Source organism: Brachyhypopomus gauderio, unplaced genomic scaffold (assembly GCF_052324685.1).
Source record: "Brachyhypopomus gauderio isolate BG-103 unplaced genomic scaffold, BGAUD_0.2 sc51, whole genome shotgun sequence".
Lineage (NCBI taxonomy): Eukaryota > Metazoa > Chordata > Actinopteri > Gymnotiformes > Hypopomidae > Brachyhypopomus > Brachyhypopomus gauderio.
The window spans coordinates 2,289,145-2,352,573 of record NW_027506876.1 but is presented as its reverse complement, the minus strand read 5'-3'; the positions used below and the strand labels follow the sequence as shown (position 1 = coordinate 2,352,573).

The window sequence follows — 63,429 nt, the reverse complement described above, 5'->3', positions numbered from 1 at the left end:
CGGGTTCGCGGACAGTCATAATAAAAAAAATAAAAAAAACGAACATGTGGTTCAAGGAAGAAGAGGACAATGAACCAGGGCTTTGTCATAGGTATGACAGAAACTGTCCCACTACAGGAGCGAGGATTGACTTGCCACCTCCATTCTCCGGCGAGGACGACAAGCAGAGCTTCTCATGTTGGGTCCGACAGTTTGAAGTGGCTGTTCACGCTCTGGTGGAAGGGAGCGGAGAGACAGCGCTGCAGCTAGAACTGGTGAGACTTCTACCAACGCGTCTGAGCAAAGCAGCATTTTTGTTATGGGATAGCCTTCCCGCCACAGTACAGTCAGATTACAAGGCAATTAAAGAAAGACTTAAAGAGGCTTTTGGACATAAACAAGCCCTGGGCCGTTTTAGAGCAAACCTGGCTGCTCGTCCGCGGGCAGGGAATGAAAGTCTGGTGGTGTATGCAGCCGAAATCAGTCGGCTGGTACGGGAAGCGTTTCCAGACTATGGTAAAAATGCAACCAGAGAGGAAAAATTTCGCCGGTTCCTCGCGGGTCTGGACCCCGGACTGAGAGCAAAGTGTCACGAGCAAGGGGCAACAGACATGGAGGAGGCACTGCTCATTGCGGAACGGTGCGAGCATGCGAGGGAGGCTATCCGAATGGACTATATGGATCACGGAAGTATGGCAACTTATGCGATCGCTGGAGGAGGACCGGTAGCTGCCGTCCAGCCCGCCTCAGACCAGGGTGGACTACACAGGGCGGTGAGTAACTTAACGGAAGAGATGAGAGACATGAGAATGGAACTGAAAATGCTGACAGGGGAAAATCAGCGATGGAGAGAAAAGGCAGGGGGCAGCGTTGAGTGGCATCGACCCCGGCCACCTGGGAGGAGAGTATGTCACTGTACGTGGGGGGGCACTGGATGTCAATCACAAGCACCACCTATGAGGCAACGAGGCCGCTCACCTGACAGGAGCGGTACCATGTCCAAGCAGGACTGCAAACCACCTATGGAGTGCACCATCAACTCGGAGGAGGCGAACAGGAAAAGAGGTGTGCGTTTCGCCTCACCACGCAATGAGGGGCGGTTTCAGCATCAGGGAAACGGAATATGACTGAGGTTGTGGCCCGAACATCAGTTATCCCCATGCAGGGCCCACCAAGGAATGAGGGTGAGAATGACTTTGTCATGAATGATTTTGTAAATAGTGTCGAGGGGGACGAACCAGTGTCGTATGTAAAAGGGGTAATTGAGGGCACAGTAGTCCCCATGTTAATAGTCCAGCGTATCACTAATTAGTGCCGAATTTCGCATGTCCGTCCCAGCACTCCGCAGTCGCCCCCTTAAGAAACATTACGTAGCTGCCCGAGCAGTGAACGGACAGATGCTCGACACCTTGGGCACTATTTCGATTATTTTCTGCCTAGGCTCTGACTCATGGCAACACACATTCCATGTGCTGAGAGAAACTACGCAAGCAGTGTTATTGGGCTGGGATTTTTTGGTGAAAAATCATGCTCTACTAGACATTGCAAACGCTAGATTGCAGCTATGGGGTGCCGCCATTCCGCTACTTACAGGAAAAGATCTAACCCCTGTGTGCTGTAATGTGTCTGTCGCCACTGCTATGGCATTCCCCTCTCTTAGTGAGGTGGTGGTGCCTGTTATCGTCAGCTGACCTGGCCCATCAGGAGCCTACTCAAAAGATTTTGTTGGCTATTTAGAGCCTAATATTCCAGACACATCAAACTTGGTGGTAGCTCACACAGTCACCACAGTCAAGAATGGGCTAACCTGTGCTCGGGTGCTAAACCCTACAAAGAATGACATTGTGTTACAGCCAGGGTCTCATTTGGGGGAATTCTACCCGGTGGATGAGTCTGATCTAGAGACACTGCCATTCTCTGATGTCAAAGGAAGGGACAGAGTTACCTCAAATTCAGATTCAGCAGTTCCACCTGTGTCCTTAGAAGATGCCCCCATCTCATCATCACAGAAAACAGCTCTGTCTGCAGTACTGCTACAGTATAAAGACATCTTCAACACGTCAGATCGCAATACAGGCAAATGTAGACTAGTCAAGCACCATATCAGAACAGGGAATCATCCCCCAATCAAGCAACGCGCATATCGGACATCGCCAGAAAAAAGAACGGAGATTGAAAGACAGGTAGCTGAATTGCTGGCAGATGGTGTAGTGGAGGAAAGTTGTAGCCCATGGGCCTCCCCAGTTGTGCTGGTGAAAAAAAAGTGTGGCCGATGGAGATTCTGTGTTGATTATAGGCGTTTGAACAGCGTGACTGTGAAGGATTGTCATCCTCTGCCACGCATAGATGACACACTAGATGCCCTAGCAGGGGCCGCCTGGTTCAGCACTTTGGATTTTTCTAATGGGTATTGGCAAGTCGAAGTGGCAGAGGAAGACAGAGAGAAAACAGCCTTCACCACGGGGCGGGGCTTATACCAGTGGCGGTCGATGCCCATGGGATTATCTAACTCACCGGCCACCTTCCAAAGGATGATGGAGTTAGTGTTAAGGGGTCTACCATGGAACATTTGCATGGTTTATTTAGATGACATATTGCTCTATAACGGCTCATTTGAAGAACATCTTGCAAGCCTAGAGGAAGTGTTTTCAAGAATCCAACAAGCAGGACTAAAACTAAACCCCTCAAAGTGCCACCTTGCCCGAAATCATGTGCTGTTCTTAGGTCACAGATCTCTCAGGATGGACTAAAACCAGACCCAAAGAACACAGATAAAGTCAAGAAATGGCCCACTCCTCAGTCTCCATCAGAAGTAAGGGCATTCGTAGGTCTGTACTCATACTACAGGCGTTTTGTGCAGAACTTTGCAAAACATGCAGCTCCTCTGAATCAGCTGATGGGTAAAAATGTGCCTTTCGAATGGACAGTGAATTGTGAAGCATCATTCAATTATCTAAAAAATGTCCTATCTTCAGCTCCTGTAGTGGCCCTGCCAGATTTCAAAGTGCCATTTAAGGTGTTCACAGATGCATCCATGGAGGCTGTGGGCGCTGTGCTAGCACAAGAAAGAGAGGGAGTGGAACACGTGGTGTCATATGCTAGTCAGTCACTGAATCAAACTCAGCGTCGTTGGTCCACCTTTGATCGTGAACTGTGGGCTATAGTGTGGGCTGTGAGGGAGTTTCGACACTACATTGGACTGGCTCCTTTTACCATAGTGACAGACCATCGCCCACTGTTGAGCCTACGGCGCATGGCCATTGATAATGACCCCACAGGAAGGAGAGGCAGATGGATTCTGGAACTGGAGCCATACAACTGGGAGATTGCACACAAGGATGGTCAGCGCCACCTGAATGCTGATGCTCTTTCCCGGCGTCCTGATCGAGAGTGCCCAAGTAGCAGTAAATCAAACAACAAGGAAAGTGTACTGGTGGTAAACACCGTACAGGCAACGCCCTCAGACCCACGAACGCGAGGAACTCCAACTAACAAAGAAACTAGTACTTCATCCAAGGACTGGACGGCAGCTACACACGAAAGGGGGGACCCAGAAAGCCTGACGTTGCTGCTAGGGTTGGCACATGATGTGACAGGCATAAGGGCATCGCAGGAAGCTGACAAGGAAATCCAAGTAGCACTGGACTGGGTGCAGAACGCCCAAAAGCCACCAAAAGCTAGACTAAGAGGGGCCTCTAGGTGCTTAAGGAAGTTCTGGACCGAATTTGACCGCCTCGAGGTACAAGACGGACTACTGTGTCGTGTAGTGGGTTCTTCCCCGACAGGAGAATGGGTGACACAAGTTGTGGTCCCCTCCACTCTGGTTCCTGAGGTGTTGCAGCAGCTTCATGGGGGTTCAGCCTCAGCTCACTTCGCAACAGAGCGGGTATGGGAACAAGCACGGCGAATCTGCTACTGGCCGTCCATGTTCAGAGATATAAGGGACTGGTGTGAGCAATGTAAAGCATGCCAAAGACGCCGATCCCCAGTGCCACCACATCGTGCCCCCATGGGGAGCTCCCCTGCAACATCGCCATTTGAAAGAGTGGCAATGGACATTGTGGAGTTACCGGTGACAACCAAAGGGAATCGATATGTGTTAGTGGTGGAGGATTACTTCACAAAATTTGTTAATCTGTATGCACTACAAAATCAAACAGCGCAAACTGTGGCACAGTGTCTATTTGGGGACTATGTGTTAGTACATGGGGTACCAGAGTGACTGCATAGTGATCAGGGGCATAGTGATGCAGTTTGAGGCAGAAGTGGTACAATGTCTCTGTCAACTGCTTGGGATCACAAAAACGCGTACCACCCCCTACAATCCAAAATCAGATGGGATGGTTGAGCGTTTTAATAAGACCCTGATCGAACAATTAACAAGAACTCTTTTGCACTGTGGGGGTGAATGGGATGAGTATGTGAAACAAGTAGCTTTTGCCTACAACACATCTGTACACGCTAGCACACACTTCACTCCTTATTTTCTCACTCATGGACGGGAGGCAAGGGTGCCCGCTGAGGTACTGATACCTAGCCGGGCAGTGGACTCACAGAGATCGGGGTCTTATTCTAATTTTGTCTCCTCACTGAAGGAGAAGTTGGGAGTTGCTTTCAGCAGGGCTAGAATGCAGGGTGCTGAAGCACACGAGCGTCAAAAGCTGTATCATGACGAGAAGACTCGGCACAAGCCCTACATAGTGGGTGCTATGGTGTGGCTTAACAACCCAGTGGAGAGCCGCATGAAGCTAGCCCCACACTGGAAAGGGCCGTATCAGGTCATGGAAGTGATGGACTCGGGGGGTGTTCCAGGTCTCACGTACCACATAGCAAATCCATTTGATATCACGGAGCGATGCCAGGTGGTGCACTACGACAGGCTGCGTCCATACACACTACCAGTCCGAGTGCCCCAGCAGGCCCCGAATGCTGACCGCTCTTTGTCCCCTTCCTCAGCCTCCCCAGAGGCTATGTCCACACACACTGACCCTGTTGGGGTGCCTGATCTATCCGAGGGACCAACGAAAATGGGGAGCTCAGATATGTGGGGTACTACGGGGAACAGGGTTAGGAGGGAATGCAAGGTTCCCTGTCACTTGCAAGACTTTGTACTAGAGTAAAATAACAAAAAAAAAAGAGTAACGAGAAGAAATGAGCAATACATGAGAGAAAGGAAAAGCACTGTTCTTTGTATAACTGTTATTTGTATAATGCTGTTGGCATTTAAAGGTTTTTTCTGTTAGGTATCTTTTGGTTATAAACGGGGAAGTTTATTCTTAAAAGGGGGGGACGTATGTAGCAGACTGTATTCTGTTTAGAAAAGCTGACAGGGGAAGAGTTAACAATGCTTTTTGTCCCCTGGGGGTTGCACTAGTTTTGGAGGGGAATTCTGGGAGAGCGCCTGTGAGCGGGAGGAGATTTTTCTAAGTAAAGAGTGGAAGACTGTTTTGCATCATTGTCTCTGTCCTTATTTCTCCAAGTAATACCGCTCGGTTACACTTGTACTTTTTACTTTCAGTACTTGAGTAATAAATTTTTGAATAAACTACTTGCAATACTTAAGTACAAAAAATGCTGAATACTTCTGTACTTCTGCTTAAGTAAAATTTTTAAAGAACACTTCAACTTCTACTCAAGTCAATTTTTTGATAGAGTACTTGTACTTGGTATGGGTATACTAAGTATGGGTCTCTAATACTTTATACAACACTGGTCTGGTTCAGTGTCCAAATAACCTGAGGGAAGAAGCTGTCTCATACTTTCTGACCTGGTTTTCAGTGAGTGGAACCACTTTCCTGATGGTAGCACGGCCCATTGTTGGGATGACTGAGGCCCTTCTCGATCTTCCTGGCTTTTGACCAGCAACACTTTTTGTAGCTAGTCTTGATGTCTGGAAGCGTTGTCCTCATGATTGTATATTATCTCAGTAGTGCAGGAGAAGAAGTTATGTAGTACCTTGGAGGGCACTCTGAAATCCCTAAGGCGTCTGAGGTAGTAGAAACACTGTCTGGCTTTCTTTGCCAGTATATTATGGCAAGACCATGTCAGATGTGAACTCCAAGGTATTCAAAGCTTTCCACTCTCCCTACTGCACTGTTGATCCATTCTGGGTGGTACCTCCTCACTTGTCTCTTGCTGCAGTCCACTATCGGCTCCTTGGTCTTGCTGATGTTAAGTAGCAAATTGCAAAGTCAAGAACCACTCATATTTATTGTGACCTATTCTTGCCTCTCTTCCTCCTGTAGTATTTCAGCGCTTCCTATACTTTCCTCTTTAGGTTCTTCTGAACAGCTCAAAGTTTCTCTTTGTCCATAGACATGAGGGCCGTCTTCTTCCTGTTAAGGCCCTTTCTGGTCATAACTAGTATAATAAGTAATAAGTATAATGGACATAAATGCAGATAACACTGACATTTCCTTAGGTGGTCTGTACAATAATCACATCAGACTCGGGCTTCAGCACAATTACCAAATATGTAAAAAGTTCTTAAACCGATTACAGTAAACTGATTGGAAAAGATCCCTACCACCTCCTTTGACCAGTGTCACATCTGTCTCCGCCTCCCATCTATCTGTTATATCTGGCTCCGCCTCGCTCCTGTCTGTCAAGTCTTTGGCTGATTCCGAAATACTTAAGCAGTACGCACTAGATTTCAACGCAGTATGTTCTGCTCAAGTGTTAAAGCAGTGCGTTCTTTCAGTAGGTGACTGGGCAGTTTTCATAACCTCGGGTCATACTACCTCCGCCATTTTACCTGTGTCATATAATATGACCCATCAAAATTGAATTGAAACACCTAGGCATATAGACTATTTTTACAAACGTTTGTGAAAGAATTGGTCGCTCTCAGGAGCTCAATGAATTCCAGAGTGGAACGCCATCTGTGCAAAAAATTCAGTCATGAAATTTCCACAGCTAATGATTCCACAGCTGTATTATAAGAAAATGGAAGTTGCTGAGAATGTATGCAGTTTTGGATTGACCTTTTTGACAAATTGAGAGAGGATGGACATTTCTTAGACACCTTCTTGGAAAAATCACTTATCCAGTTCTGTTTTCTTCCCACAGTCCAGGTGAGCTTGATTTAGTGACTAATAGACATGCACACTATTTGTGTTTCATTTATACTTCACATATAAAGTTTTATATATATATTTTGAAAGAATGAATTAATGACTAGATTATTTTTGACTTGATCACTGGGGAGAGATAATGAGTGTGATGCAAATGCTGAGTAGAACGAGATTTATTCAGTGCAAATCCAGAACCTCACTTGTTGTCACAGTCCAAGTCATAATCCAATGCCAGAGGGTTATCCACCATTGAACAATAACCAACACAAATATGAGACATAATATGAACTTTAGATGACTAGGCAGATAGCGTAGCTTCTTTCAATGATTACCAGTGTTGCGAATAACATGGGAAAAATAGGTATAATATAACATAGCTAACGGCGTCATTTAGTCAGTAACGGGATAATATAATTAATTACTTTTCCTGTCGTTACAACGCCGTTGACGTTACTGGTCATTAAAAGCGGTGCGTTACTATATATTGATATACTAACAGTAATGCGAGTGGACCCCTGCCCAGGCTAGTGAGGAGTAACAGATCTCGATAGGTCACAGTTCTCGGTGTAACACCTGTTTAACTTAACAAGTCAGTAAGCGATTGGCTAAGGCAGCGTTATGGTAGCCAAATGAGCATTTTCAAGGTGGCGATATAAACATTATATAAGAAAATACGAAGTTCCTGAATATCTACCAGACTGGGTATTTGATTTATTTAATTAAGAATAGAGGTTTTATTGTTAAGTTCACTTCTGTTGTGAACAAACCAGATGTCTCAGGTTGAGAGAATTTAATTTAATTTGATAGATGTAAATGCACTTTATATAGTGTAACTGTTTACTTTTGCTTTTTTTTTTCTTTTTTTCTTTTTTACAAAGATTTGATATTTTGAAGGATTTTATCCTGCACTGGTCTGTGGATGTGCAATAAATATCAAAAGTTAAACACCTTTCTGATCTACTAATTTCAACTGACTGTGAAAACTGCTTTTTCAAAAAAAATCCTTATTCATTGGCATGTAAATTTTTTAAACTGTAATGCAAATAGTTACTTTCCCTGGTAACGAGTTACTTTTATTATAGAGTAATTCAGTTACTAACTCAGTTACTTTTTTGAACAAGTAGTAACTATAACAAATTATTTTTTTAAAGTAACATTCCCAACACTGGTCCACAGTGACCCCACTGATGGACACAGGGGTCAAGGGTGCATTGTTTTGTCTTAGATCCACCACCAGCTCCTTCGTCTTTGTCTGTACATTAATAATCTACATTAAGCTGTAGATGGTTCAGCTCGCACCATGTGACAAAGTCCATCACCGTAGCCATGTACTCATCTTCATCACCCGCTGATACATCCAACTATCATTGAGTCATCAGAACATTTCTGAAGGTGGCAGGTCTCAGTCCGATAGCTGAAGTCTGTGGTGTAGAGGGTGAAGAGGAATGGAGAGAGGACCTTTCCCTGTGGTGCCCTGTGTTGCTGATCACTCTGTCCGACACAGTGTGCTGCAGACGCACGTATTGAGGTCTGCCAGTCAGATAGTCTGTAATCAAGGAAACCCTGGGGGGGACGCCATCAGGCCCCACAGCGTTATTTGAGTGGAGTCTATTGAGTTGTCTCTTCACCTGGTCAGCAGTGAGCTGTGAGGGTCACTGTAGGGATGGTTTGTGGTGGAGAGGTGAGGTGGAGATGTGAGCTGGGCTATCACGGGGAGTGGGGGGAGGCAATCCAGGATTGGAGGGAGAGTGAGCGGAGGGGGCTGCAGGGAACAGACAGAAGTGGAGTCAGGATGAGGGAGGGCAGAGCCTGTAGTGTCAAACCTGTTAAAGAACTGGTTTAGTTCATTGGCCCTGTCTTCACTGTCTTCTTCTACTCTGTTGTCGTTGGACCTGAAACTGGTGATGGTCCTCATTCCACTCCAAACCTCCCTGATGTTGTTCTGCTGGAGTTTACACTCCAGATTTCTCCTGTAATTGTCTTGTGATTGTGGTCTTTAGCTTCCCCTGGATCGTTCTCACCTCCTCTTTGTCTCCTGCTCTGAATGCCCTCTTCTTGTTGTTAAGGAAGGACTGGTTTATTGTTTGGGTAACACTTTACAGTCCTGGTTGGGACAATGGAGTCCACCCATAAGTTAATGTAGTCCGTTATGCACTCACTAAGCCCACTAAGCTTCTCTCCGTGTGGCTCACAGAGTGCCGGCCAGTCTGTAGTCTTAAAGCAGTCCTGCAGTACCTCATGAGTCTTCTCTGACCATCTCCTCACTGTCTGCATGGTCACAGGTTGGCTCTTAACAATAGGCACATACCAGGGGCTGAGGTGTACCAGGTTGTGGTCAGATCTACCCAGAGGGGGGAGGGGGGAGCAGCTGTATGTATCTTTAACATTGCAGTACAGCAGATCCAGTGTTCGCTCCTCTCTGGTTGGACAGTCCTCATACTGAAAAATGTTCGGTAGTGCCTTTGCCAAAGTGAAGTGGTTAAAATCGCCTGAAATGGCTATGAAGGCATTCGGGTGTTGGACTTGGAGACGTGCTATAGATGAATGTTTAGCATCACATGCTGACGTCAGGTTTGAAGAGGGGGAAAAATAAACAGCCACCATGATGGCCTGTGAGAACTCCTGCAGTAAATAACAAGGTCGAAGTCGTACAGCAAACAGTTCAAAATTGGGGCAACAGATCTTTTCCTTGATGGTAATATGACCAGGGTGACACCAGCAGTTATTAATAAGCACAGTGAGACACCCCCCCCCCCCCCCCCTTCATTTTCTCACTCGCCGCGCTGCACCGGTCGGCACGAGCAGTCTGAAATCCGTCCATGGAAACGATGTTATCCGGAATGTCCTGGTGTAGCCATGTCTCCGTAAAGAACATTAAACTAGTAGCCTACTGTAGTACTGAGTGGTACTGATATCATCCAGATTAGAAGATATATAAAACTGAGTATCATCTGCATAGCAATGCAAGCTAATACCATGCCTACGAATTAGGGATGTCTCGATCCAATCGGAATCGGGCCGATCGCGCCATTTTTTTACTGATCAGTATCGGCTTTTCTGAACACAAACCAAAGCCCGATCTTTGTCGTAAACAAAGGAGTCATAAAAGGAAAGCATAGCTTGTATCAGAACGTGATAATAATGTCTGCTGTGTGAAATTACTTCAAATTAGAAAGCAATGTGTAATGAGTGTAGCAGATCTGCATTTAATGCTACAAATTTAAAATGGCACCTAAAAATAAACATTTAACAGAATACAGCAATCTAAACTATCAGAAAGTTTTAAAAGAAAAGTTCTCTCGAGATGCACTATGGCCAAGAAGATCAAAGAGAGGGTCACTGAATTCATTGCTTTGGATGACCCGCTGATCGCTGTGGTAGAGAATACATGTCTTTTAGAACTACATTTCAGAAACAGCCCTGCCAGAGCTTTATAAAAAGGTTACCACCTAGTGACCACCTGCAAGGTATTTTATCAGATGTGGCTGCTATTGGCTTTACCACATTTGGAGCTGTGATGTTTAGCTGATTTCATTCCTTAGCTTCACTGCACACTAAATTGATTCCGCTTTTGACTTAAAGTGTGCGGTATTTCACGGATCTCATACAGTGGAACATGTAAAACAAGCTATCGAGGAGATATTGAACACTTGGGAGATAGATAAGCAATGGGTTCATGTTATTTTGTGTGACAATGCAAGAAATATGATGTTGCAAGGACGGACGGCGGTGGAGTGGACAGAGATGCGAGGAAGCTTTTGTCCCCAAAGTAATGCGTATTTTATTTTTTTTTTCTTTTTGACCACTTTTCTTCAAACAGTGCAAGTATTCACAGTGTCCCCCAAAAATAAAGTCAAAAACAAAATGCAGACCAAACTAAATATCTCTGAAATACAAAAATAAACAGGCTTCAGGATTGCCAGGCTAAATCAAAACTAATGATCCTGAACAATTCTTTATACACAGCCAAGTCACCATACCAAACACCACTCAACACAACTCCCCTGTTCTGGAGCCTCTCCTGGGCTTCTATACCCATAGCCCCTCCCACAGATGGGCCCATTTGCCCCAATAAATCAATCAATTTAAATAACATCATTTTAAATGAAAAATGACAACAGAAAAGAATAAACACAAAATACATCAACACCCAATATAAGTTTCACTAAAGAAAAATCCCCACTACACTTTATAAAATACATTTTCCCCCAAACTCATTAAAACACCCCTGCTAAAATGGTCTGTGCCGCCCATAGCGCACTGACCCCCCCTAATAAATTTCAACATGGACTGATCCCTCGGTTTCGCCCACAGAGAAGAAAATGTTTGGTGTGTTGGTGAGTCTATTGAACCTGTGATGTTTGTAAAGATTGCTTAAAACCATTAAACTTCAAACGGACCTGTGTGTAAGTGTGTTTATTACTGTACTAGGATTTAAGTCAGATGGATGAATGTTTAGGACTATTGAAAATCTGAGTGGTGAAGTGAAAACAAATGGTACAAAATGGCGGTAGGCCTCCCGGCACAATGTAACAAATGTGAATTAAATGCTATGGAAAATGGTGAGATGTGGAATGCTTAAACCGGGTAAACAGGGACAGCAAACAGGAGTGTAAATGTAGTGCGACACACGCAGTAGGTCAGCTTAAGTTTTTAAAAATGCCGGCAGATAGCTGCCTCTGCGCCTGTGCGCTTGCGTGAATGGGTGGATGTGGTGCGTGTGCGTAAGCGTCACGGCTCCTCCGTGACATTACCCCCCCCTTCTGAGAATGCCCCCCGTGGCATCCTAGACAAAAAAGTCAGCAGTACAGTTCATTTTCCCTGCTCTGTATAAAACATCAAAGTCAAACGGCTGCATTGCCAAGAACCACCTAGTGATCCTGGCATTGGTGTCCCGCATACTCCCCAACCAGGACAAAGCTCTGTGGTCAGTCTCTAGTATAAATTTACACCCCAACAAATAGTACTTGAAAGAGTCCAGTGCCCATTTTATAGCCAGGCACTCTTTCTCCACAGTGGAGTAATTCTGCTCCCTGGGTAGCAGCTTACGGCTGATGTAAGCCACTGGCCGCAGTTGTCCATCGTCCATTTGCAGGAGGACCGCACCCAGGCCTCGCTCAGATGCATCCGTCTGAACCGTGAATGGTCTATCAAAGTCTGGACTGAGGAGCACCGGCTCTTGACACAAAGAGTCCTTCAAGTCCTGGAATGCCCTCTCGCACTCCTCAGACCACTGAACCTTGTTGAGTTGGTTCTTGCGGGTCAGCTCCGTCAGCACAGACGCTTTCTCTGAAAAGTTTGGTATGAAGCGCCTGTACCACCCCACAAGACCCAGGAACGACTGCACCTGCTTCTTGGTGGTGGGTCGCGCAGCAGACATGATGGCTTCCACCTTCCCCACCTGAGGACGGATGACCCCTCTGCCCAAAATGTAGCCCAGGTAGGAGATCTCCTCCCTGGCCAAGGCACACTTGTCTGGGTGGATGGTGAGGCCCGCCTCCTTAACCAAGGAGAGGACCTGCCGCAGATGTCGAAGGTGCTCCTCCCAGGTGGCGCTGTAGATTACAATGTCATCAAGGTAGGCGGCGGCAAAGCCCTCCGCTCCCCTGAGAATTCTGTCCATGAGCCGCTGGAAACTCGCTGGTGCCCCATGCAGGCCGAAGGGAAGAACCGTGAACTGGAAGTGCCCAAATGGTGTTCTGAAGGCAGTGAGCTCTTTACTCTCCTCTGCCAGTGGCACCTGCCAATAACCTTTGCACAAGTCAAGGGTGCTAAGGTATCTGGCCTTGCCCAGGCGTTCAATGAGGTCGTCCACCCTTGGCATGGGGTACGGGTCAAACTTTGCCTGCATGTTGACCTTTCGGAAGTCCAAGCAAAATCTCAGGCTGCCGTCTTTCTTGGGAATCAAGATGACTGGGCTGCTCCACTCGCTGAAGGACGGCTCGATGACCCCCAGCTGAAGCATCATGTCCAGCTCCTCCTTCATGACAGGCAGCAGTCGCTCTGGCACCCTGTAGCAAGGCTGCCGCACAGGGTTATTATCCTTGAGCACCACCCGGTGGTCCACCAGCTCGGTACGCCCAGGTCGCTGAGTGAAGAGGCCCTCTGGCAGGATGTTTGAGAGGTCACGCTGGCGCTCCTCTGGAAGATGGCTGAAGTCCAGCTGGCTCTCCTCCTCTTAGCCTGGCAGATACTGTTTGCTGTACTCTTCCTCCTCTTCGACGGCTCGGATGAACAACGCTGATGCCTCCTGATGTGGCTCTGACGGTCGTTCTGGCTCCGCTTGCTCTGTCCACTGCTTCAACATGTTGACATGGAAGACTTGATGCTTCTTTCGGCGGTCTGGCATATGGATCTCATAGGTCACCTCTCCCATCTTGCGTGTCACGGTGTAGGGCCCCTGCCATTTTGCCAACAGCTTGTTGTGTGAGCTGGGCAACAACAGCAGGACCCGGTCACCAGGCTGGAAGCTCCGTGTGCGGGAAGACCGGTCGTACCATGCCTTTTGTCGATCTTGGGACTTGCGAAGTTTTTCTTGGGCCATGACAGTCACCGCAGTCAGCTTCTCTCTCATCTTCAAGACGTAGGAGATGATGTCAGTCTGCTCCGTTGTCTCTCCTGCCCAGGTCTCCTTCAGCACATCCAGCGGGCCCCGCACCTGGCGTCCATAGAGCAGTTCGAAAGGAGAGAACCCTGTTGACTCTTGGGGGACCTCTCTGTATGCGAACAACAGGTAGGGTAGCCACTGGTCCCACTCCTTTCCGCTGTCATCCACAAACCGTCTGAGCATGTTCAAGAGGGTCTGATTGAACCGCTCAACAAGTCCATCCGTCTGCGGTTGATAGGGAGTGGTTCTGATGCGCTTTATCCCTAACAGGTCATAAACTTGCTTCAGTGTTCTACTCATAAAGTTGGGGCCTTGGTCAGTTAACACTTCACGGGGAATCCCTACTCTAGAGAATAGCTGGAGCAGGCAAGAAGCAACTTGTTTGGCAGTTACGACTTTTAAGGGGAAGGCCTCGGGGTACCTGGTAGCGTAGTCACAGATGACCAAGATGAAGCGGTTCCCTGACCTACTCTTTTCCAGGGGTCCAACGACATCTACCCCTATCCTCTCAAATGGAGTGTCAACTACAGGGAGTGGCACTAATGGGGCACGTACAAAACCTTTCCCTCCTGCTAGCTGACATTGGGGACATGCTCTGCAGTAGTCTTTCACTTGTAAAAACATTCCAGGCCAGTAAAAGTGTCTGCTAATGCGTTGCAGTGTTTTCATGTGAGCTAGGTGACCTGCCCATGGGATCGTGTGGCCTAGCTCCAAAACTTGCTGTCTGCACTGCTCCGGCACAACAAGCTGCAAACCATCATCACTCTGTCTGTACAGGATGTCATTTCATTACCAAGGTTTGGAACAAAACAAGAACCCTCCTCTGCCTTCTTAAACAGTCTAGCTAGTGTTGGGTCCGCCTGCTGCAATTTGGCAACATCACCCGAAACATGCACATCAGCCTCAGACAGGCTAGGAGGACCAACATCAGGATCATTCTGTAGGCCTGACTGGTCTACAAGGTCTAGCACGGTCTGTCTACGCTTAGCACATCTCTGCTCACGGGTGCAGGCTGTCTCCCCTAGGACATCCTCACCATAAAAAGGAAAATCAGCCATGTCAATGGGTTTAGCCTTAGCCATAGCTCTCGTCACCACACAGCTTAAAGCAGTTTTCCCTACCAGGTCTAACAATACAGGGAGGTCTTGACTTAACAGCACTGGGTATGGCAGTTTGGGGACCAGCCCCACCTTGAGCAAATACGTCTGACCATCTACTCCGACATATACCTCTGCTGTACTATGCTCACTTGTATCACCATGAACACAACAGATAGTCAACTTGTCATTGTCATTTCTGAACTCAAGGGGGACTAAGTCGGCCTGAACCAATGTCTGCATGCATCCTGTATCAACTAGGGCCGTGGTGGGTTTACCATTAAGCTCTATGGTAAGGACAGGATCTCTGCTCTGCTGGGTCTTAATAGGTGAGCTAGGGTTGGGAACATAGCATAGGTGGGAATGCTTGGGCTTTCTGAGGGGGCAAGCGGGGCTCTTGTGACCTTCCCTACCACAGTTAAAGCATGAAACACCTTGGAGCTTAACATTGCTTTGGGGAGGAGGGGGAGTGTTCCTACTGTAGTTAGGGGGCACACCAGAACCATTTCCACTACCAGCACCATCAGACTTACCCCAGGGTTGACGGTCCAGCACTCCAGCGTAGCGGAACCTCTTGGAGCCTTTGTGTGCAGCGACAAAGTTCTCCGCCAGGGTGGCGGCCTCTGCTGCTGTCGTCGGATTGCGTTCTTTGACCCAGGTCCTCACCTCCGGATAGAGAACACGCAGGTATTGTTCCAGCACCATGGTCTCCATGAGGGCCTCTTTGCTGCTGGTGTCGTACTTCACCCATTTACAAAACAGTTCTTTCAGGCGAATGTACAGTTCTTGTGGCGTTTCATCTGGGCTGGTGGCCATTGCTCTGAACTGTGAGCGGTAAGTATCTGCGTTTATTTCATATTTTTTCAGAATTACTTCCTTCAGTTTCTCATAATCCATATTATGTTCAGGGTCCATTGCTATAAAGGCGCTCCTGGCTTTGCCTGTTAAAAGCGGTATCAAGTGGATTGCCCAGTCCTCCTTTGGCCACATACAGGCTGCCGCCAGCTTCTCGAATGTCATCAGGTAATGGTCGATGTTGTCGGCCTCTTCCAGCTTTGGCATCCTTAGCTCGTACGGCGTCCTACTCCCTCTGGTGGCATCTGCAGCTGGTTCTGGTGTTGTACTGCGAGAAGGAGCAGGAGTGTTCCCTCTCTCTCTCACGTTCTCCACATCCAGCTGGAGCTGGGTCACCTGGTGGGTAAGGACTGAATATTGCTGGGCTTGCCGTGCAGCCTCTTTCTCCAGTTTCTCATCTCTGGCTCGCTGCACCATCATGAAGGACTCAAACATTCTTGCCAGCCGGTCCAGGGAAGACTCATCCCTCATCTCTGCATTGGCCGTGGCTCTTGCTGCTGCTGTCGCCTCTGCATCACCCCCGACTGCTGCTGGCTCTGCTGCTGCCTCCACATTGGTTTTGCTGTTTGCCTTCCTTGTTGCCATCTTTGTCGTCATCTGTCACTCCAAATCCCACTTCTGACACCACATGTTGCAAGGACGGACGGCGGTGGAGTGGACAGAGATGCGAGGAAGCTTTTGTCCCCAAAGTAATGCGTATTTTATTTTTTATTTTTTCTTTTTGACCACTTTTCTTCAAACAGTGCAAGTATTCACAGTGTCCCCCAAAAATAAAGTCAAAAACAAAATGCAGACCAAACTAAATATCTCTGAAATACAAAAATAAACAGGCTTCAGGATTGCCAGGCTAAATCAAAACTAATGATCCTGAACAATTCTTTATACACAGCCAAGTCACCGTACCAAACACCACTCAACACAACTCCCCTGTTCTGGAGCCTCTCCTGGGCTTCTATACCCATAGCCCCTCCCACAGATGGGCCCATTTGCCCCAATAAATCAATCAATTTAAATAACATCATTTTAAATGAAAAATGACAACAGAAAAGAATAAACACAAAATACCTCAACACCCAAAATAAGTTTCACTAAAGAAAAATCCCCACTACACTTTATAAAATACATTTCCCCCCAAACTCATTAAAACACCCCTGCTAAAATGGTCTGTGCCGCCCATAGCGCACTGACCCCCCTAATAAATTTCAACATGGACTGATCCCTCGGTTTCGCCCACAGAGAAGAAAATGTTTGGTGTGTTGGTGAGTCTATTGAACCTTTGATGTTTGTAAAGATTGCTTAAAACCATTAAACTTCAAACGGACCTGTGTGTAAGTGTGTTTATTACTGTACTAGGATTTAAGTCAGATGGATGAATGTTTAGGACTATTGAAAATCTGAGTGGTGAAGTGAAAACAAATGGTACAAAATGGCGGTAGGCCTCCCGGCACAATGTAACAAATGTGAATTAAATGCTATGGAAAATGGTGAGATGTGGAATGCTTAAACCGGGTAAACAGGGACAGCAAACAGGAGTGTAAATGTAGTGCGACACACGCAGTAGGTCAGCTTAAGTTTTTAAAAATGCCGGCAGATAGCTGCCTCTGCGCCTGTGCGCTTGCGTGAATGGGTGGATGTGGTGCGTGTGCGTAAGCGTCACGGCTCCTCCGTGACATATGAAAACAGCAATGATGATCTAGGGCAGGGTGGCCAACCCGCGGCTCGCGAGCCGCATGCGGCTCTTTGCCTGGTTTCATGCGGCTCCCCAGCCGGTCCGCGGGCTCACCTGCACAAACGGGGCGACACACTGCTACATTTTCGTGGTGAGAGCCGCTAATACTTTTAAAACCGGCTGCCTTCACAGCTAATAATTTACACTCGCCAACCCCCCCCCCCCCCCTCAACAATCTACACTCGCCCATGTATGATGTGGCTCTTTGCCGTAACACAGTAAGAAAAGTGGCTCTTGGTCTATGACGGGTTGGCCACCCCTGATCTAGGGGTATAAAATGTGAGCTGCATTGCGCTTACACTTCAACTGGTTGTACACAAGTGGCTGCTTTCTCAGCAATTTTTTATGTTCTAAAGAGGTGTTTTAAAATTGTTGCAAGTTCACCTGTATTGTCAAAGGCAATTAATCACATATGACACACAAATTATTTAAAACTTTTAACCGGTTTAAACTAAAGGTCGTTTTGGTTACAATAATATTTCAGTTGCAAATCATACATTACAGTTATTAAGGTCAGTTCATTTAAACTAAACTAGTTAACAATGGTAATCTACATTTAGATTTCAACAACTAAACAAGGAAGTATTTAAGGCCAAGTCTAGCAATACCAAGAATGGCTGAGTATGAAGCTAAACAAGACCTAGACAGTAACAATGAAACTGCGGAGTTACAACAGCAGTCTAAAGGCCGTGATGACGAATGTTCAGGCATTAACCCATTATGGGAGACTGAGCTAGATAAGGTGTAACGATGGGGAGGCAGGCACGATGAGGCAAGTCCGTTGCTCAACACACACGTTTATTCTACACGATAAGCGCAAACAGCGCACAGCAATAAAGCTGTGCCGTGACAGAGCCCTCCTCCAGGGACCCGCTACTCCTGGAGCGTCCAGTTTATCTGGAAGGCCCCGAACCCACTTCGACAGGCAGATCCAGAGCCGCCGGAACCACCGGCCTCCACGAGTTGTCCTCCCTGAAGGCGGGCCTGCCGTGGACTCCTCTAGAACACCCTCCCTAGGAAGACCGGGGAAAACACGTTAGACACAGGCACGTTCACAAACACACACACAGGAACATGAAATACACAAGGCACAAGATGGAAAAGGGGATTAAGGAGAAACACAGGGATAGACACACATACAGGCACCGGCACAAACGAAAGCATTGACCCCGCTTGCAAGAGAGCGACCAATGAAGCGAGCCCCCCCAGGGCCGCAGGCAATGCTAGCAGTGGTGTCCCCCCGTCCTTGGGGTAGACCCTCCCCTGCGTGCAGCACAGTTAGGTGCTCCAGGGGATCGCGCACCAGCTGTCCTCGCGGGGGATGCGCTCGCTGTTCCGCTGGGTGCCACCGGAGGGCTTGCCTGCCGGCTTGTACTAGGCGCTTCTCGGGGTGCCTCCGGGGGGAATCAGAACCTCCCTGGCGAGTCTCTCGCAGGACCGGTCCTCTGTCGCATCTCCTGGGGTCGCGCCAAGGTGTCTCTCCTCTCCTCTTCGTCCACTCGCACACGCACAAGGGACAGGGCATGCCTACGTTTGCCCTTCTTCTTCCCCTTTTTGGGAAGGGTGATGTATCCTGCCATTTGGTGGCTCGTCTTTCTGTAACGATGGGGAGGCAGGCACGACGAGGCAAGTCCGTTGCTCAACACACACGTTTATTCCACACGTAATGCAAACAGCGCACAGCAATAAACAACACTCAGCATCAGACACAAAACTGACGAGGGCTTAAGGACAAAGACAAGCACGAGACATTGCGCAAACACACATTAAATAGGTGAACTACACATTCCCCAGTGATGACGAGACGAGCCACAGGTGAGACCGATGAACACGCACACATACACAACCACACCCACGGAACTACATACATGGTTATAACCCAACATAGACAACATAAACACACGCCCAAAGGGAGGGGTCCGGAGCCGCTCCGTGACATAAGGAGACTCATGCTGCTGAAGAAGGACTAAGAAGAAGCCAGAGATCCAGAATGCTGACCGAAAAGGGTCAAGAGCTCCAAGAGGTTAAATCTAGAAGGCTTCAGCATTGCTTCACAGTTCTTATACCAAATGGAAGGCTCTTACTAAAGAAATTAAGAAATCGTTCAAAAGACCTCTCTCCAACAAGATCTTACAAGATCTTATGAATAAGATTCGCTGAGCATCAACAGATGTAAAACAAGCTTACGAAGACTTACATCAGTGTGTTAGCCCTGATGGAGAGATCCGCCGCCGAGTAGACACTTGTGATGCTGTCTCAAATCACATTTTGGAATATGGGTGGAATCATTTGGAAGAGAAGGAAAGATGTACACAAGGAGCAAGCACACTGGTTTGAGACTGAGTCAGTGTTCTCATCAGCAGCATCTATGATGTCTTGTTTAAGCTGTCAAGGTCCAAGGTCTGAAACCAGATCAAGTATACTGTAAAGAAACAAGAAGCTGTAGCAGAGCTAGCTGCGTCCATGGGCACTCTTAAGGTTTTACAAGAAATGGAGCATGAAAGGGAAGAGCTTGAGAATCTGGAAGCTGAGAACAGAGAGAAGCTTGCACTACAAAAAGCAGAAAACGCTGCAAGACAAAATGCATTGGAAGAAAAGCGCAGGCAAATAGAGCTGTTGCGTGCTGGCCCTGGCTGGGCTGCCAGGGCTGTAACGGGGGCGGACCTGAGGGTAGGAAAGGATCCATAGGCAGGTGATAAGAGCAGGTTTTAATAATGAAAATCAATAAACATAGGTCCCAAACAGGGACAACCCCGTAGGGTTACAGGCAGCAGCACAAAAGGGCAAGGCAAAAAGGAGTCAAAAAACAAGGCAGCGAGAGTCAAAAACCAAAGAAGACTAAGAGGGGCAGGCAGAGGTACAAAAAGGGCTAGGCGAAACAGGAGGATATCAAAAATGCCAGAGGAAGGATCAAAAACCAGAATCACAGTCAGACAGAATAGAAGAATATGGCTTGGTAAAGACACTCAGAGAGGCAATACTTCGCACTGGAGAGTTGTGCACAGAGTCTTTAAGTAGGGCTTGTGATTAGTACATTGCAGTCATGTGTGACAGTCAATACTCTGGCGATGGCACCCTCTGGCGGTCACGGGTGTGATTGACATTCCTGACAAGAGCAGTGCATAATTGATGGTAAGGTATGTAGAGAATGCAGTGTGTGGACTAAGAAACGTGCCGCCAAAACCAAACTGCAACTATTTACAAGTTTATTTACACCACACAACCTATTTACAACTACACAGGACATAAAACATGTCATGTATTTAGTAGCTCTGATTAGTACCTGAAGGCACTATATGTTGTTGTGTGTCATGTATTTAGTAGCTCTCAAAAGTACCTGAAGGCACCATATGTTGTTGTGTGCTGCACTACTTTTGTATTCCTCCGCCACGCGTAACAAGGCGTTGGTATTACAAGGAGTTGCAAATTGAGCCCCTGTCTCTCCGTCTCTGTGTATTCTTTGCTGTCTAAGTATAATTTGATGTAATACTAAAGAGAGTGGAGTTCGTATAAGGAGCGACTGAGGGACAGTACGCATGGAAATTGATACTGGTGCCGCAGTTTCTATTGTGTTGGAGAGTGTGTACAAAAAGTCACTACAGCACATATTATTGAAACCAGCTATCATCAAGTTAGACGTACACTGGTGAGCACGTTCCAGTAAGAGGAGTCATTGATTTTACAGTCCAACTGAATAAGCAAACAGCCAAGCTACTGTTGTATGTGGTAAAAGGGAACTATCCATTTCTGCTGGGTCTCGCTTGGCTGGAAGAAATTACACTGGACTGGCCTGCAATTCGCATGATGTTGAAGGAAGAAACTGGACTGATTGAAGTTCTAAACAAACATGCTTAAGTGTTTAATGATGAACTTGGGAACATGAAAACATCAGCATCAAATTGGACACTAAGCACAAGTTTCCTATGCAATTCCTTATGCAATCAGGCCTAAAGTTGAAGCACATTTAGAATCCTTAGTACAGAGCGGGGTTCTGGAGCCAGTCAGTGTAAGCAATTGGGCTACATCCATTGTGCCAGTAATAAAGAAAGATGGGTCCATCAGAATATGTGGGGATTTTAAAGTTGTGCTTAACCCAGTGTTGGAGGCAGAACAGTACCCACTGCCCCACATTGAGGACTTGTTCGCTAACCTAGCTGGAGGTTCGCTAACCTAGACTAGGCCCCGTCCACACGACGCCGGAGATTTTTAAAAACTTAGGTTTTTGTCTCCGTTTCAGCCTACCATCCACATGAAAATGGCGTTTTTGGTCACCGAAAACGGAGGTTTTTGAAAACGCCTTCCAAGGTGGAGACTTTTGAAAACTCCGGTCTCCAAGCGTATTCGTGTGGATGGGGAAAATGCATGTTTAGGAAAACGCTGTCGTCACATAGTTAGTCTGCGCATGTCTTTTTTTGTTTACATTCGCTCAGCTTGTTCAGCATGGATACGCAGCTGATACGCAGCCGTGTGGACGGAGATATTTTTGAAAACGGAGACAAAAACCTCCGTTTTTAAAAATCTCCGGCGTCGTGTGGACGTAGATATTTTTGAAAATGCTGATCGTGTGGACGGAGATATTTTTTACAATGGAGACAAAAACCTCAGTTTTTAAAAATCTCCGGCGTCAAGTGGACGGGGCCTTAGTCAAACTTACCTTCAGATGAATGTGGATGAAAGCTCAAGGGAGCTGCTCACTGTAGTCACACACAAAGGCCTTTATCGCTACCACCATATGCTGTATGGTGTCACATCAGCCCCAACTCTGTTACAAAGAGCAATGGATCAAATATTAAATGGTCTAGATCAGGGTCGGCAAGCTATGGCACGCATGCCACCGTTGGCACGCCAAGGCATAATCACTGGCATGCGACACGCTGGACTAGCATCATATTAATGGATTATACTTTTGCGAGTGACCGTAGAGCGTTTATACTTGGCAATCGATTTAGGGTGACCAGATTTGGGTTTCTGAAAAGGAGGACACTTTTTACAAATGTATTTTTTAGCGGCTATTGTTGACCGGGGGGGGTTGCGTGTGGCGATTGTTGACGGGGGTTTGGGGGGGGGGGGGGGGGTTGCCTGCAGAGGTGGGGACTCGAGTCACATGACTTGGACTCGAGTCATTAATATTAAGACTTTTGACTTGACTTGAAAAAATATTCAGAGACTTAGACTTGACTTGGACTTTTACACCAATAACTTGGGACTTGAACCTGTTTACTTGCAAAGACTTGATTTTTTTTACCCCAAATCTAAATTTTAAAACGCATATTAATATTTATAAAGTGCGCCCCATTAATTTCATTTCCGTCCTTCTGACGCAGACCGGTGTTACACCAGATTCTGTGACCGTCGAGTTTTGTGACCTCAGGGGGCGCTATTTCACAGTTTCTGTTCAGAGGCACAAACGCTTTACGAATGCTACGTAAACTATGCTGATGCACTTTCTTTACTCGTTTTGTTGGTGTCCACGAGCCAAAATATGACAGATGTTTATATTTACATTTATCGTCTCTTAATTACATAAATGTACTTAAACAAGATTTACCATCCCCTCACCATTGCAGCCAACAAAGAAATCATGAATGGGATGTACAGGTGAGCCTTTTTAACTGGGGTCACCAATTCTGACGGCAGCCATCAGAATATATGACCCCACTGAATCTCCAGGTAACAATAGTAGCCTACACCGTGACCCCACAATAACAGAAAACAATGAAAAAATAACCCTAACCTTTTATTAGTCTATATTTAAACATTTTATCCAAATGTTTAGAATAACCATTCGTAATGACAGCATCTTGCTTACGATGAAGCTTGCTATTTTCATGTAAAATGATGTAACGAAACATTCTTGTTTAATTAAGAGAAGATAAAATGTAAATGATCTGTCATCTTTTGGCTGGCGGACACCAACAAAACGAGTAAAGAAACGCATCAACGTAGCATTCGTAAAGCGTTGGTGCCTGTAAAAAAAAAAAGACTCGAAAGGACTTGAAATTCCAAGTTTCAGACTTGGGACTTGACTTGACGGTTGCTTGTCTTGACTCGAGACTTGACTTGAGTTGACTGTCTTTGCTTGAGACTTGACTCGGGACTTGAGGATAAAGACTTGGACTTACTTGAGACTTGCAAAACACTGACTTGGTCCCACCTCTGGTTGCCTGTGTCAAACCCTAGATGTCGGAATGGCTACCATGTATGTCAATCAAAATACAACCCTCAGTGCAGATGGACGATAGCCTTTTTAATGTCATGTGATCTACCCACACTTCCTTCGCAAAATCCAGGAGGATTTTGGAATTCCCCCCGGACATTTTTTTAGGTCTCAAAAGTAGGACATGTCCCGGAAAAAGAGGACGTCTGGTCACCCTAGATCGATCGCGATATAATACTTAATTTGTGTTCATTTACACCTCCCCTCCGCTAACAATTTACACTCCCCTCCACCCCCACCCTCCAATATTATTTGTTGATAGTGGCACACTCATTGACTAGACATGTTAAAGTTGGCACTCCATGTCTCAAAGGTTGCCGACCCCTGGTCTAGATGAAGTTCAGTGTGTTATTTAGATTATATTTTGATCACTGGGAAGACTGAATAAGAGCACTTGAGAAACTTGGATGCTACCTTGCAGAGGTTGAAAGAGCATGGACTCAGAGTTTGCAAATCTAAATGAGAGATCTTTCAGCCATATGTTGAATACTTAGGACATGTTATTGACTCACAAGGCTTACACAAGGCTCCATCCAAGTTTAAGGCAATAGTGGAGGCACCAGCACCTTAAAATGTCAGCCAACTTCGCTCCTACCTTGGTCTATTAAACTACTATGGTAGGTTTCGAACCTGGCATAGCTGCTAAAACCATTATATCAGTTACTCTGTCAAGATAAAGCCTGGAGATGGATAGATAAGTTTGAGCAGGTTTTCACCCAAACAAAGAGGGCGCAGCTAGCAAGTTCGAAGTCTTGACGCATTTTGATCCTGCCCTGCCATTGCAGTTAGCGTGTGATGCTTTTCCCTACAGGTTGGCGCTGTTATATCGCACATCATGCCAGATGGAGAAGAAAAATCCATAGCATTTGGGTCACGCACGTTGAACAAAGCAGAAAGTAATTATGCTCAGATCGAGCGAGAGGCCCTGGGCATCATCTTTGGTGTTTGCAAGTTTCAATCAATCAATCAATCAAAGTTTATTTGTATAGCGCTTTTAACAACTCAAGTTGTCGCAAAGCAGCTTTACAGGGTTTACAAGGTTAACAATACTATGGGTCCAGAACCCTAATGAGCAAGCCAAAGGCGACAGTGGCGAGGAAAAACTCCCTATGATGGTGGGGAATAGGAAGAAACCTCGGGAGAACCAAGACTCAAAAGGGAACCCATCCTCCATTGGGCGGCCCGTTAACACACAAATACACAAGTCACACATAATTCACACAATCAGACTAGGTAAAAGGTAGAATTGAAAGTTCTGGGTTTTGATATTGTCACTGTAAATGTCTGTTGATGAATGCCAGGCTTTCATTCCGTGTCGGAGCAGTGATGCTGGTATTGTAGGCTCCGACTGCAGTGTTACTCCCCAGGTGAACCCCGGTATCAGCACATCCACCGGCAGCCAGACCATCCCCCAGGTGCCTGCAGGTGCCTGTATCCAATCGTCTTGGGTAGAGCCATGCAAGAAGATAGAAATACAGACTGAGTGGACATGGATTTAAACCACCATTAATTTAAATGTACATAGCTCACGTGCCAGTGATGAGCATGTGGCTTCGGCAGGCTAATTTATAGCAGCATAACTAAAGGGAGGGGTTCAGAGGTGACCACAGGCATGAGGGCTCACTAAGACATTGCTTTCCAGTCAAGTCATTGTCACAAGTAGAGTGATGCCATGACACAGCTGGACGACAGCATCAACATCTCAGATCACCAGAACTCTCAACGTCTGGGGGCCCCCAAGCCCCTACACCTTACAAGGGGAATATTAGCTGAAGGCTTGATTAAATAGGTGAGTCTTAAGTCTAGATTTAAAGATTGGAACTGTGTCAGAATCTCGGATTGGAGCTGGAAGGCTATTCCATAATTGGGGGGCTTTAAAGGAGAAAGCTCTGCCTCCGGCTGTAGTCTTACAAATTTTTGGAACTAGGAGAAATCCAGCATTTTGGGAGCGCAAAGGGCGAGCTGCTAAAGCTGTACGAAGGGAAGTCTCACCGTGCTCGGTGAAACGCTCTAGTCCTTCCGGAGCTACAAGTGGATCAGTGTTTGTCAGACCCGGTAAAATATCAGTGAGCGCGGCGATGGTGCTGGGTGTTATAGCTCGTTTAATTTGATAGCAGGGTGGCCGATGAACACAGTCAGTTAAACACAACTCGTACGTTATGAGGCTGTGGTCAGAAACAGCCTCATTCTGAGGAAGAATTGCTAAACTGGATATGTCAATACCAAATGACAAGACCAAGTCTAAAGTATGACTACAGTTATGCGTAGGACCCACCACATTCTGAGTGATACCCACTGAATCAAGAATTGCTTGAAAATGTATGCTAAAAGAGTCACACAGATTTTCAAAATGGATATTAAAATCACCAACTATAATGACCTTATCGGCTGATAGCACTACATGAGACAGGAAGTCTGAAAACTCCTGCAAGAACTCAGAGTATGAACCAGGGGGCCGGTAAATAGTAATTAACATAAACGACTGCGACGCTTTGTTGGTTGTTAAATTTGAAACATTAGATACAGTGAGGATGAGATGTTCAAAAGAATTAAACTTGAAGCCAAATTTTTGAGAAATGCCTATATCAGAGTCATATATTGTGGCGACCCCACCTCCTCAACCATTTGGACGGGGGTTATGGACATATCTATAGCCAGAGGGAGAAGCTTCATTTAGGGCCATATAGTCGTCTGGTCGGATCCAGGTTTCCGTCAAGCAAAGCATGCATAGATTATGATCGGTAATCATTTCATTAACAAGCAATGCTTTAGATGACAGGGATCTAATATTTAGTAGTCCTAGTTTCAGATTTAAACCGCTCTCTGAGGGAGCATAGTTGAATTTAACATTGATTAAATTTTGTCTACTAACTTTGCGAGAATTATTTTTTGGTACTCGAGGAACAGACCCAGTTTCAATCTGGTGTGACCTAGGTGACGTCTCTTTGCAGCTCGCAGTCGGTTTAGCCTGTGTGTCTGCTGCCTAGCCTCGGCTCTGGTTTGTCAATCCCCATTAACTACTCCTACACTACCACTATTAAGCCTAGCAGATATGCTACTGTAAATGAGAGCAGCACCCTCCCAAGAGGGGTGAATGCCGTCTCGCTTCAAAAGGCCAGGCCTGCCCTCAAAACGTGTCCAATTATCTATATAACCCACTTTGTTATCTGAGCACCATTTAGACATCTAGCGGTGTAGCGCCCATAACCTGCTGTAGGTTTCAGCGCCACGCCGAACCGGAATGGGGCCAGACCATATTACGGCGTCTGACATCGTCCCCGCTAACTCACACACCTCTTTAACATTATCCTTGGTGATCTCAGACTGTCTCAATCCCACATCATTGGTGCCGACGTGTATAACTATCTTAGAATATTTACGTTTAGCCAGCACCTTTAAATTAGCCCTGATGTCAGGCGCTCTAGCCCCCGGGATACACTTGACTATGGCCACTGGTGTCTCTAAACTAGTTGCTACGTTCACGTGTCGGAGTTGTGAGTCTCCTATCACCAGAGCTCCTTTAACAGGTCGCTGAGTCGGTGTATTACTGAGTGGGGCAAACCTGTTCGACACAGGAACCTGAGAAGAACGGTGTTCAGCCCTACGGTTATGCCGCCGAGACGTCACCCATTCGCCCCGGTGCGAGGGCTCTAATGCCGGAGCTGAGGGCTCGCTAGCTACGGCTGTGCAACCCGGGCCTGCTACGCTATCTACGCTAGCTATGCTAGCTGCTACAAACTCTCTAGGACTTTCTAAAGCCCGGATGCGCTCCTCTAAAAGCGAAATCTTCTCCGTCATACTAATAATTAATCTACACTTCACACAAATAAAATTATTATCACTACTGACGGAAGAAGAGTAGCTATACATGCCACACTCAACACAAGCAACAAGCGACTCAGACATGATGAAATACGAAGATACTTAGCTTCGGTTAAGATGTCGAAATGTCGAAGATGTTTTCAGTCGAAAAGGTCTTTCAATGGCTTGCGGAGGTTGTTGTAGCCGGAGTTAAAAATATATCCACAAAATATTTGTAGATATATAAAATGTAAGCAAACTGATAGGGAAAAAGAAGGCAAAAACACTCCAGAAAGCAGCGTTGGCAGAAAGCAGCGTTGGCAGAAAGCAGCGTCGGTGATCAAAGCACACGTGATACCTTAAGTGACACAGGGGAGGGGGGGCACGCCTGCGAGTGCCAGGGGCAGACTCTATATATATATATATATATATATATATATATATATATATATATATATATATATATATATTGTAACGTATTGAACAGGCAGAGAGGGATCCAAATGCGGAAGAACACCGCTTTTATTGAAATGAAACGCTGGTACAAACACAGGCAGGTGTATCACGAGCACTATGACTAGTAACAACTGCGTTGTCTTGGCGTGGTCAGGACGGTCCAGGGTCATACCGGGGGAGTCGAAGTCAGGAGGTACAGAGGGACTAGGCAGGAGACAAGGTCGGGGACGTAAGCGAGGGTCGGAACACAGGAAAGCAGACAGGTAATAGAAAGGCTTGGTACACGGCATGAGTCGGCAATACTTCGCGACTAGGAAGTGGAATGTGGGCGTTTAAGTAGAGATACAGGGGGTGTGGTGATGAGCGTCAGGTGAGGCTGGTTAGGTGGAGATCAGGTGGCATTCCTTACAGTACCCCCCCCTCAAAGGAGCGGCACCCGACGCTCTACGACGAGCCGGGGGTCTACCGCGGCGCCTGGGAGCGGGAAAGTTGGGGTGCGTTGCGTGGAAATCCGCGATCATGGTAGGGCAGAGGACATCCCTCGCCGGAATCCAGGCCCGCTCCTCGGGACCATATCCTTCCCAGTCCACGAGGTACTGGAGTCCGTTCCTTCGGCGCCGAGACTCCTGAAGCTCTCGGACGATGTATGCCGGTCGACCGTCGATTTCCAAGGGATCCGGAAGGCTAGTGGGCACAGGGGGAGTGGTGAACGGACTATAGTGAACTGGCTTAAGGAGAGAGACATGGAAGACAGGATTGACACGATAATGAGCAGGCATAAGGAGCTTATACGAGACAGCGTTGACTCTGCTGAGTATCTTGAATGGCCCGATGTACCGTGGGCTAAGCTTTTTACTACGCTGTTTCAAATGCAGGTTTTGTGTCGAAAGCCATACCCTCTGTCCCGGATGATAGATTAGGGCTGGAAGACGACGGCGATCCGCGTTGAGCCGGCGTGTGTGTAGGGCGCGGCGTAAATGGACATGTGCCATCTCCCAGGTGCGGGCACTGCGCTTGAGCCACTCATCCAGGGCCGGGACGTCAGCAGGTGTCTTGTCCCACGGGAAGAATGCAGGTTGATAACCATAGACACATTGGAAGGGTGTGAGTTTAGTAGCGGAGTGTATGATAGAGTTGCGGGCATATTCTGCCCACGGGAGGTATTTGTGCCAGTCATGTTGGGAGGCACAATACTGACGGAGAAACCTCCCTAATTCTTGGTTGTATCGTTCGACCTCTCCGTTGGATTGGGGGTGGTAACCCGAAGTCAGACTAACAGTTATGCCTAGAAGCTTGCAGAACTGCCTCCAGACCCGAGATGTGAATTGTGCTCCTCGGTCTGAGACGATATCTTCAGGTAAGCCGTATATGCGAAAGACATAATTAAACAGATCCAGCGCGGATTCCATAGCAGTAGGTAGTTTGGGGCGAGGAATCAAGCGGCACATTTTAGAGAATCAGTCTACTATAACCATAACAACTGTGTTACCTCCAGAAGTGGGTAGATCTGTGACAAAATCCACAGCGAGGTGAGTCCAGGGCCGGAGAGGAACAGGTAGAGGAAGGAGTTTTCCTGCTGGGAGAGTACGGGGAGTGCGGGATTGGGCGCAGACCGAGCACGCTAATACGTAATCCCTGATGTCATCTTCCCAGGACGGCCACCAATAACGTTGTGAGATGAGGTGTCGTGTACGTGTAATACCTGGGTGACCCGTGCCTGCCGTGTCGTGAGCGAGTTGGAGGACACGCCCCCTAAGGGGTACGGGGACGTACTGTTTACCCTCGGGGCATTCCACGGGACCTGGATCGGTACGCAGGGCTTCATCCAACTCCTCCTGAATCTCCCACCTGATGACAGCAAGGAAACAGGAATCCTGCAGAATATACTCGGGTTCCTTAACAACAGTGTCCTTTTCATACAGTCGGGAAAGGGCATCCGCTTTGACGTTCTTCGATCCGGGTCGGTAAGTTACAGTGAAGCGAAACCGAGAGAAGAATAACGCCCATCTGGCTTGCCGCGGGTTCAGTCGCTTGGCAGATTTCAGATATTCTAAATTCTTGTGGTCTGTATAGACTAAGAAGGGGTGTGTCGCTCCCTCCAACCAATGACGCCACTGTTCGAGGGCGAGTTTAATGGCTAGGAGCTCTCGGTCACCGACGTCGTAATTCATCTCGGCGGCTGACAGTTTCTTTGAGTAATAGGCACAGGGATATAACTTCGGCGGGTTTCCCTGACGCTGCGAGAGAACAGCGCCTACTCCCACCTCCGAGGCGTCGACCTCCACGATGAACTGGAGCAGGGGGTCAGGGAGATGCAGTACAGGAGCCGACGTGAAAGCCCGTTTAAGGAGCGAAAACGCTCGGTCTTCCTCGGCAGTCCAGATAAACTCCCGTGACTTTCCCCCTTTAAGGAGATTGGTAAGAGGAGCTGCCAACTCACCAAAGCCGCGGATGAAACGGCGACAGAAGTTGGCGAAACCCAGGAATCGCAGCAGTTCTTTAGTAGAACGGGGGGTTGGCCAGTCCGTGACTGCCTTGACTTTATCTGTATCCATGGAGACCTGACCAGGAGAGAGCGTACATCCGAGGAAAGTCACTGTGGAACGATGAAACTCACATTTCTCAGCCTTTACACACAGGTGGTGTTCCCGCAGGCGCTGCAACACCGCTGAGACGTGTCGGACATGTTCAGAGACAGACGGGGAATAAATTAGGATATCGTCAATATAGACAAACACGAAATCATCAATCATATCACGGAAGATGTCATCCATAAATGCCTGGAACACGGAGGGACTATTCGTCAGTCCATATGGCATTACGAGGTACTCATAGTGCCCCCTGGCGGTGATAAAGGCGGTTTTCCACTCATCGCCCTCTCGGATTCGAATCAAGTTGTACGCACTCCGTAGATCCAACTTCGTAAAGAGGTTTGCCCCCATCAGACGTTCTTGTGAGGCGGTGATAAAGGGAAGAGGGTAAGCGTACTTCGATGTGACTGCGTTAAGGGCACGGTAATCAATACAAGGACGTAATCCCCCTCCTTTCTTTTCGATGAAGAAGAAGCCAGCTGCGACAGGAGAAGTGGATGGTCGGATAAATCCCTTCTGTAAGGCTTCGGTGACATAGGACTCCATCGCCTGATCCTCGGGACGTGAGAGAGGGTAAGGTTTCGTCCTACGAGGTAAAGGGGCTCCTGGGAGGTCGATTGCGCAATCACATGGCCGATGGGGAGGCAGACGACAGGCACTGTCCTTGTCGAACACGTCAGCGAATCCACGATACTGTATGGGGATGACATCAGGGGTGTATCAGGACTTTCTACTGAGGAGGACCGGAGTGGTAAGTGAATACAATTTTCGAGACAGCGGGTTTTCCACCGTACTAGCTTTCGTCTCTTCCAGGAGATTTCCGGGTCGTGAGCCGATAGCCAGGGAAAGCCTAGTATGAGAGGATCCCGGGGCGTGGATATTAAGAAAAACTCCCGCATCTCGCTGTGGAACAGGCCCACTCGTAGCTCTACGGGGCAGGTACGAAGTGAAATTACACCCTCACCCAAAGGTTGTCCGTTTAGCGAGTTAATTTTCAGGGGAGGATCCATAGGTACGGTGGGAAGGTGGAGGTGATAGGCTAGGTCCCGGTCTATGAAATGCCCCCCCAAGATACTAGTACTGGTAGGTTGACTTGGTTTTTCCTCTGGGTAACCAGTAAGGGTTGGTAGGTGAGTGGGGACCTGCCTAGCCGCATGGACTCATCAGATTCATGGGGTTTCTGTTCACATACGCGGGGAGATGGTGCACAGGACATGGGAATGGGAGTGTCATCTATTTCGGAACGGTTGGGCCCCAACAATTTGTCTACTCGTATCGCTGCCTGAACGAACTCAGCTAAAGAGAATGCTTCTCCCCGACAGGCGAGTTCGACCTGCACGTCGGTCCTCAGACCCCGACGAAACACGGTCCTCAAGGCTGAGTCGCTCCAACCGCTCCCTGCTGCCAGTGTGCGGAACTCCCTAGCATAATCTGCTGTGCTCCGTTGTCCTTGCTGGATGTCGCAGAGTCGGTCTCCGATGTCGCGACCGTCAGCAGGGTGATCGAAGACTGCTCGGAGCAGCGCTGTGAACTGGTTCTCTGACTGGAGGGCTGGGTCTTTGGTGTCCCACAAAGCGGTGCCCCAAGCACCTGCTGTACCAGTGAGAAGCGAGAGAATGAAGTGGACCCTTGGCAACTCTGCTTGGAATCGAGCGTGGTGGTACGTGAAGTATATTGAACACTGCATGAGGAAGTTACGGCATCGGTCGGGAGACCCGTCGTAACGTTCGGGTACGGCTACGGGGACGCTCACGGGTGTGGGGGTTGTCGTTGTGACGAGACGAACGGCTTCCTGGAGTGCTGCCACTTGGAGTCCTTGATCTCGAACTATTCCCACGAGTTGTTGGACCGTCTCGGTGAGTGTCTTTAGTGTATCTTCTGCTGGATCCATGGTTTGTCGAAGTATTTCTGTAACGTATTGAACAGGCAGAGAGGGATCCAAATGCGGAAGAACACCGCTTTTATTGAAATGAAACACTGGTACAAACACAGGCAGGTGTATCACGAGCACTATGACTAGTAACAACTGCGTTGTCTTGGCGTGGTCAGGACGGTCCAGGGTCATACCGGGGGAGTCGAAGTCAGGAGGTACAGAGGGACTAGGCAGGAGACAAGGTCGGGGACGTAAGCGAGGGTCGGAACACAGGAAAGCAGACAGGTAATAGAAAGGCTTGGTACGTGGTAGGGGTGCACGATATGGACTAGAATTGCGATGTGCGATAACATTGTTGGATATCCCGATATCGATGTGAACCACGATAAATTAAGATTAAAATACAGAAATGTAGTGTCTCTCTGAACAGCAGCACGTTAATTTGTTTTGTTTTTTACTGTGTAATGAATCCAGAATAATTCCAAATATTTTGCAGGTTTATTCAACAATAGATTCAATCTAGGTTTATACTTTCACGAGTGAGCGACTCCACACACCTCGTTAACCTCCGCGAACGGCGGAAGCGTTTAATCTTGCCGTGTCACATTCTTTGCAGTGTTGTCCGAAACGATATGTAGGCCTAGTAGTATAAAAAAAACACCCCTCAAATACAGGGGAATGAACTTTTACCTGACCAATTTTAATGTTGCTTTGTGTTTCAGGTTTGAAAAGTGCTGGAATTTAGGCTAAAGTATTTGAAAAGGCTTGAAATTGTAACTACTTCGTTTCACAACAAATATCTGTCTGACTGAACAATTCTCTTGTATTACGTTAACAAATACGAGCCTCTTGTAATTCCAGGACGAAACATGAGAGAACGTGAAGACGTTAAGATTGGGCGTTTTGAAAATAAATATCCATTAAATAATGTGATAAAAAAGCGAATTATTTCGAATCATTTAGAGTATATGTATAAATATTTAATTCATGACTGTTCTCATTGCGCCGAGACGCGGCGCGCGCGAACTTACAAAATTCGAGAGGTGCACGACCTCGTGAATCGACAGCGCGCGAGGCAATTGCACACGGGCGAAGCCACCGCGATTACGTTATTTTCGTCTCCCAGACCCTCGCGCCGCATCAAGTGTAAACCAGGCTTAAACCAAATCGCGTGTCTGATGAGCGTGTTCACCTCACTCCAGGGTTGCCAGGTCCTACAAAAGTTTTCCGCACAAAATCTGCGAGTGTAAGTTGTAAGTATTATATCGCGATCGATTCTTAGTGTTGACTTGTAACTTCCACAGTAGCCCAACTCAAAAGTAGCCCAAAAACCGCACCCCGCGGCCCCAGAATTTTTACCCGCGGCTGGATTTTCAAACAAGCCCAATTTGGCGTGAAAACCGCGAACCTGACAACTCTGCCTCACTCTGCCTCTTGCCTACTTACGTCACGTGATCATAGTCTGCAGCGCGAATAGCTCCCTCTATTGCTGGACGAGGATAACGCAATTTGAGTTTGCTGTTATTCAAGGAGTTATCGTGGCTCTTTCGATGTGTTTATCGTGAAACTTCACATCGCGATAACGATAAAAATACGATTAATCGTGCAGCCCTAGTACGCGGCATGAGTCGGCAATACTTCACGACTAGGAAGTGGAATGTGGGCGTTTAAGTAGAGATACAGGGGGTGTGGTGATGAGCGTCAGGTGAGGCTGGTTAGGTGGAGATCAGGTGGCATTCCTTACATATATATATATATATATATATATATATAGAGAGAGAGAGAGAGAGAGAGAGAGAGAGAGAGAGAGAGAGAGATCAGGGGTAACCTAGCCACTATGGTGCACACACCATAGATATACTGTGTGTACAGGAGACCAAGTGGAAGAGGAGCAAGGCCAGAAGCATTGGTGGTGGCTTCAAACTCTTCTATCATGTTGTAGAGAGGAAGAGAAATGGAGTAGGGGTAATCCTGAAGGATGAGTTTAGTAAGAGTGGAGTGGAGGTAAAGAGAGTAAGTGACAGGGTGATCTGTGTAAAGTTAGAGATTGATGGGGTGATGATGAATGTCATCAGTGCTTATGCTCCTCAGGTAGGTTGTCATGTGGGGGGGGGGGGGGGAGAAGAATTCTGGAGAAAGTTAGATTAAGTTGTTTTGCAGATTCCTAAAGAAGAGAGAGTGGGTATTGGAGCACATTTAAATGGACATGTTGGTGGAGGGAACAGTGGTGATGAGGAGGTGTTGGGTAGATATGGTGTTAAAGAAAGGAAAACGGAAGGACAAATGGTGGTAGATTTTGCTAAAAGGATAAAGATCGCTGTAGTTAACACTTAGTTTAAGAAAAAGGAAGAGCACAGTGTAACGTATAGGAGTGGGGGAAGATGCACACAGGTCGACTATATCCTCTGTAGGAGACGAAACTTGAAAGAGGTTAGTGATTGCAAGGTGTTACCAGGGGACAATGCAGCTAAACAGCATAGGATGGTGATATGTAGGATGTAGATGGTGATATGTAGGATGTAGATGGTGATATGTAGGATGTAGATGGTGATATGTAGGATGTAGATGGTGATATGTAGGATGTAGATGGTGATATGTAGGATGTAGATGGTGATATGTAGGATGTAGATGGTGATATGTAGGATGTAGATGGTGATATGTAGGATGTAGATGGTGATATGTAGGATGTAGATGGTGATATGTAGGATGTAGATGGTGATATGTAGGATGTAGATGGTGATATGTAGGATGTAGATGGTGATATGTAGGATGTAGATGGTGATATGTAGGATGGTTTTGGAGGTGAAGAAGAGGAAGAGAGTGAGAGCAGAACCTAAGATCAGGTGGTGGAAGTTAAAGGATGAGGACTGTGGTGTAATATTCAGGGATGAGGTGAGGCAGGTACTGGGTAATGGTGGTGGTGTTCTGGATACCTGGGATTAGACTTCAAATGCAGTGAGGGATGTGGCTAGGAAGGTACTTGGTGTGAGTACAGCAGTGTTTGGGAGAGACAGCAGTGGAGTTTTTGACTGGGTTATTTAACAGAATCTTGGAAGGTCAGAGGATGCCTGAGGAGTGGAGACGAAGCATAATGGTGCTGATTTTCAAGAATAAGGGTGACATTCAGAGTTGTAGTAATTACAGGGGAATAAAGTTGATCAGTCACAGCCTGAAAATCTGGGAAAGAGTAATGGAAGCTAGGCTTAGAGGAGAGGTAGAGATCTCTAAGCAGTATGGTTTAATACCATGATGTTTGCTGATGACATTGTGATCTGTAGTGAGAGTAGGGAGCAGGTGGAGGTGAGCTTGGAAAGATGGAGATATGCTTTGGAGAGCAGGGGAATTAAAAAGTGAGCAGGAGTACAACAGAGTACATGTGTGTGAATGAGAGGGCAGACGGTGGACAGGTCCAGTTACAAGGAGTTGATTTGGTGAAGGTTGACGAGTTTACCTACTTAGGGTCGAGGGTACAGAGTAATGGAGGAAGTGAAAGAGAGGTAAAGAATAGAGTGCAGGCAGGGTGGTGTGGATGGAATAGTGTCTGGGGTGATCTGTGATAGAAGGGTGTCGGCTAGAATGAAAGGAAAGATCTATAGGACAGTAGTGAGTCCTGCTATATTGTATGGACTGGAGACAGTGGCACTGACAAAGAGACAGGTGAGGGAGATGGAGGTGTCTGAGATGAAGATGTTGAGATTCTCATTTGGAGTGAGAATCTTTTTTTTTTTTTTTTTTTTTGGTACGTTGTTATTTGTACATTTCTTGAGAAGCCAAAGGCAAATTTCCACTTCGGTGGACAATAAAGTAAAAGTAAAGTAAAGTAAAGTAAAGTAAAGAGTGACGAGGAAGGATAGGATCAGCACATGCAGCACATGTAGCATGTTTTGGTGATAAAGTCAGAGAAGCGAGATTGAGATGGTTTGGACATGTACAGAGGAGGGAGGAGAAGTATATTGGTAGGAGCAGTGATGGCTAAGTTACCTTGAGAAAGTAATCCGATTACTGATTACTGATTACTCCTTTTAAAAGTAACTTAGTTACGTTACATATTACTTGATTTTAAAAGTAACTACGTTAGATTACAAGTTACTTTAGTAGTTACATTCAGCAGCAAAATAATTTTTTCCAATACTCACTTTATTGGAAGTGCATTATTAACAGTAACAATGTATTGAAGCAGGTTCGGTAACCGAGGCAGAAACTGCTTAATCCAAAAATCCCGAGGAGGGAAACTTTATTGATAATGCACCCCTGGCGCGCGCAGTCCCCCCCCCCCCCCCCCCCCGTGTCACTTAAAGGGCGAGACTCGCCGTGTCGCTACAGTATCTCCTGACATTACGTTTGTGTAGCTGCGCGGTATTATTTGTAAATTTATTTGTAAACGTAATACAAGCGAACTGGGGTGGGTTTCCCGAAAGGTTCGTAGCGCCAAGTACTTCGTAACCTCGTATGAAACGTACGAGGTTAAGAAGTACTTAGCGCTACGAACGTTTCGGGAAACCCACCCCTGTTCAGTCAGACAGCTTGTGAAACGAAATACCATTACAATTTCAAGCATTTTAAAGTAGGCGACGTTAGTCAAAATTCCAGCACTTCTCAAACGTGGAACACAGTGCAACATTAAAATTCTTCAGGTAAATGTTCCTTCCCCTGTTTTTGAGGGGTGTTTCTTTATACTACCACACATCGTTACGGGAGGACACTGCAAAAAATGACTTGTAAAACGCGCTCGCGCTCTCACAGGGTCGCGCGCAGCGTGCGGAGTCGAGCGCTACGGTCAGACGCAAAAGTAGAACTGAGCCAAGAAGAAAGCAAAAATATATATTTTTACTAGGGAAAATAAAAATAGTAACGCACAGTTATTTGGATAAGTAACTTTAATCTGATTACTGGACTGGAAATAGTAGCGCGTTATATTACTCGTTACCGAAAAAAGTGGTAAGATTAGAGTAAGGCGTTACTAAGTAACGCGTTACTGACATCACTGGGTAGGAGGGTCTTGAGGATGGAACTTCCAGGCAAGAGGAGGAGAGGTAGACCTAAGAGGAGGTTTATGGATGCAATGGTAGAGGATACGACAGTGGCTGGTGTGTCAGTGGAGGACACTCAGGACAGGGCCAGATAGAGGAGTTTGATCCGCTGTGGGATCAAAACCCCTAAATGGGAATTGCCAAAAGAAGAAGATATAGATCAGGGGTGTCCAAAGTGCCGCCCGCGTTCACATTTTCACTGGCCCACAGCCTCTGTTGACCCTATACCCCTAGTCGACTATGAAAGTCATAGTCAAATGTACCATTCTAACTGCATGGGGGTGCCCAAGGATGCTGCTAAGCATTAGTTGTTACATGAAATGTCTTTGTTTTCGTTATATATAGCCTTTTGTCAAGTAAAATCATCCTAATTTCTGTTAATAAATATTTTTAAATGATGTGTCCACATTAACAATAGGCATCTTCCTTACTACACATTAATAAATCACACCCTGCAGTTGAACGGAGCTGAACACACTATAGGAGTCAGCATCTGCAGAGATTATAATGGCTACTAAAAAAACTTCAAAAGAAAAGTGTGGGAGTATTTTGAAAAAGATAAAGATGAATCAAACAAAGTAAAGTGCAAGTTATGTCATCAACGTCTTTCATTTCACACGACAACAACCAACATGGCATACCATTTAAACTGCATAAGGCGAAAAAATAAACCAGTTCAGCTGTTTGTCATTTCGGTCGGGTCGTGTTATCTTGTCTCGTCGCGGTGCATCTTGGCAAGTAGGCCTATAAACATTTTTTGTTGTTGTTTGCTTTTTAAACCCCGTTACTTGAACCTTTACTTAGAATTTTTTTGCTGTTGTGTGGAAATATATATATTTTTATTTTCAAGCAAGAATATTTTATTTGAAATATTTTTGACATTTTGCACAGTGCCTGTCTGACAGTTCGATGTGTGCACTGCCGGTGACTTTTTTTGTTAATGTTCTCTAATGTTTCATTAAAAAATAAATAAGTAAATAAATAAAGAAATAAAAGCAGAATGAAGCCAACCTACCGTGTTTATTCATTTATCTGAGTGTTTTAGGTTTTTATTTTGAAGTGGAAAAAAGTCCTGAATGAGAACGGGATTCCGTTTAAGGTGCTCTAGATAAAAAAAAAAACCAAATTTGACTATTAGTCAACTAAAGGGAAAATCTGACGAATCAGATTCAACTATGAAAATCCTTAGTTGAAGACACCTCTAGTTGACTCTATTGCCAAATGCGGCTCACATTACAATTTTCTGGCCCGCAACCTCTGTTGACCACAGCATTTTATATTTCACCAAAAAGTTGCCACCCCTGATATAGATGTACACATTATCAGAACTGAGATGGAACTCTGCAAATTGTTGTATCAGTTCGATTAACTGGTGCAACATAAGCACAGGTCATATATATAACACCATGCATACAATTTGCATTGTAGACCAAAAATGTCTTGCTGGTCCATCAAAAATAGACAGATCATTCAGACTGTTCATTACTAGGGTTAGAAACTCATCTTGGACCACCTGCATCGAATCCATCTTCAAATACATCAGCATCATCAGTAAATCTGACCAGCATGTCACAGTTTACTGAATCGGTTGCATCCTTGAAACTTCAGACTGCTCCATCCAAGACATTTGCCTGTGAAATGTTGAACCGGCTGACTCTTCCATGATCAATTGGATGCGACAGGTTTGTGACTATATCGGGTAGTGTAATTTTTACTCCCTCTCTGTAATTACACAAGAGTGACCTACATTGGTAAAGACTCCAGACAGTACACAATTTGCTATTTTACACAAAGCTTCATAAACCTGTAGTATAAGGCAGCTTTCACATGTTACAAGCAATTAAATCTTAAACCTGTAAATGTAAAGAGAAAAATTGTGTTGCCACAGTCAGCAACTGTCAGCTTACATGGTCAAGTCTGGTATAGTCTTAAAATCTACAGACTCTTCATCCTCTTCCACACATGGTGCATAAAGATCTGTGTATTTACTGAAGAGAAATTGACATTTTTACAATGTTACAATGTTGCTTTTTAAGTGATTTACAAAATGAGTCATCATAATTCCTTACCTGTAGCAAGTAGACTTGACCAGATTGTCCTCTGAATCAGATATTACTATCTGAAAAATAAATTGACAAAGGAACCTAAATGTCCGACACAACACAAAACTAAAAGCAAAGAAATTGAACTAAAGCCTGCTTCAATACCTGTTCATAATTTACTGTAGAGGAATGTTCCACTGCACCTCTGAAATATGTTAAAAGTACTAGTTTAGTGCAACAGGGTAATCTTGATTGTTGTATTTCGCGTTCATTTTGCACTGCTTAGTCAGAGGAAAAACTGGTCTAAATGTACGTGTTAGTACTTACACCTCATCTTCGGGTTTGTTGTTGGGTGGACTTCAGTTCTGGTGTTTAAAAATCCTGAGGTTAATAACAAACAATTTGCAAAACAATTAGGTAGTATGTACTGTTCTTCTCTTATGATACACATACTGACCAGCCGGTTCATTAAAGCCACCTCCATGTATCCTCACTCTGTCCATTATCAGCACTACTGACCATATAGATTCAGTTCAGATTCAGTGTTCAGTATTAAGTGTATTTTTTCCTAAGTTGTTTAAAAAAATTACTCACCACAGTGTCAGCCTGCTCCTAGTTGTGATGACAATTGAATTAACATTGCAGATAAAGGAAACAAAAATAATATTAAAATCATAATTATGTCACAGTAATTTAATATATGTTCAAAATATAGTAAAAGTACTACATCAGATCCACAGACCTTGTCTAAAGTGTTTTTGCAGCAATACGAACAAAGAGATCCTGCAATGTGTTTTTCCAATTTCCATTTTATATCCAGCCAATGTGAATGACCTTTCAGTCCCAGGCACATAGACCACCCTAGAGCAATATGGATACAAAAGGACATATGGTCCTTCTTCCATGTCCTTGTAAAACACTAATTTTCTGGACAGCTTGTTTCACCAAATAATGTGCTTCTATCTCTGGGTCAGTAAGTAATGGGAGTGTTTTCCCTCTCACAGGTTTTAAGTCACATCCATGTGGCACCATCAATCTAATGTTTATCTACCAAAATAAACAACAAAGAATAAAACTACTATAATTTTTTATATAACAGCTATTTAAATAGCAAGTAAAACATCAAATTGGTCTACTGATAAAACATGACCTAACTGTAAACACATTCTCTTGCAGCTAGCCATCATTTATACATAAGTTGATCGTCTCTTTGGCCCACAGCTAAAGGCCTGTCTTTCTTTTGATTTGCTGTTTCTGTACTCCATGAAAGATGTAAGATGGGCAAGGCTGTTCAGCTGGAACAAATAAGAGCTAATCAGCATTTTCATCAATTCCAGAGTTATCAATTCCAGTATTGGCTCCAGTGTATCTAGCATTGGCTCCTCCTGGGGATTTGAAATAACATCTGTCCGATTTCCTGCTCTCCCACAAAATAATTTTTTTTTCTGTCACAGGGTTTACATATGTTCTCGTCCCTGTTATTATGCTAAGTTGGCCTCATAATTTGGCAGCCCTTTTCTGATAAAATAAATTGCATTAAAATAAGAAACATCTCTGCTAAAGACAGCTTGCTAGCTAACATTTACAATTCTAGTGTTTACGTTGCTAACTACAGGTAGCCTACAGGTAAAAGTGTTTTGGTAGCTGGTAAAAGTGTTCTGCATCTTGTAAATTTGTTTTTCCCTTCTCGACCACCGATTTGTCGTTTGTACATTTGTTTCGGTAGCCTACTGCTAAAAGTGTTTCGAATCTTGTAAATTAGTTTTTTGCACCTTTGTAAATTTGTTTGCTAAAATGTAAAATCGTTTTGCTCTTCTTGGTCACTGCACTCCAAAACAAGCAGCCTTCTCGGTAATTCGCCCACAGCATTGGCTTTAGCTGTTGCTAGGGTAACTTAAAGCCGATTGGATGCACTTTGGGAAATTTTCATTGGTTGTTTAAGGCATCATTCAACTCTTAGTAGGCCTAAGAAAGCATTTGGTACGAGAAAAGTTCGTAGCTAAGGTTTTCAATTACGCATTTTGTTAGTATTCTTGGATCATTACAGATTGTAGCCTAGTCTACCTAAGATATCTAAAAGCAGTTTAAATTGGTCGTATTTTACACCGAACGTTTGTTTTTACTACAAGGAAATGGGAGATCTACAAGATGGTTTGCCCGTTCTTGCTTTCGAAAAGGACCCGCTGGAACTGACGGTTGAAGATGTTTATGATGTTTCATATGTGATTGGAAAAGACTTGTTAAAAATCACCAGAGGCGGACACGATGTGTCCGATTTACAATTCAAGATTGTTCGTGTATTGGAAATGTTTGAAATAATGGTCAACAGGTATAACCTGTCGCTAGAGGAACTCAGAATGGAGCGAGATAACTTGAAAAGTGAACTGGACAGAGTTGTTGCGGAAGGTTCAAGTGAAAATGTTCACAATGTGAGTCATATGAACACAACGTGTGACTTATTAATGTGAAAGTGCTATTTGAAACGTAAAGTAAAAAATAACGATACTTTGAATTATTGTCTTTGCACCAGCTTGTTCGGTTCATAGGCACTAAATGTTTACAGAATGTTAACGCGACAAATAGTTAGTGTTTTGTGATCTGAGACTATGTGCCGTGCTGGGGTTTTCAACATTTCGGGTGCGTCGTATTGAGACGTCTTATATTAACACTTAACGTATGATTATTTAAATGGAAGTAAAACTGTTCTGACAGTAATCTTACGCAATTCATGATTTTCCCGCTAGTGGGTGTCTTCGAACACCGTAACATTTTGATAATCAGTTCCTTGACTAAATAACCTAAACAATGTACGTCCTGTTCACATTCAGTCTATAAATGGACCAGTGGCTAGCTAAACTTAAGAATCTGGATAACAGTAAAGACAAGTTGATTGTTTTGTAAGTAAATGCATTGATTCGCATGTTGTTTATTTGTTGTCATTTGCAACAAACTGAAGGGCACTGTTTCAGCAATACTGAAACATCTGGTGTAGCTGGAATACTAATAACATTGAGAACCTGTCCTGATATCCATGTTACCAGTTACTTTTCTTTGCAAATAATGACATTTGTTTGGTTTATTGTGTGGCAGATAGTTGGGCCTGACAAACTGGTAGTAGATCTGAAAGACCCCAATCGCCCGCGATTCACTCTGCAGGAGTTAAAAGAGGTTCTACACGAGAGGAATCAACTCAAAGCACAGCTGCTTGTAACACAAGAGGAGTTACATCTCTACAAAAAGTAGCCATTTATCATTCAGTGCCAAGTCAAGTTTTGGGGGGTATTTTATTTATGCACTTAAAAATGAAAAGACTCCTTTAGAAGACTCTTGGATGCTTTAAAATGTTATTTTTCCTTTCCTTGCAGTGGTGTTCTTCCTCAGCCAGAACCAAACATGGTAGAAGTAAACCTAGAGACTCCTCCATCTGGTCCCTGTCTGTCCACCACTACAAAGGCGAATGAAGAAAACAAAGAGGAGAAAACCACTATTCAGAAACTGTAAGTTATTTCATTGGCTTGAAAACCCATTCATTTTCAAAGTTTAAACATTTAATGATTGTGTGTTACAAGGAGTGTTGAAAGATAATGTTTTGTCAATTCACAAAATGTAAATTGTATAAGCTGAGGGATCTAAATCAAATCAATCTGTGGTGTGACTTTCTTTAACTGAAACTTCCAGAAAAGTTCTTTTCATGGCAGGATGTGCTATATTCCATGCATATTCCAGAGCTGGTGGAACTTGGAAAGTGAAGAAATAAACAGTTCTTCAAATGTGCATGTAGCAGTACCAAAATTGTCATCAACGTATCTCAGAAATACTAAAGGAACAAGTCCAGTATATTGTTCAAAAAATGTTTTGCAACAAACCCATAGATTTAGAGAAGAGATTTACAAAGATTTACATAGGATGGTCCCAATTTAGTACCCAATCTAATTTGTCTTATTTATGAGTAGCTCTTGGAGTCAAAGGTGAACCATTTTTAAAGTATATAAACTAGTATTATTCTTTTGTTGGTACAACACAAATAACATTCTATTGGGAAATATAAAATTCAGTGTGTAACTTGTGTGAATGTACATGGTGCACCAAAGGAACCCTAGATAGTCTTTAATTGGTTAGCTAAACTGCTGTGGAAGTTCTGCCTTTCAACATGCTTTTGGAGCCTTTAGTAAAAGGTGACACTTTCCCTTATTCAGCTGATTGACTGCACTGCTGAATTTACAGATGAAGAGGAGGCATCATTTGTTGGTACTACAGCATACCAACCTTCTCTTTCTTCCTCTTGCAGGTTCTCATTCAGAAGAAAATGAATTGTTTAGGATGGGCATCTAATACCTGAAACCAAAGAGACATGTAAAATGTAAAGAAACATTTTAGTGGTTGACAGATTTTTTGAGTTCAGAGGATATATTCAGACAATATATCAGAGATAAATTTTTGAAAGACCATCAAAAGGAGAGACTGTGTTTTGTCTATTGAAATGCCAGTTTTATATGTTTTAAATCATCTAATGGTAAAAATCAGAAATAAGGCACGTTTTACAAAATCTTTGACTTTTTGTGACCATATATGATTGTATTATAAGAATTTAAGGTGAACTTCCCTACTTATATTATTATAGGAATTCCTATAATATAAATTTCTAAATCATTAATTCAGAATACTCAAGAACTCTTGTTTTTGTTCAGTTGATTTTTGTACATTTTTGTCAGTGCTCCAGTGAACTGAAAATTTGCCTTAATCTTCAGGTATGTATTGAATGTATAAAAATGTATTAATCTTAAAACCTAAAATTTTAACTCTAATCATAAGGGTAGACTCCTAGATTCCTTCAACTTAATCTGATGAGTTGAAGTATGGCCCTGTGTCTGTGTTTGAGAACATGTACCAGGCATTTGAAGACCTGGTTATGTTTACAGTGCAGTTAAGGGCCTATACTTTTCTCCATACAAACTATGTCAGTGAAGAATATAATTAGCAATGAAGGCTTTAATGAAATGGCAAATTCAACAGGCACACCCTTTGCAACTAGAACAGCTTTAACTCTTCTGGAAAGGTTGCCGAGAAGTTTTAGGAGTGTGTTTATGGGGAGTTTTGACCATTCTTACAGAATGCTATCTGCAATGGTTGTTTTGTTCATGAAATTTGGTTAACAGGTGTGTGACAGGAAATATAATACCGGTACCACAACAGGATGACCAGAGGAAATTAACCTTAATTTATCTAATTATGATGTTTCACCATTACAGAAATATATGAAAAATGTATTGCATGTGTAATACTGTCTAAAATATTTAATTTAATCCTAAAATAATGAGCAAAAGCCCAGTGTTCTGTATATTTGTGATGTGTTTGTCTTTTGCTAATGTAGTTGGTTTAAAGAGGCACCTCTCTAGATCACATTCAGTATATGAAATATATTGTCTTTGAAACAATTTCAAGTAATACCCTATTTACCATCTATTTTGAACAGATTTCTAATTTCCAAGTGTTAAACACTACAATTTATAAATTTTGTCTGATTTGTAAGCATATTTTGTAAATAAAATAGAATGGATATGGAAGTAGAACACATAATATTTGACTGTTTGTGATGACAGAGGAATCATTGAGAAGGACCTTGGATAAACTCCACAAATACTGTTCTTTATTTTGCATTTGTGTAAATACATCAACCAAACATCCATAAACAAAGTTTATTTTGCACACATTCTCTTATAAACTCTGATGATGAGACTGGCAGCGTGTCATCGCTAGCTCTACAGGTCATATACAGGTAACTTGAACGAGACCTAAGTGTGGAGAAACGCCGGAATGTGCTACCTTAAGACAAGGAAAGGTATTATGATCGGTATGCAATATACATGCTAAAGTATGTATATCGATCTCTTTATACCTATACTATACATGTATTGGATTATAGGATGTAACATCTGTCTTGTAATTTAATATTGTGTGGCCATCTTTGAGCAGGCATCACCTATACCCATGGGTTCCCCGCAGGCCTGCGGGGAGAGGACAGGAGGTCAAGGGTTTTGAGTAGTGAGACTGCATGCAGAAGAGAGAGCATGCGCATTATATACTTGTCATTTGATTCCGGCCAAGTAAGGTCATGATCTCTTAATATCTTCTGATAATGGACACATTTCGTTTCTCATACTGCTAGACCTCAGTGCTGCTTTTGACACCATTGATCATAATATTCTACTTAATAGACTGGAGACACTCATTGGCATAAGAGGTCAAGCACTCTCCTGGTTCAGGTCCTACCTGACAGATCGTTACCAATTTGTGCTAGTAAATAACGAATGCTCTGAGCATTCTAAAGTAAAGTATGGTGTCCCACAAGGATCTGTACTGGGCCCCATATTATTCTCATTATATATGCTACCACTGGGCACTATCATTTGTAGGCATGGTATTAGCTTCCATTGCTATGCAGATGATACTCAGTTGTATATATCTGCTAATCCAGATGATACCACCACAACTCTCAAGATTGAGAACTGCGTCCAGGATATTAAAAACTGGATGGCGTCTAATTTTCTTAAACTAAATTCTGACAAGACTGAGGTACTGATTCTTGGGTCTAAAGCTGTTAGAACAATTGGGCTGATATTCCCCTTACCCTAGATGGTTTTTCAGTAACACCAAAATCTACTGCAAAAAGTTTAGGTGTCACTATTGATTCTGATCTCTCATTTGACAGACATGTATGCAATGTCACTAAGGCTGCCTTTTTCCATTTATGTAATATCGCCAAGCTGAGACACTTTCATTAGCTGATGCAGAGAAGCTAGTTCATGCTTTTGTCTCTTCGAGATTGGACTACTGTAATAATCTTCTAATTGGATGCTCTAAACCAGGCGTACTCAACTAAATTTGTCCGCGGTCCAATTTTGGCAGATACCTGTGACCTGAGGTCCGGGGGGGGGGGGTGTTTTGTCCGAAACGATATGTGGTAGAAACACCCCTCAAAACAGGGGAATGAACATTTACCTGACCAATTTTAATGTTGCTATGTGTTTCAGGTTTGAAAAGTGCTGGAATTTAGGTTAAAGTACTTTAAAATGCTTGAAATTGTAACTACTTGGTTTCACAACAAATCTGTCTGACTGAATAGTTCTTTTGTATTAGGTTAACAAATACGAGCCTCTTGTAATTCCAGGACGAAACATCAGAACGTGAAGATTGGGCGTTTTTAAAATAAACAACCATTAAATAATGTGATAAAAAGCGAATTATTTCGAGTATATGTATAAATATTTAACTTAATTATGTTTAACATGCTGGGAAATATTGAAATGGACCTTGAAAGTGACGTACAAGTGCTTGAACTCCACCTTATAAAGGTGTATGATTATGTAGCGATTACGTTATTTTCGCCGCGCTGACCCTCGCGCCGCTCGCGAAGCGTCAACCAGGCTTGTAGCCCGGGGGGGGTGGGGGTGGCGAACGTAAGTTGTTGAGCGGGGTGGCAAACGTACACTCGTGACGGAGTGTTTTTTCAATAGCCCTGAAATAAAATAAATGTTACGGTTTTGTTTTGGTCCGTATCCAGTTAATCAGGAATGAGATTGGGTCCGGACAGGACTGCGTTCGCAGGCTAGAACCGCGGTCCGCCAGTTGAGTACCCCTGCTCTAAACAGTCCATAAAGAAGCTACAACTTGTACAAAATGCCGCAGCTAGAGTCCTAACCAAGGCTAGGAAATTCGATCATATTAGTCCCACTCTCGCCGCACTACACTGGCTGCCGATTAAATATCGCATTGAATTTAAAGTTCTCCTGTTAACCTATAAGGTGTTAAATGGTCTTGCCCCACAATATCTGAGTGAACTCATTGATTACTACAACCCATCTCGCCCTTTGCGCTCCCAAAATGCTGGATTTCTCCTAGTTCCAAAAATTAGTAAAACTACAGCCGGAGGCAGAGCTTTCTCTTTTAAAGCCCCTCAATTATGGAATAGCCTTCCAGCTCCAATCCGAGATTCTGACACAGTTCCAATCTTTAAATCTAGACTTAAGACTCACCTGTTTAATCAAGCCTTCAGCTAAAATTCCCCTTGTAAGGTGTAGGGGCTTGGGGGCCCCCAGACGTTGAGATTTCTGGTGATCTGAGATGTTGATGCTGTCATCCAGCTGTGTCTTGGCATCACTCTATTTGTGACTATGACTTGACTGGAAAGCAATGTCTCAGTGAGCCCTCATGCCTGTGGTCACCTCTGAACCCCTCCCTTTAGTTATGCTGCTATAGATTAGTCTGCCGGAGCCACATGCTGATCACTGGCACGTGAGCTACGTACATTTAAATCAACGGTGGTTTAAATTCATGTCCACTCAGTCTGTATTGTCTATCTTCTTGCATGGCTCTACCCAAGACGATTGGATACAGGCACCTGCAGGCACCTTGGGGATGGTCTGGCTGCCGGTGGATGTGCTGATGCCGGGGTTCACCTGGGGAGTAACACTGCAGTCAGAGCCTACAATACCAGCATCACTGCTCCGACACGGAATGAAAGCCTGGCATTCATCAACAGACATTTACAGTGACAATATCAAAACCCAGAACTTTCAATTCTACCTTTTACCTAGTCTGATTGTGTGAATTGTGTGTGACTTGTGTATTTGTGTGTTAACGGGCCGCCCAATGGAGGATGGGTTCCCTTTTGAGTCTTGGTTCTCCCGAGGTTTCTTCCTATTCCCCACCATCATAGGGAGTTTTCCTCGCCACTGTCGCCTTTGGCTTGCTCATTAGGGTTCTGGACCCATAGTATTGTTAACCTTGTAAATCCTGTAAAGCTGCTTTGCGACAACTTGAGTTGTTAAAAGCGCTATACAAATAAACTTTGATTGATTGATGTACATAGTATGACTTATTTATCCATACCAGATAAGTGAACTTATCTATCTATCTTTCTGTCTATCTCTCTTTCTCTTTGTCAGTGATGGTGTATTTGTTGGGCTGAGAGGGGTACATATGGTATGTTATTCACTTAATATGCATTCCGTAATAATTGTTTGAAATATAATTTTCAGCCTCAACACCACACTAAAAAGATGTCAAAATTCAAATGTTAAAGGGAGAATGGCGCCTCTCCTGTTTGCAATAACATTGATACCAACAATCTGTGTCAAAATGCATTTTGAAAATGCAGTCCGAGCAGAAAGCATTTTCATTTTATGGTCTTCCACTACAGTCAAATTAGATTCCATCAACCTTCCAATCAGATTCCACAGCCCTCCACTTTATTCAGACAGTCGGGTTCCACAGCTTTCCCCCTCATGGAGCCAATCAGGACAGGACTATAACACGCTACAGGTGAGTTTTTTTAAACATGGCCAGTAGTGCTCATTAGACTAATTCACTGGGTAGTAGACGAGTCCTTATGGTGAACTTACACTCGATTAGTGTGAAAGGTTAATCAAGTGGCAGACATCTGCCTTATCTGGTGCTGATGTGTTGTTACTGCCAAATTGAGAGCTGTGGCTGAGCACCTGAGTGTGCCTCGAACTACAGCGGTAGTTACTCTTTGGATTACCCTACATGTAGCTGTTTGCTTATCACCTGGTCCACTGCCTGTTTTATTCTGACATTGTCTGACACTCCCAACAGCCAAAAGTGTTTTGTACAACATACAATTGCAGCTTTACAAATGTATGTCCAGATACATAATGGCCAAGCCATGTGTTACAGTGGCAAGGAAAAACTGACGGGATTTAGGAAGAAACCTTGGGAGAACCAGGACTCGAAGGAATCCTCGTGTACGGGCTTTACTGAATGTCACATCCAGCTTTCTAACAAGCTAAAAAGCTATCATAATCTTATGAAATGAACATCCAAACCTCTGTAAATCAAACCTTGCACATAAGGGATAGAGATTATTCATTTTCATTGTTCAGAAACTAAATATTGACATCTATCAGTATAGAGTAGAAAGTATAAAATGTACAGAAAGCACTTTTTTATTAATTGCATGCTTGATTTTCCTTTATGCTTTAAAGTGTCTTTTTTGCTCATAACAGTTTGTAATGATTCATTGAATATATTTGGAGTTTGGAACTTGGCCACTTTTTATTGCATCTTATACAAGGCAAAACTCCATTTCTTCTAGGTTAACCCATAACGGCAAGGGCAAGATATGATGATGCCCAGAGAACAGTGACAGGATGGCCTACGCTGAAAACAAAGTTAATAAAGAAACAAAACCCACACTGACTAACCCAATTCAGTGACTCTTAGCTTTAGCTCTTCTGTACTTGACAACAAATGTGCCTACATCATTAGAGCTTGTGGAAGTCTTTTTTTTTCAGCCAATGATAGCCTTCATGTGATTGCAGTCTTGGGAAGGAGTGTCACTGGACAATTGGAAGAAGACATTGCTAATGTGGTCATAGCCTGAATAAACACTGAACAGTCAAGAGAATGATGAACTCTAGCAGTAGCAGTTTAAGGTACACATTCCTGAATGCAATTGAGTTTAAGGATCAAATGCTCAGAAATTTAGTTACAAATGCTGGAAAACATGTATATTGCAATTATCATTTGGTAATACAAAATCAGGTTAACTTTGGTGGAAAACAAGTATCAGTAACAGCAAATAACAACACATGGATTACTGACATATTTTACAATTAGTATATAAGGTGCTATATATTTTGTATATTTTTGAGCACTGCACTACAAAAAATGCCCTCTTGGGCACTCCGCAATGTAGGATTTCTCAGTTTAGCGAGTCCAAAATCAAGGCTGTCCAGTGTTGAGGGGCATTCCTATTGAACAATCTTCAACTTTGAGCTTAACGGGTTAAACTGAGAAATCCTGCTTTGTGCAATATCTCCCTGAACATCTCCAAATGAGCCAGACCTAGCCAACAAATTATATTAGCATGTTAGACCTGGTTTCAGTATATGTATCACTTTTTGAGGTGGTTTGTACAGGAACCCTATGAATAAGCTTTTCATTGTTTCTGGACACGTCAGAATCATATGATATTGATGATTAAATCACTTTCTTCTAGAAGCGATGTACGAGTAGAATGAATGCATGTATTCATTTTTGCATTTGTATTCCACATAATGATTTAAGGTTTCTTCAAACGTGGTCATGTTCACAAGTACAGAACATATTCGACTGCATGCAAGCATGTTTGTGATGCTTCAAGAATCCTTTACATACGACTATTGGTAATAAATAACGTATTTTTATCTTGAACCTCAGGTTACTTTATTGCACAGCATGTGATTCATATAATACAGCACTATGTATAATACAAAATCTAGCTATATGTACAGGTAATTTATAGTTTCCATGCTCTTGGAATAGCCTTTGAGTTTGCTCCACATATTTTGGTAATATATTTTAAAAATCTGTCTGAAAATGTATTAAGCATGACTTCTCAAATCTGAACATTATGCTCATTAATGCATTAAATACCACAAAATCATATCCATATAAAATGCAGTTCTAAAAAATGTGCATACATTTCATATTATGATGCATATAAAAAAAAGATCATAATTTGAAAATGGACAAATGCATAAAATTGTATTAAATTATACAGACCATAGCTGTGCCACTGGAGTATTTAAGTAACTTTACAATGGTTTAGTATTACCAACCTGAATCTCTAATTTTCACCTTATGCATGGACTGTCTTGTTTCTAAACAAAATAACTTGCTCTCAACAAAATAAAGCTTTAGCCAATTTTACAGCATCATCCCGGACTTTAAAGCCCTTTATGAATGCTTTCATCAACTACATAGCTCATAAAAGACTATTTTGATTGCATACATTTAACAGTTGTTGAGAAACAAATACATAGACAACATGGTGAGAAAACTGAGACCTCAACATGGATCTGCACACAAACATTAATTTTAAAGTTCTGAATTACATGAATGCAAAGCACAACATCTCTATGTCCAGTGTTGTCAGTCCTTGAGCCAGGGGTGAGCAGCCAGAGCTTCTTTACTACGATCTCCATAGTCATAAAGAAGCTCTTCTTCTACTTTAATGTCTCTGGACGCCACCAAGATGAGATGAGGTACATCCTTTATGTTATGCACCTTCGTCTGGCAGTTCCCATTTTTGCTGTGGTTTATCAGTCGTCCCAAGCGGTCACTCTCCTTAGTAGCATCCACACTAGAAAGGAAGGAGCGAGGTGGAAAGATAAATATATTTTATTGGATTGATCTTAAAACAATAGTGTGAAATTATGCACAACTGTTATCACCCATACAGAATTTAGTCTGGGGAGTTTATAGAGGTTGGTTTTAAATAGGAGTGGGGTGCAATTTTAGAGAAATCTTGATCCCCACGAGAGTGGAGAATGATGGGACAGCCAACACTGGCCAAGGCACAACAGAGACTGTAGAGGGATGAAGGAACAGGCAGTTAAGAAGGAGCAAGACTATTAAGAGGCTTCAGTATGAGTAGGATAATTTTTAATGGAAGCAATATTCAAGCAGAAAAGAATGGAGATTACATGTGCCGAGTCAAGCAGATGTGAGAAAAGACAGGAACCAGAATTCTCCACCAGTTGAAGTATGTGATGCAAAAATAAATTGTTAAATAAATAAATACTTTTATAAATCAAGACAAATGTGACTTGAGAATGAGAGGCTGTAGCAAATCACAGAGCATGTTCTTTTTTGTTTCATTGTTTTGTTTCATTTGCAAAATACAGTGAGTTCCCGCTTAACGATGGACCGGAGTTATGACTGCCTTTTTTTTTTTTTTATTTCGCGCGGAGGAGCAGTGGCAGCACTGGGGAGTGTAGTGGGGTGTTGTGTACGATAAGCTGAGGCAGCGCAGCCTCCACCGCAGCCCTTCTCACGCTGTATGCACACACAAGAACGTTGTTAGGTTATATCTATACTGTATGTAAATACTATAAAAAAATTATAAGAATATTTAAATACATTATAAAAACAACATAAGTATCCAGTAAAAAGAACCATGGAACATTAAGGTTGCCTGCCATTAATACTTAACCCAAGTCATGCTTAACGACGAAAACTGCTTTACGACAGACTTTTCAGTCTCTAACCCAGTCATTAAGTGGGGACTCACTGTAATGGAAAGTACTTTATTATAATCTGTTCATAAAAATTAAAATGGCATTGGACCAAATATAGTAGGATGGCCATTCCATTCAGAAGTACTGAAAATGTTTCTCCTTGTCAATATTACGCATTTGATGAACAAGCATATTAAAATTCACCCTGCATGTAGTGTGTATACATGCCAAAACTTATGACGCTGCTCTGCTATGGCCACACTAGAGCTGGGCGATGAATCGATATTATCTATTAATTCGAATTTACAGTTAAGGACGATGTGTTTTTAATGTGTGTTAGTGTACCATATTTAGAATATTTAATAATTAATCTTTAGATAAATTGATAATAAATAAGTCAGGTAATCATTATAGTGAAATAAAAAACTAAGTTCTATTAATATTCTGAGAAAATGCTGTAACCTAAAGATTTAGATTAGACACAATATGTTAAAAACAGGCATGATTAATTATTTATTCATTACTGTTAGTAAATTATAGGATACCAAACAACTCAAAGAAATTATGCAAATAAAGTTTAAAAGAATTACAAGTATTATGATTATAGTTAGTTTTTATATATAAAATATTTAATAAATATTTTGTGTTGGTTTATTAGGACATACATTTTGTGCTTTTGTTCATGTATTACACCTTACGCCGTAAGGCGGCCATGATGAACCAGATCGTCTGACTACCTGTACCGGCTCAAAAACAAAAACAATTTCTTATATTTCTGATAAAAATTAAACTTAATCAAAATAAAGATAAAATACTGAATTTATCTTGTATCTACCTCTGAAGCTCTTCTGATGTCTGAAATACAGGCGGTCCCGGGGTTACGACATTGATCCATCGTAAATCGATTTTCGGTGTAAATCGGAACATACGTACATACTGTACGTAAATAACGTACTATACGCAGTTATCCTATCCTAAAGCTAGCCTTTTGGCAAATACCTTTATCCATAGCTGCGTTTAACTAATCCTGACGCCGCGCACACCAAACACCAAGTTCCGTTTACGACGCAGAACCACTTAGGTCCAAAGAGGCTTTATACAGTAAATGGGAGATGTGTAGTAACCACGAAAAATTGTAACTTGGGAACCTCGTAAGGATCATATTTCGGCCTCAAAACAGATAGCATGCGCGCACGTGTGGTTTATCATTATGATTTGAGGGATTTTTCCCCCCCTCAAATTTTTTTTTTCTCGCGGACTTGTCGGTACGCCGGAATTCTGGCGTGGCGCCTGAAAACTATCAGGCCTGTAAGTATTATATCGCGATCAATTCTTAGTGTTGACTTGTAAAAAAAACTTGTGAAAACCGCGAACCTGGCAACTATGGGTGGAGGTATAAACGATATATGGTAGTATAAAGAAACACCCCTCAAAAACAGGGGAAGGAACATTTACCAGACGAATTTTAATGTTGCTTTGTATTCCAGGTTTGAAAAGTGAATTTAGGCTAAAGTGAGGGCAGCCCTGTTCTTAATCAGAATGTAGACAGCGTGACTGTCAGTAAGCAATATGCAACAATTGTTAAATTGTATTTGTTTTCCATTTTATTAAAAAGGGCACCAAATTATTTATATCTATTTATTTTTTGAGGGTGTGTTTTATTTATTTATTTTAAGTTTGAGGGTGCATTGTGTCAGTGCTTAAACTATGTTGGAGAAAGCCTTCTAAAAATTACTGAATGTTCTCACTTGTTTACAATTGTTTTTTGCTTGTTTCTGGTTGCACTTTAACCCCAAAGGGGAAATTTAAGTGAAAAATAAATTAAAACTTTTTTTTAACCATTCCTTTATCATCTGTAGTTTTTTAGTAGAGGAAAATAGATTCATTAAAATCGTAAATCGGATTTAAAAAAATTAATCGAAGATTTTTTTGGAGGGCCATATCGCCCAGCTCTAGGCTGCACCATTTAATTTTCCCTGGTCGAAATGATACAATTATGTATGTAAAGAATATACATCCATAGGCAGTTCCATCTGACAAGACTCACCAGTAGTTGTTGTTCAAGTAGCGGAAATAGTACATGTAGCAGCCTTTTGTGGGGTCTTGTGCGTACTGTGCCTCTCTGTTCTTGGCATCATCCATTTCAAGCAAATCCCCATGATACTCAACAACAAACTGGCCTTTATGAAATTCTCGGTCTGCAAAAACACCTCTTCCTTTTCCTTCAACATATCTAACCTGTTTAAAGGACAAATTAATTGTCTTTTCAAATCCATCAAAAGGACAACTTTATACGACAAGGAAAAGATGTTCTTATCAAAGACATACCTTGAGTCCGTCTTCCACATTGCTTGTGATTAGGTCATCGATGCGTTGTTGTTCTTCACACTGTTCATAACAAAATGCCCATGTTTGATAAAAACAAAATACACACAATTCTAAGATAAAATTATAATAATTAGTTTCTTGTTATCATAAGTGAGATGTCCATGGTATAAGTGGTGTTTTATTACTGCTCCGTAAGTTTAAAGATGATGTTCACTCACATTTCGAGTTATTAACATTTAAGGTTTTTTGTGTATTTTCTTTAGAACTTAAATCTGTACGTCTGAATATCATATCATATCAAAACGTCATTTTATAGATGAAGAAAACAAAGACCAATTTTTCAACACATTTTGCCATTACAAAATCCAGGAAGAATCCTGACAAAAAAAATTACAAGTTGAACTTGCATCTGTCAGCCAATGTGATATCAGTGAATTTCAATACTTTGACAACTATGGAATTGGAATGGCAGCTGGTTTAAATGTGCTTAAATATTAATCATTTTTAATAATTGCAATAAAAATGACATGATTAGCCACCATAATTATATCATTTCATGCTTTACAGTCTTCCCAAAATAATTTTGATGCCAATCTCATCACAAATCCATTTCTGTTCCAGAATTTTCATAGCAGCATGGGAACCAACTCACCTTAAGCTCAGCCTTACTTTTTCTGGAGCTCCTTCTAATAGGATAATAATCTGTAACCTTGCGGTTTTGTTGTAGATTTTTGCTTTCTGCTCTGGAAATAAGCAAAATGCAAAAGGAGATGGTTAGCTCTAGTTTAGAGGTCAGATGATGACCTCGGCCACTCCCGTAATCTACACAACTTCGTCTACCAGCAATTTCATCTACTTTTTGTGTAGATTTAACTTTTCTGCAAAAGAAAAAGTCTCACATTTAAAATCTGACCTTTTATAATGGCACAAGATTTTTTTTTTTTCTTCAAAATCTAGAGATCATTGGTCCAGTTATTGTGAACATATTTTACAGTAATAAGTCACACATACTTTTTCTGTGTTCTGTGTTTAGAATGATTTCTCGGTTCAGATTTGTTTGAGGTTGCACATGCAGGTCCATCTTCTCCCAGCACTACAACGGTCCCATTAGGTCCAAAAGATGAGGCTTGACCATCACTTTTTTCTTTAGTCAAACGTAACTCTATGGTAAGACTCGCTGTTTAGACAGAGAAGAAACCATCAGGCAAAGCAACAACAAAGACTACACATTGACATTGGACAATTGTGCCCTACTTGTTATTTTCCTTAAAATGAAGCAATATTTTCTGAAAAACAATGCGCTGACAGTACCAAGACCTGGGTAACAAAATTATGTTCATCATGTTCATATAATATACATTATCTAGGATGTTTACGGATTACCTTTGTGTCAATGGTTCTGTTCAAAACAGCCTACTACATACTACTAGCTTACTGACCCAAATCAGTATCCAGTATGTGACCAAAATGAATTTTCCCAGTACGCAAAACATCCCTGGATGTTAAGCAAAAATAAAAAAAATAAAAACACCCACCATGGTGGATGCCAGTGGGAAGAGAAACGTATGTATACTTTTATATAATTATTACAAAGCCATTTGGCTAGTTCAATGGTGTTTTCTAAGCAACCACTAACTATAGCTTTAAAGCCTGTTAACTAAATTTCCTACCAGAGGCTATTGTCAGGATAAATTATCAAAATTATGATCAGAAAAAGTGGATCAGACATTTTTGAAGCAATTCCTTTGTTGTTGTTTTTATGTAATATTTAATCACATATATCCTATGGTGCTAACATTTCAGTTAATTAGAGATAAACAGCCAGCCAGCATTTTCTCTTATTTTCAGGGGTACTGGTACTCCATGTAGGGGGCTAGACACACCCATGTTCTGAATCTATCACAAATAAAATATCCTCATGTATTTCTCCAATACTGAAAACATCTATATGCAGCACATAAGGAATACGTTTGTTTCCTTTATCCTGGTTTCAGAGTTTGAAAGAGTTCATACACTTGATGGCAAAATGGACCCTATTAACATTGAATTTCAATATTGGACAAGAATGAATTGATTGCAAAATTCTGTAAACATTAATATCAGTTATTTTGTAGGTTGCTGGTATTTAGCCCTGTGGGTTCCAGTAGTGCTAAATGTGTGCTAGACTATTCTTAGCTGTCTACGAATGCCAAGTAGGTGCTTTGTACCAACATTAAACTTCTATTCCAGAATTAAAGCTATGACTGTAGATGTTCTGGAAGACTTTTCCTCATTCATTCTCCACCTTCTCTCCTCATTTCTTTTCAAAACTGATAAACAGTCAGATATCTCAGGAAGAATGGCAAATCTTTGGTGTCAGAAAATAAACAGGTGGAACATTACACGTTCGCGTAACCCTGTAGTATGTTTTGCTTTTGTTGCATACTGGAAACTGTGTCTCTATCCGAAATGCCATACTTCCCTCCTATACAGTACGCAACAAAGGGTAGCATGTTACAATACATGGGTTACTGAAAACAGGAGCAATTTTGAAGTATGTAATTGCTGCACACTGTCCTATCCCATGATTCAACTGTTGCATTTATCTACAGTCGTATGACGTCATAACATCATAGGTAAAATGGCGGACGTAGTATGTCTGAGGTTGTAGCATACTGCCCAGACACCTACTGCCTTAATGGTTGAGCAGAACGTACTGCACTGAAATATAGTGCCTACTGTTAAAGTACAGCATTTCAGATTGAGCATGTATACAAGTGCGTGCAGTACGTAGTATACAGTATGTAGTAGGCCAATTCGAACAGAGCCAATATTTCTTCTTACAGAAGATAAACGCTGCGTAAATAAACGCTCAGTTACGTATGTTGAAATAAACATTAGTTAATGGTACAATCGAGTCGTTAATTGAAAAATCGTTGCAACATGCGTGAACAAATAAAATGAGCAACGTGCATTCAGGCAAGTTTGACTAATAAAAACCCATAATTTGTGTGAAAACTTTACCTTCTCCGTGCTTTCTTATCTCACTCACGGTGCATGTCGGTGAATTTTCTTCATGAATAGGGAAGAGGGGGTTGTTACGATGTGGAGAACTAGGATTACCTGGATTTATAAAAGAATGCAGTGTTTGCTGTTCTTGGCCCGTCTGGAAAAAATGAATGATTTCCGTAAGACTTAACTAAACATACACATCTATCAGTTAAGGGGGAAATGAGCACGGTGAATCTCCAGCTGCGATTTGCAATGTTTCGAGTAGCTAACGCCAGTTATATTAATATATTATAAAAGCTCTGCATTTGGTCAAAATACTGCTAGGTACCTCGGCTATATTACCGGGAGACACCCAAGTCTTACCTTTTTCACCTCGTTCTTGTTCTCTTTGGCTTCCTTCTCCACATTATGTTTGCAGGGGCTTTCGAGGCTTCGCTCGACCAGCAGGTTTTTCTTTTTGCCTTAAAACAAATTGAAAAAATCTAAGATAGCTCATTTTAACCAACTAGTTAAGCGTTGTAACTAGTTAAGATTGCACATCACGTTTAACCCATACACAATGTCACGAATAACAACGGAACGAGGATAAATGTTCAGTCTGGTTCTCCCACCAGGTCACTAGTTAACCTAAATATCGTAGATGGTTCGTGCTTACCTTTGCCCATTTCAGTTAGCTACAGTCTTTGATCTAGGAGACTACCGTTCCCCAAATACCAATATATTTAGCTAATTACTTAGTTCGTCTAATATCACCAAGGAAGCTCACTAGGTCGATTAAACGTAAACTTTCCTTGTGTTGCTGCTGGAACATTGAAGGTGTGTGTGTTGTTTTTTTTTTTGGTTTTTTAAAAATCTACTCCATGTGTGATTGGTCAGCCGTAAGAGGAGGAGGATCCTGATTGGCCAATGTTACTCAGACCTTTACTGGGCTGCAATGAATTCAGAAAAAAAACGTGTTTGGAAGTGAGTTGAAGAATTTATATTAATGCATATGTTCGCATTAGTTTATACAGGAATGTCTAGCCTCAAATTACTTGGACTACTACGATTACTTAGATTACTTGCCTGCCATTAAACAATTTTTGATCATGAGAAAATGAGAAGTACCCCAACGTTTGTATTAGTACCAAATTGTATAGCTATCTACAGTCTCCCAACATAATAGTTTATTACTAATTTAAAATACTTAATGGGACTTTTTTACTCACCATCTATGTATCTATGTATATATATATATATATATATATATATATATATATATATATATATATATATATATATATATATATATATATATATATATAATATACACACACACACATATATATAATACAATATAAAATCTAAATATAAAATATTTATTCCTATTAGAATATTCTACAAAGGTACAGAGGGGATTGGTAATAATTAAACAATTTATTCATCGATGCATATGCAATTAATTGGGTTTCAGTAAGTCTTCAGTTGGGCTTCAATAATTCTAGGATAGGCAACAGACTAGAATATACTAATGCATTCTTTACAAATTATTATTATTATTTTTGTGGTTAAAGCCTAAAATTCATTATTGTGTTATGTAACATATATGTTGTCTTTCATATATTGTTACAGTGATTACTTTTTAAAAGTTTGACTAAGTCGTGTATTTTACAATACTCACAGAAAAAAATAGAAATAATTTATTATACAGGAAACTATATAGTAAAGCCTGTCGAATCTTCTGACACTGATAATTTATTGTTAAATAACGCCCGGCTGCATGAATTGTGACTTTACAGGTCGACTGACCATGCATTTGCTAATGTAATATTATTGCATCGTGGGTGTCAATATAAAGTGACGGCCATATTTGCCGGTGCTGCTGTGCTGTAAACAAAAAGTGTCGGAGGGAGACAGAGACGCTTCAGTGATTTCAGGACGTTTTTAATTCTTCAATTTATAATGTCTCTGGGAATGTCTTATAAACCTAACGTCCATCAACACGTTCCGGGAACTTCCGTGAATCAAGGTATGGTAAATTCGATCAATATTTTTTAGTATATCTTCTATTTATTTCGATGCAAGATTCGATGTTGTAATGAATACCTGGGGAAAGCCCGTGTCTGTAGTTTTTGTCCAGTTGCATATATGGGGTCAGATCCTGCGAGCCGATTCATATCCGCCATTATTAGCCTACCAATCATAAATTCCGTTCCATTTTCCCGAGTAAAGTTTAAGAACGAAAGTTCGCCAACAGAACGAAACCGCACTTTCTCTGTATGTTTCGCACTGTTCATTGTAGTAAAATGTACTCGAAACGTATCACTAAGATGTTTAATTCTACCCGTTCCGCTTCCTCCATGATTGTCTTCCCAAAAGGCTAATGATTGATCTGGATGAGGAACGTTCTTTGACCCTTTGATGACACCCAGCGCTTACACTGGTGTATTGCATGTTGCCTTGAATATTAAGGGAATTCATACTTAGACAAAACAGAATGAAAATGTGGCGTAATACTGTCGAGGATGCAAGACAGAATAACGCTGATTCAAATATGTTTCACATGTTGTTCAAGAAAAAAACTGTATTTAATTCTGTTTGCTTTTGTCTCAACAAATAGCTACAACTGTACATTCTCAGTCTCCAAGCTTGGCAGCACTGCAATCTTATAGATCTGTTGTGAATGACTTTGGTCCACCATCTTTGGGGTTTTCACAGGTAAGCTTATACCTTTCTTAGTTTAAATGAATTGTGGTGCTTGGATTTAAGCACCAAAATACTTTTTGCACCTACCATTGATTTCAGGAATATTCCAACTTAATAATGATATTTGAATTTATATTTGAAAACCCACCATTTTATAGAAACTCTGTTCAAACATCACTCTGGCCTTGTAATAAGCACACCATTATTATAAGTGCATTTATAGACTGATGAGTTGTCCATCCATTGCCATAAACAGTTAATCAGCCACCATTTCTACTCTGTATTGCTGGTCACTTTACTGGCCACAGAACAGCCATTTTCAGCACTGATAGTGTTAGTGTCATGGTTGGGGTTGGTGGTAATAGTTTATGACGCATGACAGTGTTAGGATTCATATACTCGTCACTGTTACTCGAAAGTATACAGCCAACAGCTCCTTTGCTGAATTAGACTCTAGAGGATGGCTATCACAAAATGTCCACGGCAACAGATGAGGTATAGACTCTGAAGGTAGGTGTTTCTAATAAAGTGACTATTCAGTGTAGATTTAAATACCACTATGTATGAAAGCAGTGCTTATAACAAATGTAGGCTACCTGATAGGCACTTTATGTGAATTTCTTTAATAATAATCAATTGTTTATTGCAGACCACTAGTGGAACACAAGTGCCTCAAAGCAAATATGCCGAGCTGTTAGCCATTATTGAAGAGCTGGGGAAAGAAATCAGGCCAACCTATGCTGGGAGCAAAACCGCCATGGAGAGGCTAAAACGTGGTAAGAATATAACAACTATTGTGCTACAGTATGAGAAACAATAGATTTGGTCATTTGGAATAATCTCTAAGATGAAGGCACATTCTAGGCACATTAGTGATTAAACAACCATGTAAGGGAATTTCTTAGTCTCTGTATTGTATAGACTTAATGCAGTTACTATTTATTACTCTCTAACACTTCTCCTGAAAAGTTGTGATTAAAGGAGATTCAAAACTTGCTATGTTTATCTCTACTTTCAAGGCATCATCCATGCCAGGGGTCTAGTGCGGGAGTGTCTGGCAGAAACTGAAAGAAATGCAAGGTCCTGAAGGGCAGTACACACCAGAACCATGATTCTGTTTCCTAGGGATGGGAAAGAAGGTGGCAACAGTTAACAGGCTTTCTTTTTTTACTTCATCTTCACCAGAACAACAAACAGCCCCAAAATGTGTAACTAAAGGCTTGTTACGCCTGTGAAAATGTAGCCGGATATGTAATGACAGAAACATGTCAGAGTTGTACTTGACAGGAACTTCCTGAATTTATTTATGTTCCCAATTGGGAATAATGTATTTTCTCTATGGCTTAAACAGTTTTAAAATAAGTTGGAGCTTTGCATGTTACGTTTAAATGCCCCTTTTCTGTTTACTATGAATGCGTGGCTGAATTGAGGGCATTTCAAAATACATAGGGACTTTAGAATGTGACAAACAATTTTGGTACAATACTGTTTGCATCTTTGTATTTATTACCTAGTGTAATAAATAAAACATATTTTCATGTAAATTTGTTGACTCAGTTACATCTCAAACTCTTTGTACGAAATAAATAATGAAATAACTTTAATTATTTTACCTTTTAACCTTGCATGAAAAATTCAGACATGATGCAACATTTTAATATAACACATAGATAAACACATACGTCAAGTCGTTGCAACGGGACAGGGGTATCTGTAAATACATACAATTTCAATCCTCTGTATGGATATGCTCATGAGCGATATTAGATGCGTTTGCGTGTCAGCATACAAGTTCAAACGTTGTTGAAGAAAATGTTTGTGAAATCTTCACAGCCAGCTTATTCAGGCCTGCTTATTCTGTTGTCTGTCCTTGATTTGACGCTGAAAACATCGATTTGAAACGTCTTTTTTTCTCAAGATTTTCGTTTACTTTCTTGCGTTTTTCTTGTTTTCTTACCCTGGACTCTTCTTTGATTTTCAGTATCTCGCTATCTTCACCTTTGTATATCACGTCAAGTTTTTCACGCAAGATTTCTCGTGCACGCTTCCTATTTAATTCCACCGATCTGGTTTGGTGACACTGGAAAAAAATTGAATAAAAGTAACTGTGATGTCGGAACATTTTAATATAAGTTCATGTTTCCATGGAACGCTTGTATGCTGAGGTAAAAAGAAAGAAATAAGCATATATTAAACGGTTCATACGAGATTTATTTTTCAACTATTGAATTTAATTAAACCGGTTTACCTTTACGACAAGACCTGTGGGGATATGCTTTAAGACTACACAGTTACTGGTTTTGTTAGTAGCTTGTCCACCTGGTCCAAAGCCACGGACAAACTGTTCGTCCAAGTCATTCTCATGTAATTCTGGCAGATCAATCTGGTATTTTTTTCCTGCTTTCTGGATTACAGGCCAGCCGACGGTTGGACTTGGCCAAGCTGGAGGGCGTCCTAGATTGAAGGTGGCCCGGGTTAACCGGGTCAGTCTTCCTGCATACAGGACCACCTGCTGAACGAAAAGCCAAGTTGGCATTGTGCGTGGTCAAACAACAAATCCCCTGAAAATGTGGGCAGCTGCGTGTGAAATCCTATAACTTTTATAGAGGCATCAACAAAGCATTCATGAACCACATTTTGGAAAGCACATTTTCTATAGTAGCTACGAGCTATGACATGATAACGAAGCTCTCTAATGCAGACCACGTTTCTTGATCTTCAGACTAATGAGATTCTGCCCGCTACAACAACAGTCCACAGAGCGCAAGTACGTTGAGAGAAATCATGGAGGAGCTTCCGCCTTACAGTTCTTCCTTACAGTTCTTCTTCCTTACGGTTCTTCTTCGTCGTCCGTGGTGCAGTAACGATGACTGCATACTGCCACCTGCTGAAACCTGGAACAGAAGTCAAGGCCCTCTCCCCAGAATTTAACGAGGTCGAGTGCCACATCCACAAGTTAAAAACGTTGAGGTGTCTTATTCCGCACTGCACTATCAATATTAAATTGTATTCTCTGTAACACAATGATATATGGAGGCAAGGTAAAGAAACCA

At 42.8% G+C, this 63,429-nt stretch overlaps 4 protein-coding genes and 1 long non-coding RNA gene across 6 annotated transcripts; 2 read left to right on the top strand and 3 right to left on the bottom strand.

Annotated features, from left to right (window-relative positions):
* Positions 1–38,256: 38,256 nt before the first annotated feature.
* On the bottom strand, positions 38,257–40,412 carry LOC143487935 (uncharacterized). Its single transcript, XR_013124424.1, has 7 exons — positions 40,093–40,412; positions 39,945–39,962; positions 39,678–39,731; positions 39,516–39,555; positions 39,378–39,427; positions 39,216–39,296; positions 38,257–39,030 (listed from the first exon to the last, which is right to left on the bottom strand). It is a non-coding gene; the product is annotated as an uncharacterized LOC143487935 (long non-coding RNA).
* Positions 40,413–41,278: 866 nt separating this feature from the next.
* On the top strand, positions 41,279–48,210 carry rilpl2 (Rab interacting lysosomal protein-like 2). 2 transcript variants are annotated; one of them, XM_076987173.1, is made up of 4 exons: positions 41,279–41,779; positions 42,441–42,589; positions 42,716–42,847; positions 47,731–48,210. In XM_076987173.1, the coding sequence occupies exons 1-4, from the start codon at positions 41,483–41,485 to the stop codon at positions 47,900–47,902; spliced, it is 750 nt and encodes a 249-aa protein (XP_076843288.1). In that variant the 5' UTR covers positions 41,279–41,482; the 3' UTR covers positions 47,903–48,210. The 2 variants fall into 2 exon arrangements, with proteins under 2 accessions (XP_076843288.1, XP_076843289.1); XM_076987174.1 differs by lacking the exon at positions 47,731–48,210 and adding an exon at positions 43,639–47,719 and having other exon boundaries at positions 41,288–41,779.
* Positions 48,211–50,546: 2,336 nt separating this feature from the next.
* Positions 50,547–58,525, bottom strand: kmt5ab (lysine methyltransferase 5Ab). The gene is made up of 8 exons (XM_076987165.1): positions 58,347–58,525; positions 58,055–58,152; positions 57,704–57,845; positions 55,712–55,877; positions 55,353–55,443; positions 54,701–54,760; positions 54,420–54,610; positions 50,547–51,495 (listed from the first exon to the last, which is right to left on the bottom strand). The coding sequence occupies exons 1-8, from the start codon at positions 58,354–58,356 to the stop codon at positions 51,285–51,287; spliced, it is 969 nt and encodes a 322-aa protein (XP_076843280.1). The 5' UTR covers positions 58,357–58,525; the 3' UTR covers positions 50,547–51,284.
* Positions 58,526–59,500: 975 nt separating this feature from the next.
* On the top strand, positions 59,501–61,848 carry LOC143487890 (cyclin-dependent kinase 2-associated protein 1-like). The gene is made up of 4 exons (XM_076987167.1): positions 59,501–59,699; positions 60,291–60,388; positions 61,026–61,152; positions 61,396–61,848. The coding sequence occupies exons 1-4, from the start codon at positions 59,633–59,635 to the stop codon at positions 61,461–61,463; spliced, it is 360 nt and encodes a 119-aa protein (XP_076843282.1). The 5' UTR covers positions 59,501–59,632; the 3' UTR covers positions 61,464–61,848.
* Positions 61,849–62,014: 166 nt separating this feature from the next.
* On the bottom strand, positions 62,015–63,175 carry mtrfr (mitochondrial translation release factor in rescue). The gene is made up of 2 exons (XM_076987166.1): positions 62,625–63,175; positions 62,015–62,456 (listed from the first exon to the last, which is right to left on the bottom strand). Exons 1-2 carry the CDS (start codon positions 62,910–62,912, stop codon positions 62,229–62,231), a joined length of 516 nt encoding a protein of 171 aa, XP_076843281.1. The 5' UTR covers positions 62,913–63,175; the 3' UTR covers positions 62,015–62,228.
* Positions 63,176–63,429: the final 254 nt, after the last annotated feature.

Bases quoted from the DNA above. Each gene is read 5' to 3' on its own strand.
- rilpl2 (XM_076987173.1), top strand. From the start codon at position 41,483: ATGGGAGATCTACAAGATGGTTTGCCCGTTCTTGCTTTCGAAAAGGAC. The intron at 41,780-42,440 runs GTGAGTCATATG...ATTGTGTGGCAG, and splicing joins CAAGTGAAAATGTTCACAAT to ATAGTTGGGCCTGACAAACT. The intron at 42,848-47,730 runs GTAAGTTATTTC...GCTCTACCCAAG, and splicing joins AAAACCACTATTCAGAAACT to ACGATTGGATACAGGCACCT.
- kmt5ab (XM_076987165.1), bottom strand. The intron at 57,846-58,054 runs GTAAGACTTGGG...CATTTTTTCCAG, and splicing joins ACAAGAACGAGGTGAAAAAG to ACGGGCCAAGAACAGCAAAC. The intron at 55,878-57,703 runs GTAAAGTTTTCA...CTGTCTAAACAG, and splicing joins GATAAGAAAGCACGGAGAAG to CGAGTCTTACCATAGAGTTA.
- LOC143487890 (XM_076987167.1), top strand. From the start codon at position 59,633: ATGTCTCTGGGAATGTCTTATAAACCTAACGTCCATCAACACGTTCCG. The intron at 59,700-60,290 runs GTATGGTAAATT...CTCAACAAATAG, and splicing joins GGGAACTTCCGTGAATCAAG to CTACAACTGTACATTCTCAG. The intron at 60,389-61,025 runs GTAAGCTTATAC...TGTTTATTGCAG, and splicing joins CATCTTTGGGGTTTTCACAG to ACCACTAGTGGAACACAAGT.
- mtrfr (XM_076987166.1), bottom strand. From the start codon at position 62,912: ATGCCAACTTGGCTTTTCGTTCAGCAGGTGGTCCTGTATGCAGGAAGA. The intron at 62,457-62,624 runs GTAAACCGGTTT...ATTTTTTTCCAG, and splicing joins CCACAGGTCTTGTCGTAAAG to TGTCACCAAACCAGATCGGT.